The sequence below is a fragment of the Salmo salar genome, chromosome ssa10, assembly GCF_905237065.1.
Source record: "Salmo salar chromosome ssa10, Ssal_v3.1, whole genome shotgun sequence".
NCBI lineage: Eukaryota > Metazoa > Chordata > Actinopteri > Salmoniformes > Salmonidae > Salmo > Salmo salar.
The window spans coordinates 15,135,967-15,196,914 of record NC_059451.1 but is presented as its reverse complement, the minus strand read 5'-3'; the positions used below and the strand labels follow the sequence as shown (position 1 = coordinate 15,196,914).

The following is a 60,948-nucleotide window of genomic DNA, read 5'->3' as shown; positions in this document are numbered from 1 at the left end:
TCTATAAAAAGGATGCTAAATTCATGATACTAATAATACACTTTTATCTTTGGATATTGTCTTGTATATGAAGGATGGTTAGTTGATTTCAAATGTAATCTACAAGTTATTAATATGTTGGATTCACATCTGCATCTCAACCAAAAATCTAAGTTGGAGAATAGGACTAAATCAAATCAAACTTTATTTAAAGTGCATTTAAAGTTTGTTTTGATTTAGTCCTATTCTTTAACTTAGATTTTTATTTGAGATGGAGCTGTGAATCCAACATATCAATAATTTATTTGTAAACAAACTGCTTGGATAGGATATATACTCAATATTATGAATAACATATATCCAAACGTTAAAGTTTATTATTAACAAAATGAATTTGGCATCCTAATTATAGGGCTAGTGGTAACTACTTCTAAACTTCCAAAGATCCAATCAACCATGCTTCATGTTGAAATGATGGTGTCCTTTGGGCAAATCAGATGTCCATGTAGCCTACATAAACCCAACCTTACTTTGAATTTACTTTCACATACAGCTTGTACCAAGAACAGTTAGAGGAGTTACTTTCAACTAGTCAATGTTTTGGTAATCTACCCAAATGAATATGGAAGCTGATTAATGTCAAAATGTGTTGACATGATAGCTCGGCTGAATGAAGCACTGCTTGTTTCCAGTGGTAGGCATCTGGATGGTAGACTTGTTATGACTGAAGTGCATTACCCCTCATAAACCAGTAGGAGTCAATGTTGGCTTCTAATTTTATTTCAATATACATCTTTATTTAGGTTGATGGCACGACATTGAAACAATGACATTGATTCAAACGTACCATCTTACTATCAACATTGAAACATGGTCAAATAAAATGTCTTATTAAATATGAAATTCAACATAACATCAACCACCCAATATATATTGCTGCAAAAAAAATAAAGGGAACACTTAAACAACACAATGTAACTCCAAGTCAATCACACTTCTGTGAAATCAAACTGTCCACTTAGGAAGCAACACTGATTGACAATACATTTCACATGCTGTTGTGCAAATGGAATAGACAACAGGTGGAAATTATAGGCAATTAGCAAGACACCCCCAATAAAGGAGTGGTTCTGCAGGTGGTGACCACAGACCACTTCTCAGTTCCTATGCTTCCTGGCTGATGTTTTGGTCACTTTTGAATGCTGGCGGTGCTTTCACTCTAGTGGTAGCATGAGACGGAGTCTACAACCCACACAAGTGGCTCAGGTAGTGCAGCTCATCCAGGATGGCACATCAATGCGAGCTGTGGCAAGAAGCTTTGCTGTGTCTGTCAGCGTAGTGTCCAGAGCATGGAGGCGCTACCAGGAGACAGGCCAGTACATCAGGAGACGTGGAGGAGGCCGTAGGAGGGCAACAACCCAGCAGCAGGACCGCTACCTCCGCCTTTGTGCAAGGAGGAGCAGGAGGAGCACTGCCAGAGCCCTGCAAAATGGCCTTCAGCAGGCCACAAATGTGCATGTGTCTGCTCAAACGGTCAGAAACAGACTCCATGAGGGTGGTATGAGGGCCCGACGTCCACAGGTGGGGGTTGTGCTTACAGCCCAACACCGTACAGGACGTTTGGCATTTGCCAGAGAACACCAAGATTGGCAAATTCGCCACTGGCGCCCTGTGCTCTTCACAGATGAAAGCAGGTTCACACTGAGCACATGTGACAGACGTGACAGAGTCTGGAGACGCCGTGGAGAACGTTCTGCTGGCTGCAACATCCTCCAGCATGACCGGTTTGGCAGTGGGTCAGTCATAGTGTGGGGTGGCATTTCTTTGGGGGGCCGCACAGCCCTCCATGTGCTCGCCAGAGGTAGCCTGACTGCCATTAGGTACCGAGATGAGATCCTCAGACCCCTTGTGAGACCATATGCTGGTGCGGTTGGCCCTGGGTTCCTCCTAATGCAAGACAATGCTAGACCTCATGTGGCTGGAGTGTGTCAGCAGTTCCTGCAAGAGGAAGGCATTGATGCTATGGACTGGCCCGCTCGTTCCCCAGACCTGAATCCAATTGAGTACATCTGGGACATCATGTCTCGCTCCATCCACCAACGCCACGTTGCACCACAGACTGTCCAGGAGTTGGCGGATGCTTTAGTCCAGGTCTGGGAGGAGATCCCTCAGGAGACCATCCGCCACCTCGTCAGGAGCATGCCCAGGCGTTGTAGGGAGGTCATACAGGCACGTGGAGGCCACACACACTACTGAGCCTCATTTTGACTTGTTTTAAAGACATTACATCAAAGTTGGATCAGCCTGTAGTGTGGTTTTCCACTTTAATTTTGAGTGTGACTCCAAATCCAGACCTCCATGGGTTGATAAATTAGATATCCATTGATTATTTTTGTGTGATTTTGTTGTCAGCACATTCAACTATGTAAAGAAAAAAGTATTTAATAAGATTATTTCATTCATTCAGATCTAGGATGTGTTATTTTAGTGTTCCCTTTATTTTTTTGAGCAGTGTATATATATATGTATGTACAGTGGCTCCGAAAAGTATTCAGACCCCTTGACTTTTTCCACATTTTGTTACGTTATAGCCACACAATACCCCATAATGACAAAGCGAAAACAGGATTATAGAAACGTCTGCAAATGTATTACAAATAAAAAACAAGAATACCTTATTTACATAAGTATTCGGAACCATTGCTATGAGACTCAAAATTGAGCTCAGGTGCATCCTGTTTCCATTGATAATTCTTGAGATGTTTCTACAAATTGATTGGAGTCCACCTGTGGTAAATTCAATTGATTGGACATGATTTGGAAAGGCACACACTTCTATATAAGGTCCCACAGTTGACAGTGCATGTCAGAGCAAAAATCAAGCCGTAGAGATTCTCTGGTCTGATGAAACCAAGACTGAACTCTGGCCTGAATATCAAGTGTCACGTATGAAGGAAACCTGGGACCATCCCTACGGTGAAGCACGGTGAATGGCAACATCATGCTGTGTGGATGTTTCCCACAATTGGAATTTTCAACAAAATGTCAACATAAACATAGTTCTGATGATTATGTTGAAATTAGATTGTGTAACAACCTGTTAGCAGTGATGGAAAAAGTACCCAATTGTCATACTTGAGTAAAAGTATAGATACCTTAATAGAAAGCTACTCAAGTAAAAGTCACCCAGTAAAATACTACTTGAGTAAAAGTTGAAGTATTTAATTGTAAATATACTTAAGTATCAAAAGTAATGAGTACTTTTGGGTGTCAGGTAAAATGTATGGAGTAAAAAGTACATTATTTTCATTAGGAATGTTGCGAAGTAAAAGTTGTTAAAAATATAAATAGTAAAGTAAAGTACAGATACCCAAGAAAGATATTTAAGTAGTACTTTAAAGTAATTTTTCTTAAGTACTTTACACCACTGCATGTTAGTCAGGCTAAATCAATGTAATTAAGTTTAAGTTTTAGCCATAACTTCAAAGTTTACAAAGCTGGTTGAAATGAGATGAAAACAGTACCGGTTGATGATTTTTTTTCAAATCCAATTTATTGATTTGTTGACAAATTATGTATTTCTTTTAAGTGTTCTGGAGTTGAGAATATTAGAGGCATATCCAGAGACCAAAAAGCTGAACAGATAACCTTTTTGATTTGCAGGAGGGGGAATTGCATTGAATCAAAAGATTTATTTACAATTATTTAACACCAGTAAGCGAGGGGTGCCCTAGTGATGTTGATTATGTCATGATGTCAATTATGCCTCGACATCAGATGTGGGGTATCACCTTTGGGGTCTGAATTCATTGGTACAATATTCAAACAAAACTGCAAGAGGAGAATTATTTTATTAGAACTTAATGTCAATATATAATTCTAAATCTTATCATATCGATGTCACAAAGGTTAAATGATTTGGAATGTTTACCGTTACCATGCAAACCTGTTTGTTAGTTCCAATTCTAAATTTTTAATGTAAAATTCTCATTATCCTTTTTGAAAATGAAGAAGGCAATTAAGAAATGGTTTCGAGGTTGGTGTTTTTTTTGCTTTGTGTGCTGCTGTAGCACCAATGAGACCAAAACCAGGACAAGAAATGGAAGAAAACAACGAAAGAACAAAGAGACTGAATTTATTGAATTGACTGACCTTGGGAAAAACACTTCAGTCAATGGATCATGCAAACGACCAAGCACAACAAAGAATGAAGCACCTGAGACATTGAAAAATGACACTCCAACATCAACAAGCAGCAAGATCTCAAATAATACCTTGAACAAAGAGTCACCTGGTCACCTTTCTGTTGAGGAATGTAAGGCCCAGCCTTTTTACCCAACCAACCATTCTCCGCAAAAGGAGAACCCACTTATTCTCCAGTCTGGTCCATTGTTAGATTGCACAGCTGATCATTGGCCATACTTCCCTCCAAACCTCCTGCCCCCACCACCCCTGGAGCAAAAAACAACCATGACCGAGATCTTTGGAGATCTCGCCCTGCTCCAGCCTGGTCAGTCCATGGGAGATGCCTGGAAGACTTCAGACATTAGGTAAATATCATTATGGTACTTGTATGATCTTTTAATTTAATGACCCAACAGAATTCAATAGCTCTGATTTCCCTTGATGACTAGAAACAAGGTAGGTTCCATACTGTACAATGACAGAAGAGTTAGCTACAGCACATAGTTTAGAACCAGACCAGGAACAAGGTGTTATGTCATGCTGTGTGTATCCTATAGAGCGGAAGAACCTCGTTGTCTGGAGGTTATGAAGAACTTGACAGGCCAGTTGGGCAGCAGTGTGCAACGCCAGCCTCATCCAACTTCACCAGCCAATCACCTCAGCCCCGCCCTGAGCCAGTATCTGGACTCCACCACCACACCGATGATCTTTGACCTCCAGAAACTGGGCCTGACCTCTGATTTCATGGAGGTGCCTGAGGAGATGCTGTTTATGGAGGTGTGGGACCTCGGTGAGGGCGCAGGGGACCAGCGCTACAAGGCCAAGTGGGAAATTACCGGGGCGCATGGCATTGTGCTAGACAAGGGCACCTGGCTGCAGAACGATGACAACTGGTGAAACCACACATGAAAGACTTCCCTGTAGGGTGAACAATTATCTTCACCTCACGATTCATAAGTGTGTGAATACATTAAAAGACTATTCTTGCATTCCTTTTCTTCTTTAATCCCTCCAACATGCATTACTAAATGGAAGAGAAAAACGTAGATCTGGTAAAGAGACGTGATGGAGAAAGAGAAATCTGTGACAGGTGCAGGTATAGGATGACTATAGCTGAGCTATACCCTTACTCTGTGCCAACATGCTGTTAGCATGTGATTAACCACATTCTCCATTGAGCCCAGGATAGTCCATATCCCCCACAACATTATCTTTAACCAGGAACCCAGCTCTAGCACAGATTAGCAACATTTCACAATTGAAGTCACTAGTTTTTGTCTGTTTATTCTAGATATGCCTAGATCTTTTTTGAAGAGCGGTGATGCCAGGTTAACAGTGGGAAGTCTGTCAGATGGGTGTGAAATTACTTCAGGGATAGAAGGCTGGGTTGGGGTGGGACTGTAGAGGGCTTACTAAATAGAACACTAAAATGTAAAATCACAAAAGAAAACCATCTGTAGAAAAAGTACAAACTTATATGAATCATGTACATATTTATTGAGGCAATTTTAAATAGAAAGTTCAAGTTGAGACACTTGAAATAATGCTTCAGGCATTTCATGTACAAACACACAATAAAAACAATATAGCATGAAGGAAACAGATATTTACAACATAAAAAAACAGAAAAGTAAACATTTTTGGCATGAATGTAGCCTTTCTCACCATGTAATCAGACTTTTAAAAAATCCCAACATTGACTATAAATAGGTACACATCAATTACCAGGAGATTGGGTATAGTGGTTATCAATAAACAGCCAAAACGTAAATTAAATAGCTTTTACAATGGTTCAGACAATTGGCATCCATGGCATGTTGAAAATCAAAAGCACTTGAAATTAAAATAGATAAAATGACCTGGCTGCCACCATTGAAGAGCTAAATCATGACACTACACCCAAGTGGTAGTAGAAGACAAGAATTTTGCTCATAAGACAAAGAGCACTGTCGTGATTTGCTAACAGTCTCTGTACGTCAGTGGTCACAAACAAATGTATACATTACAATGAGCACCAGGAAGATTAAAATAAAGAGGCATTAAAAAAACGAAATGTGTAAACAAAAATGTATGGAAGTATTTAAAAACCTCTTACTAAGGAAACCAGCAAACTGACAAATCCCAATGGATTTCGACAATACATTTCATTTGTCATTTTGAGTTCCCTTTGCATTAGTTGCCGTGGTCCTTTAGAAGAGTTTCGGCAGCTGTCGAAGTCTACTTAGGTCCAAGAAATTTCCCATCGACCCTTCTGGTTGAGGACACTCCCTCTGCATTTCTCCTACAGATGGCCGTCGTTTGGCGCCATTCTCCTTCTCCAAACTGTGTTTGGCGCCGCGGGCCAAAAGCTGCATTTTAGGACGCAAGTCTCTGAGTAGCTGGCTTTGAGAGTCTGCATGCAGCGCCTGGGGGTTGACAGGGTCGGATTGGGGCAACTCGTTGGTGATGTTTTTCAGAACCCTCACTCTTTGCCCTTCTTGTTCCTGTTGAACATGGAACTGTACAGTGTATCCCATCTCCAATAGCTCCTCCTCACTCCCACTCCCCTCCTCTATCAGCCCGTACCTCTTCATGTACTTGCGGGTGGCAAAGGACATGTTGTTCGGAGACAGAATACTGCTCAGTCCCATGGCGCTCTTCTCTGTTGGGGGCTTCTCTGAGAGCAGTGTGCAGGGGCTGAGCCTGGGAAGGGCCTTGGGGGGCTGTTGCCCTCCCCCTACAGAGAGCCTGGAGAGCTGCTGGTCGCTCAGGTATCGGAGGGCGATGGCGTTGGCCTCCAGGCTGAGATCCACGCTGCCGCCCCACATGCTGGTCCCCGTCGACTCTGGGAGGGTCAGTCTGCTGATGACCGCCTCTGGGTTGATGCCGGCCAGGGTACTGGGGAGAAGGAAACGGGAGCTGCATTTAAAATCAAAGTTACAGGAACAACTTCTGCATAAGATAATGATGTCGAACTTGCATGAGAATGAGCCAGAAAGTACGAGAATGAGCTACTGTAATAGCCCCTATTGTCATGTTAGAATGGCTGTAACCATAATCACTGATGGAAAAGTACCCAATTTTCATACTTGAGAGAAAGATACCTTAATAGAAAATTACAAGTGAAAGTCACCCAGTAAAATACTATGAGTAAAAGTTGAAGTATTTAGTTGTAAATATACTTAAGTATCACAAGTAAATGTAATTTCTAAAATATTCTTATCAAAAATAAAAAATAAATTTAAAATTCCTTATATTAGGCAAACCAGATTGTGCCATTCTTGTTTTTTTTACATTTTATTCACAGAAAGCCAGGAGCACACTCCAACACTCAGACATAATTTACAAACGAAGCATGTGTTTAGTGAGCCGCCAGATTAGAGGCAGGGATGACCAGGGATATTCTCTTGATAAGTGTGAATTGGACCCTTTTCCTGTTCTGCTAAGCATTCAAAATGTAACGAGTACTTTTGGGTGTCATGGAAAATGTATGACGTAAAAATTAATTATTTTCTTTAGGAATGCAAACGGGACAGTTTTATCTCAATCTTCATTCAAAGACTCAATCACGGACACTCTTACTTACAGTTGCGGCTGCTTTGCGTGATGCATTGTTGTCTCTACCGTCTTGCCCTTTGTGCTGTTGTCTGTGCCCAATAATGTTTGTACCATGTTACGCTGCTGCCATGTGCTGCTATCATGCGGTGTTGTCATGTGCTGCTGCCTTGCCATGTTGTCTTCTTATGTCTCTTTATGTAGTGTTGTGGAGTCTCTTGTCGGGTTGTGTCCTATATTTTTTAATTATTTTATTTATTCTTAATTCCAGCCCCCATCCCCGCAGGAGGCCTTTTGGTAGGTCGTCATTGTAAATAAGAATTTGTTCTTATCTGGCCTAGTTAAATAAAATAAATAATTAGTGAAGTAAAAGTTGTCAAAAAATATAAATAGTAAAGTACATATACCCCAAACACTACTTAAGTAGTACTTTAAAGTACCGTAATTTCCGGACTATAAGCCGCAACTTTTTTCCCACGCTTTGAACGTCGCGGCTTAAACAATGACGCGGCTAATATATGGATTTTACCCGCTTTCAAAAAAATTTCTACAAAAAAACACATTGTGACGTGCTCAGTTTTTTGCCGGCATGAAGCTTTCATTAGACCAATGAAATTGCCGAACGGGTTAAGGTCAAACAACTATTTTGTTTACTGTTTAGATTAAATCGAGCGCTCTCAAACTTCCCATCATTCTGATTACGGTAGTCATTTTGTCACCCTGATTCCTGGGGGCACAACAAAGTATTTGCAGCCACTCGACATCAGTGTAAATCGTGCATTTAAGGTGGCGCGCCGTGTTCAGCGGGAGGCTTGGATGACAAGTGGGGAGAAATCCTTCACTAAAAACGGGCCGCACGCGAAGAGCAACTCATGGTCAAGTCTGCCAGTGGGTCCTGACAGCGTGGAGCATTGTCAAAAAATCCACTATCATCAACGGGTTTCGAAAGGCTGGACTGCTGCGTGTTGAAGAGGGCTCAGCGGGGGATTTGCCTCCGGATGAAAGTGACAAGAGCGACAATGAAAACGATCCAATATCGGATGAAGCAATTCTGAGGCTATTCAACTCCGACACCGAAGGAGATGTTTTCAGTGCACAGGAGGAGGAAGATGGCGACCAATTACTTTCTTGGTAGGCTACTGTTTACTGCTAATTTTGTATTTTTTGTTACAAGCCGTGTTTCGTTAAAGCCTATTTATTTTTGTTACAAGCCATGTTTCGTTAAAGCCTATTTATTTTTGTTACAAGCCGTGTTTCGTTAAAGCCTATTTATTTTTGTTACAAGCCGTGTTTCGTTAAAGCCTATTTATTTTTTGTTACAAGCCGTGTTTCGTTAAAGCCTATTTATTTTTGTTACAAGCCGAGTTTTGTTAAAGCCTGTGTGAAGTTCATTTGTTTCAATGTACCGGTAGGCACCTGCGGCTTATAGACATGTGCGGCTTATTTATGTTCAAAATAATAATTTTTTTTTAAATTCAGTGGGTGCGGCTTATATTCAGGTGCGCTTAATAGTCCGGAAATTACTGTAATTTTACCTAAGTACTTTACACCGCTGAAAATAACAGGTCCATTTTCCGTGACTCAAACTTCCTTCCCAGTCCTACTGCTAGGTGGCACTATTGTTATACCATAAGACTACTACATCTATGACCTACGTGCAAAGATTGTCAAGTAAACCTGAAACATCAAGGCAAACATACCTGGCACTCTCTACAGAAGTGCGCCTGGTCTTGCCCTCAGGGTCAGCAGAGTCCAGGTCCACGTTGACCCCTAGCTGCTGCAGCTGGCGCAGCGTGGCGTGGAGCACCTGGTCCCTTCCTTTTGGCTGCTCCTCTCCTTTGGGCTCCGGCTGACGGGAGCTGACGTGAACAGGGCTAGGGGACGACTGCTGGGACTGACAGTGGGACACTTGTCTGGGGGACAAGCTGTGGCTCTCCCGCCGTGGGTACGAGGTCCTTTGGTCTTCTTCCCCTTCGACCTCCTCGTTCACTGATCCCTGGAGGCGGCTGTTCACTTGGCCCTGTGGAAGGATGAAGAACGTCAGATCTTTATTGGTAAAATAATTTTTCATACTTTTAGTTCCAAGCGACAGATAGTCAAAAAGGGACCTCACAGGACAGAGGCTGGCCACATAACATGTTGGATTAAGCGTTTCACTGCAATACTAGATTCTGTTGAAACATTCCCCAAAATAAAGCATAACAGAATGAAAGACGGAGCAAATACAAAACACATAGCCTAATCACTTGGGGCCGTGCTCATAAGTGTTTTCTGTTGACATACATGGAGAAAGTGCCTATAAAAGACGACTCTTACCAGTAGATCCTGATAAAACCGCTGGTCGTCCTCCACCGCCCTGGGCTCCTCACTCTTGGTGCCGCCCCTCTGTGGAGACTGGGACTGGTAGTACATGCTGGCACTCTCCCCCAACACTGGACTCTGGAAAGAACAGTCTCCAAATGCTGACTGAGTCCTGCAGGAAATGAACAAAAACACAATGCGGTTCATAGGACGGTAAAAATAAATGAACTGAAATGGCCACGAGGTGGCACCAGTGTTCAGATGGTGAGCCGTCACAGTTGGTGGGATCACACGTCTGACGCCAGTTGTGAAAATATCCACGATACGGTGAGCCCTCACATCAGCCATGTTCTCGTGGGTGGGTTTCAGATTGAAACTTTCTCTATTCCTTTCAACCATTAAAGCCTCATTCTTGTGAAATGGAGGGAGTAAAATGGTGTCAACTCCCCTTTCAGAGTTCAAGGTGGTGAACTACGACCCTTACTTTCTTGCATTCTTCCAGTCAATTCAAATTGAGGGCTGGGCCGATGTCAAAAAAGCAAGCCCTCAGTTTGAAATGCAGCCAATCGTTTGCTTACCTTTGGTGCATTGACTGGTTGGCTGGTGAGCCTGGCACCCGTCCCTCCCTGACTCCGCTCTCTTCTTCCGAGCCACCTATGTGCCTGCTGTGGGTAAGGTTGGCACTGCCAGAGCTCCAACTAGAGGAGGCCCTGCTGCCATCAGGAGCACCAGGCCCTCTGTGCCACTCTGGCTGTGGGCGGTCCTCGTCAATGTGAGCATCGACTGGGACGCCCCAGAACAGACTGGCACCTTCAGAGGGAGAGATGAAGTTAGTCAACTAAGGGTGCGTTCGTAAATTCACTCTGGCTATCTAGTCCAATTTCAGAGCACTCTCGTCTGAGTGTGCCAGAGGGCAGAATAATGAATTTACGAACGCGCAACACCTGCTGAATATTACCGGGGTCAGTAAACGTTGGTAAAAAAAAAAAAGAAGAGTAATTTAATTGTTGCCAGCAGCACAGTTAGTCACTAACACTCTAGATCACCAGCTCTGCTAGGGCAAGTCAAATGGTCAGAGGGAGTTTCTCTCATTTGTGTCTGGCTAACGTTGGCTAGCTACTTCCAGTTAGCTTGGGTGCTTGACTGCCGTTGTGAGGAACGCTCGGATCAACCCTACTCCTTGGCAAGAGCGTCCAGTGGGTGCTCCGAACGCGAAACACTGAATTTACGAACAGACAATCTGACAACGCTCTGAATTTACGAACGCCCAGAATGCACTCTGGCACACCAGAGTGAATTTCCGAACACACCCTGTATGGTATAGTAAACAACAACAAAAAGTCCAAGACAGTTACACAACAAAAGAGTAATCATAGGTGTATTGATACTGGGTAATCTGAATTCACTTTCTCTTCAGGAGACTTGGAGAGAAAAAAAGGCCATGTTCTCAGTAGATCTCAAATGAACCATAAGTGAGAAATACGATTTTCACAGTGTTTCTGGAGACTAGAGCGTCACACTGTCACACAAAAACGAGTGACAGGCCTAGTATTGGATTAAAATGCAGTGGATAGACAAACTATGACTACCCACCATGTATAAGCAGTGATGAATGACTACAGTACCTGTGCCTACAGCGATGCTAACACTTCTCTTGGTCTGTTGTCCAGGGGAGGTCTGTGTCTGGATGACTGCCTGCTCAGTGGATGGAGATGAGCTCCCACTTTTCCCTTGGGCCTCAAGTAGCTTCTGGATCTGAAATCAACAGGGTAAGAAAGGTTGAGAACCCCTGTTCTAAAGCTTCAAGATTGTGGATATCAGACACTGTATAAAATGACACAATGACACCGTGGAGAACCTCACCTGGGCCTGCAGTAACTTGAGCTGCCGGTCTTGGTCCACCAGGATTCTGTAGGCGTCAGAGGCTAGGAGGTTCATAGGCCCGTCCAGGGGAGAGAGAGAGGGGGTTGCCTGGGCCTGGCAACACTGGTTCTGACAGGCGGGGGCTAGCAGCTCCAAGCGGCCCCTGGGAGAGCAGGGCCCCTGAGAGGGGAAGTGGTGTGTGGTGGGGGGGCCCCCAGTGAGGCACGCTGGGCTGAAGTGAAGGTTTGTTTGGTGAGAGGTGGGGGGGTTACTATCAGAGTTTGAGCAGAAGTGCCCACCCGGGGTCCCTGAGGCCTCCTGCCAGTGATTGGGGTGGTACAATGGGGTATGGTTGTGTGGATGGAAAGAGCAGCACCCGCAAGGCTGGTTCAAGTTAAGGTTGGGGGTGCTGTGGAAGTGCTTGGGATGGACTGGGGGCTGTTGGTGAGTGGGCATGGGGGTTGGGGGGGGACCGGGGCTGTGCCTGGGGATGGGTTGTGGAGAGTTTCCGACGGGGGAGGCCCCTCTCTGAGAGGGGCGTCCTGGAGCTGGGTGGAACTGCCTGGCCTGATGGACTGATCCATTAGGAGAGGAGACAGTCTTTGGAGAGGAGGAGGATGAAGTAGAGGCAGACGACGTCTTCCTGAACTGCGGAGGGGCTGATTTCCTGCTGGAGGAGGGGGGCCGGAACAGTGGTGGCTGCTGCCCGGGGGTGAGAGAAGCTCTTCTGCTGCCTTTGCCCTGGGGGGCCATGGCAGGGGTCAGGGGCCTTCTGATGGGAAGGGGGCCCCCGAGGATGGTGGGACCCTGGCCTGGGGGTCTGGCAGCCCAGGGGTGGAGCTGGTGGGAGGGAGGGGCGCTTCCTCTCTGCTGCAGAGCTGGGAGGTGAGGATGAGGGCGACCCATAGTCTTTCCATCCAGGAAGCTGCCGTCCATCACTAGAGAGAGCTCCGGCACAGAGGGGTGGACCTGCTTGGTCTGAAAAGTATAAATATGGTATATGCGTCAAATGACAAATAGAGACATCTATGGTTACAGCATTCCAAAGAGGGAAAGAAAGAAATAAAAAGGAAGGAGACCAAAAGGAGACAGAGACAACGAGAGACAGAGACAACGAGAGACAGAGACAACGAGAGACAGAGACAACGAGAGACAGAGACAACGAGAGACAGAGACAACGAGAGACAGAGACAACGAGAGACAGAGAGAGCTGACCTGCTGGGTGAGAGGGTGTGGGTTTGGGGAGGGCCTGGGGGAGAGGTCCTCATCCTCCACTCCAGAGTCATGGTCGCTGATTGACAGCCTGTCCTGCGGAGAGGCTGCCACTGACGCAGGGCTGAGGGAGAGAAGAGGACAGATACCGTCAAACACTGGTGAGCCCATTGTCTAATGATGTCTAATCTACCACAGCAATTCCTGTGAAGTCATAAAATCCTGTTAGAGGATCGTTCTCATGAGTTCAGTTAGTATTTAATAACAAAAGACCTATTGATTCTTGTGACCCAAAACACAGACAAAAAGCCACCACACAGACAGACACAGCATTGAGTCCCAATCCACTGCTCCAGTCGAAGTAATATTGTTACAGCAGATGCTTGAGAGAAGAGCTTGTATACCTTGTTAAGGAGACACGGGACACCAGTTCCCTGAAGAACTCAGCCTCACGGTTCTGGGTCTCGGCACTGAGCTCAAACTTCAGAGTACGGCCCTCGGACACCTCTACATTCTGCACAGACAAGGAACAAAAGAAAATCAAGTCTCATTTTGACGTGGATTATCCACCATGTATAAATTATGTAACCGACATCCTTAACACCTGCCAGCTTAACCCGGAAGCCAGCTGCACCAACGTGTCGGAGGAAACATCGTTCAACAGGCGACAGCCTGCAAGCACCCGGCCCGCCACAAGGAGTCGCTAGGGCGCGATGAGCCAAATAAAGCCCCCCTGGCCAAACCCTCCCCTAACCCGTACGATGGTGGGCCAATTGTGCGCAGTCTTATGGGAGTCCCGGCCACGGCCGATTGTGGCACAGCCCGGGAATGAACCGGGTCTTTAGTAACGCTTCTAGCATTGTGATGCAGTGCCTTAGATCGCTGCGCCACTCAGGAGGCCCATAAATGATGTATTCTGTTGTAATAGTGGGTAAAGGCCACTAGAGGGCTTTTCATACTACTAAGCTGAGCCAAAACAAGCTGAACTGCACCGACCTCCTTATGCATCGACAATAGTTGTTGGAACCATGTTGGTAAGCTCAATGTGAAAGGGAAATGTCCAAGCATGTTTCAGGTTGGAACGATAGAGTGAGTCAGGCATAAGTGTGCCTACCTTGTAGAGAGTGAGTGACTCGGTGCTGGTGAGCAGTTGAAAGGTCATGTCCTGCTGCCCACTGCAAGGCTGGACCTGGTAGAACTCTGGCTCCCTGTGGGTCAGCGAGTACAGCACCACAAGGAACGCACCGCCCTCAGACATCACCCTGGAACACAAATCAGGGCTGTGTTCATTAAAACATTTTGAAGTGAGAAGGTAGCCCAAATTAACCAATAATAACACTGATTGATGTATTCCATTGAAGTGCAACGGTGTGAAAATGTTGTGTAACGTTGCAGATAGTAATCTCATGAATAGAGCTGTCTGACAAATCCCTATTCTACACATGTACAATGCATTCGGAAAGTATTCAGACCCCTTGACTTTTCCACATTTTGTTACGTTACAGCCTTATTCTGAAATGGATTACATTGATGGGGGGGGGACGACAATATAAACAAAACCCCATAATGACAAAGCAAAGGCAAGTTTAGACATTTTTGCAAATGTATAACACAGAATTATTACATTTACGTAAGTATTCAGACCCTTCACATAGTACTTTGTTGAAGCACCTTTGGCAACGATTACAGCCTTGAGTCTTCTTGGATATGACACTACAAGCTTGGCACACCTGTATTTGGGGAGTTTCTCCCATTCTTCTTTGCAGATCCTCTCAAGCTGTCCAGTTGGATGGGGAGCATTGCTGCATAGCGGTTTTCAGGTCTCTCCAGAGATGTTCGATCAGGTTCAAGTCCGGGCTCTGGCTGGGCCATTCAAGGACATTCAGAGACTTGTCCCAAAGCCAATCCTGCGTGGTCTTGGCTGTGTGCTTAGGGTTGTTGTCCTGTTGGAAGATGAACCTTCACCCCAGTCGGAGGTCCTGAGCGCTCTGGAGCAGGTTTTCATCAAGGATCTTTCTGTACTTTGTTAATCTTTCCCCTCAATCCTGACTAGTCTCCCAGTCCCTGCCGCTGAAAAACACCCCCACAGCATGATGCTGCCCCCACCATGCTTCACCATAGTCCAGCTGTGACGCTTGGCATTCAGGCCAAAGAGATCAATCTTGGTTTCATCAGACAAGAGAATCTGGTTTCTCTCAGAGTAATTTAGGTGCCTTTTGGCAAACTCCAAGCGGGCTGTCATGTGCCTTTTACTGAGGAGTGGCTTCCATCTGGACACTACAATAAATGCCTGATTGATGAAGTGCTGCAGAGATGTATGCCCTTTTGGAAGAATCTCCCATCGTCTACAGAGAAACTCTGGAGCTCTTTCAGAGTGACCATAGGGTTCTTGTTCAACTCCCTGACCAAGGCCCTTCTCTCCCGATTGCTCAATTTTGCCGGGCAGCCAGCTCTAGGAAGAGTCGTTGCCTCGACATAATCCTGTCTCAGAGCTCTACGGACAATTTCTTCGATAAGGTATCCATTATTTATTTGTAATAAATTTGCAAAAAAACTGTTTTCGCTTTGTCATTATGGGGTATTGTGTGTAGATTGATGAGTAAAGAAAATGATATAATCCATTTTAGAATAAGGCTGTAATGTAACAAAATGTGGAAAATGTCAAGGGGTCTGAATACTTTGGCTGCACTGTACAGCTAACCTTCATGAATAAGCACTGATGAACTAAAAATAAATATTTCATGATTTGTAAAAAAAATTAAAAAAAATAATAAGCATTGAAACCATAACAATTCATAAACATTTGAAATAATTTATTAAGGCTTATTCATGAACGTTATTACAAAGTGCCTAGCCTGGTGGCCCACATCAGTTGTGCTTCAACCAACTTGTGTTCGTTGGTGTATGTATGGGATAACAACCATACAACAGTTGGCTACAGCACAGAGTATGGAGCCAGGCTACCTTGGGCCAAGTGAGAAATGACAGTCAGAGTGCTATTTGCAATATGTGAACAGATGGGCATCCCACTCACTTGTCATGGAGGGAGGAGCTGAACAGGTACCTCAGACACCACGCCCACACCTGGGGGTTGTAGATGTGGGTGACCCCACTCAACCATCTGCCACAGACAACACCACAAGCACGTCAACCAAACTGTACACTACTGCTAATGAGGTAGCACACACATACACCCCCCAACAGCTTGACTACTATCAGGAAGGATAAATCCTTTTGTGGATCAGATTATGTCCAATGAATGGAGTTGTCGTCGCCCCCCCCCGCCTGCCCCACCCGCACATCCAAAATAATAACATATGTTGGCCGAAAAATATAATGTCAATGGAGGGCATTCTCACACTCCGACCAGTGGAAGAGTGTAGGCCTTCGGGTCAGACTCCAGTAGTAGCAGCAGTTTCCGGGTTTGATCCATGGTCAGAAAGCTGAACAAAATGTAGACCAGAGGCATTCATTATCCAATAACATAAATGATTGGCATGACTTGTTTTATAATGTTATTCCATGTTATGTCCTTAAGCCTTACCCTTGTTTGCGGCTGGCGCTGCTCTGTAGCGGCTGGGTGAGGCTGGCCGGGCTGCTCAGGTTCCTGGCCAAGGCGGTGGGGATGATGGGCACGGGCCGGACGGGCACAGCTTCCAGCGTGTTTCCGGGGGCGGTGGCGGCCCAGCGCAGGCAGAAGCCCAGGCTGTCACCTTGCTGGAAACAGCTGAGGTGGGCTCGCAGGGCCAGCAGCTTAGACAGGTCCAGGGACTCCCGGCTGCTGCAGCAGTGCTGGAGCATCTGAACAGGTAGGGTGGGAGGGAGGATGGCGACATGGTTTTAGGGGTGTTTAAGTTGGGCACATTCTATGGTCGCAGTTCCAGGGCTTTGGACTAACGGTTACCCCTAGTGGCACTGGTGCCACTAACTTTCTCAGTTCTACTGGTGGCACCAGCCCATGATTTGGTCGCATATAAAAAAAGATGTATATATGACGGCACCACAGAATAGGAAAATGAGTAGTGATCTTATAAAGTCATACACAATGCTTTATTAAAAAGTGTAATAGATTACTGAGATGTTAGAAGTAATAACTTATTTATTGAATACCATGTCCAAACAGGAACGCACGATTCAAGATATTTTGATATGCAACCTAATCCAGTGATTGTCAACTAGGCTAATATTGTTGTACTTTACTGTCAAAAATAGGGCTCCAGAATATTCTTTTTTGTTCAATAGAGGTGAATTTGCCTTCATCTTTACGTGCACTAATATTATATACAGGCCTAATTCAATTGGTGCCAATTCACCAGCTGCAGAAGTGGGACCTCAAAACACATTAGCTAGATTGCTCATTTTAAAGTGGGTCGTTCGATCCCTGAATACTGATTGGCTGATATAACGATATACCACCGGTATGACGCAAAACAACTTGTTCTAATTACTAGGGCTGACCCCATTTAGTCGACTGGTCGATTGTTTGGTTGATATGCTGTTGTCCGACAAAGATTTATTTTGCCGAGCAAAAAATAATAATCATGGTGTACAAGACACCGGTCTGATTCGCACATGGGGATGGCACCTTCCATCACTAAAACATGTGCTACTGAAATTGTACATGGTTATACTACATAAGAACAATAATTACAATTATAACAAATGCACTTTCTCCCGCGTTGGATTGTGGTCGCTGTCCACAGTTCTGAAACATCAGTGAATTGCCGCTTTTTACTAGACCATGTTGCTATGTGCATAATAGCAAAGTTACCCAGCATATTGGTGTTGAGAACAAATGTGGCAGAGGCAGCAGTGGAGTTAGATGAAAAAACAGCCCTTGCCTTAATTGTTTAAGAACAGCAAGGAGGGGAAACCAACTTACATACACTGAACAAAAACATAAAACGCAACATGTAAAGTGTTGGTCCCATGTTTCATGAGCTATAATAAAAAATCCCAGAAATTGTCCATCTATTCCTTGTAGGGTAAGAGTTGAATACCCCTGCACTGGAGTATCTTTTCAATAGAATGGATCATCTGTGGAATAATACACTTTACGGTTTGACCAAAGCATGGCTTTATCTGCCCCAAGAAATTGGTTGTTTTGATTGAGGTGACCAGGTAAAAAGTGCAGCTTGCACCAATTTGACCAATTAAAAGTTCAACGCGCAATAGGCAAATCAAGCAAAACGTGACTAAATGGTCACAGTCTGGAGCCCTGGGTTCAGTAATTAGCAACACCTGTTGCCGACAGGTTGCAATAACTGCCAATTTAGGAGTAGAGGGAGTATGCTCCTTCTGTTATCCAGGCAACGGAAAAGGTGGGCCATCTCGTTAGGCAGTTAAGAGGGTGGGTTGAACTTAACGTACAGTTGGGACCAATGTAAATTCCAGTTAGAAAACACAGCATTAGGTAAGAAAATACGGTAAGTATTTCGGCTAGTGGTTAGAGCGTTGGGCCAGTAACCGAAAGGTTGCTAGATCGAATCCCCGAGCTGACAAGGTAAAAATCTGTCGTTCTGCCCCTGAACAAGGCAGTTAACCCACTGTTCCTAGGCCGTCATTGTAAATAAGAATTTGTATGTTATTGCTTGTATTCTGGTAAGCATAACCTTCATTTCATAACATCCTCAAAACCTTCAACTTCTTCACACAATACATGTTGTATGAGTGATAAGAGGACATTTACTTTCAGTGCAGACATTAACATATTCATGTTACCTTAAAAGATATGTGGAAGCCTTCTGCCGAGTGAACCATGGTGTCTGTGGCAGAGACCCCCTGGGCTTCCAGCACACAGGGCACCAGGACGTCCCCGGGCATCAGGGCAGTGGGCACCTTTCCAGAGGAGCCAGGCTGACCCCGGCCCGGATCGAACCGGTCCAGTGTCAAAGTCACACCCTCTTCATCTTGGAGAAAGAGTGGAGAGAGAGAGAACAGAGGTACAAAGGGCAGTTTAAATATAAACTAGTCAAACCTAAGACCACTTACTCAGCAAGCATATCCAATAAATCATCATGAGTATAAAAAAATTATTCCCATCTAAAAACGTGTGTTTGCTCTTGAACTACCATTTTTTTTTTTATATATTTGTCATGAAAAAATGAATACTTCTCACCAGAATCCACAGCAATAGTCCCCAGCAAGTAACAGCTGAACTCAGGCTTGTTACTCTGTCGAGCATGGCGGTGGGCCAAGCGAAGAGTTTTCTCCACAAGAAGCAGCCGGGGATTTCTGTTCAATAGAAAACAGGTTTTCAAGCAGTGAAGGCAGAGCATGATCTAATAACAATCACAGGTTGTTTTCTCCCTTGTTCCCTTTCTTTCAACTGAACTGATTGCAGAGAATTAAGCAGATGAAAGCAAGACCGACATATTGCTTACACGGCCAAGATTTCTCAAATCAGTACAGACGATGGGATGGCGATGAGAAAGGATGCAGCAACAGTAGTACAGTGGCTAAGTAGTCACTGTCAAAAAGAACCCAGTAGACTACCTGTAATAGGAGAGGTGGAGGCTAACCACATCCCCATTAGGTGTGGGGTCCCATAGGGCCACTTTGGATTTGGGGAAGGTGAGGGCAGCAAGCGCATTCTCTGGTGACCTGTGGTATGGTTAACATTGTCAAATACTGTCAGACAAACTTCCCAGTGGGAATTGTTATTGTATTGGAATTATTAGTAAATAAATGACAAATGTACCAGGGTTGATATATGCAAAGGAAACATGTACATACCTTGTTGCCATCTTCAGATTATCTGGTTTGTAAACATTGTCCAAGACGTGATATGGCAAGCCTTTCAAATTCACCTGAGCACTCTTCTGTGGACAGGAAAGGCGTTGTTCCGTCAACAAGAATTGGCTATGACTTTGAGGTCAACACTTTGACAGTTATGTCAAGGCCAAACACCGGGTAAAATCTAAATGTGTGTGCATGACACCATGCACAATTTCATGCAATTCAACAACACCAAAAGACTAGCGTTACTAGCTGGCAACGTAACATTAGCTAGCTACTGCAGCTAGCTAGTTAAAGGACTTTAGCCACCTGGCAAATTTAGAAAATGGCATAGCTAGCTAACGTTACTGTAACTACCTAGCTAACGTTAGCTCTAACACCCCGTTACCTGTGTCAGTCCAATTTGTGACCATAGCACATACAGTAATATTCTTCACCAAACGTAGCCAGTTAACTAACTAGCTATCTTATGGGTTCGCGTGCCACCGAGTCGTGATGGCCGGCTGAAATGTTCGGAGAACTGTCTTCAAGCCGCTGTCCTCAACTAAAACTTCCTCGGCAACAACATCAAAGCAGTCACATCCGCGGTAAGTCCACACTTTCTCGGTCTTTGTTTCGTTAATATTTTTTTACTTCACCTGGCAGCAACCTAGCGTCGCATTGAATTAATCACTTCCCGCATTGCTAGCTAAACGCATAACACAAACGTTCCTTGCGATAAATCAAATGTAATTGATTATGGCGCTGTTTCCAGGTTCCAATGGCGGGGCATAAAATCCAGCCAATAGAAAGCTCCGTTTCATGGCTGCCATGGCTCCTATCAGAGGAGCTGACAATATCACCCGCTCAGCCCATCCAGTCCTTTTATCGTAATGGCGATGCAGTACACGAGTCTTGTTGAGGTTGCAAAGAATATGAAATAGCGATAATGCTATGCTACACTGTATATCAAGTTTTGCAACGATGAGCTACGTTTTGATACTGACAGCCATTTGAATTAAACAAAAACAAAAACACAAGGGGGCGCAATTTTACCAGATTATACAGTAATACATACAGGCATTTTGCTATGCCACAGACATCCCATCTTTATTGACAGAAGCACAGCAGGCAAACAAAATGACTATGCCACATCAAATCAACCACAAACATCAGTATCATTTTCAAACCCAATCTTTCACATTGTACTTTTAATTTGTAGATATTACAAGTCACAGAAGGGCTTTTCCAACATGACCACCATTCACAGATGCACAATGATGATATTCAGGAAAGAGCAATGTAATATTTACTTTGCACTAGAGCTTGGTCTGACAGGATTTAGGCTATTACAGAACTGGTTGTAAGTAATCCTGCTCCCCTGTACACCCAATCATCAGCTGGGATCAGCAAGGGGTTTGACATGACATCATCACACATTTGACTCAGTAGAACTCATTTTGACTCTGATAGAAATAATCTCTAGTCCGTCCATGCCTCATTCGCGCATGTTGGCTGAGACCAATGGGTTCCAGGTTGAAGTGATTGCTACAGCGTCTAGCCAATGGCCGGCCGTCATGGATTCATTTTGCCCTAATCCATTTCAGTTCAGAGGAGATTAACAATCCAAACCAATTGTTGATATGCAGAGAGAGACTGTGTGACAGAGAGCGGGGGACAGAAAGGAGTACTGTGAGGAATGTCACATATGAAGATGATGGAGGTACCCCATTCTGTTTAGTGAGACATTGGGGAATTTAGACAGTCATGGAGCCTGAGGATTTGAACCTGCATCTCATCAGGGAAATCAGCGCACTGAAGAAATGCATAAAGAGGTAACTTCTCACTTTTTCACATTATTAACTGGATGTACAGTATGTATTGCCTCATCCTTTTCTAAAGCTATTTTATGTTTCATTTTAATATATTTGTCTAGCATTTGGCCTAAATTGCTCAGTGAGTATAAAGAGTATAGTTGATGATTGTTGGGATCCATGTGTAATGAAAAAGTAAGGATTTGAGAGGTCAGGTTAGGTTTGGAGCAATGTAAGTGGATCCTAGATCTGTGCTCAATGGTCAATCACTTCTTCAATCTTGATGAAAAGCTCAGATATCAGAGCATCCTCGACTGTCTACTCCCATAGTCATTTTAAGGCTGTCAGATGCATACAGTTATGTCTGGCTAGCAAGGCTTTTAATATCATCTCTGCAAGGCACTGCAATTCTGCTTTTCCTTGAAACCCCCACAATCTGAAAAGCAGTGTTTCAACATTAATGCTTCACATGCTGTCGACTACTTTTTCTCTGGCTAAACTGGACTATTGCTCCAGCCCACTGGCAGAAATTAGCTCATAGTCTTGCGTTACTCAGAGAACCCTGTCAACTGAGGAAGTACAGGCATAAACTGTTGCTTTAAAAAAATACTTAGATAGTCGCCATTACACTACCAGTCCGGTACTCAGACTGCCAGTGTGTAAACAAACACCAGACACATATGTTGGCTTTATCCCAAGGTGGAGATTCGTCTTTGGGCCATACTTACAGTACTTATGAGGCATAGACATAGTCCTGGGCCAATTCATGGTGGTCCTAGATGTGTATGTTACAAATGGGAGTTACAGCACAATAGAGGTCTTGTTCAAAAGGAGGAAGGGGTGGATTGAGCAAATCACATTTCAGCTCTGAAAATAGGGTAACTTATTTGGGGGGGAAGGAGAGACATTTTTCATAAGGCTGTGAGTTTGTGATATATTCCTCAGTTTCCGAGCTTGACTTTTTCAGGTCTGGGTACTTGGATCTAGCTTGGCTGACGCGACCCACTTGACTGCTCAGCGAGGGCAGAGCTGTGACTCAGTAATCTGGACAGGAGGTTGTTTGTAATGCAATATTCGATTAGAAATTGAGCAGACTCATTGATTGGTTCTCTCAAATGTTTTTTTTCCCCTGGGGGGGGGTTGACACCTCTTGTTGTTTTGATTTGAAAATCCAACCGTTGTAATGGAAGGTGGCATCACTCTGGGGCTGTGTGTGGATGTGCCTGTGGGTGTTTGAGCAGTGGAGGCTGCTGAGGGGAGGACAGCTCATAATAATGGCTGAAATGGAGTGTAATGGCTGGAGTGGAGTGAATGGAATGATATCAACCAACGCATCGTAAAGACAACATCAAAACAGTCTTTCCGGACTCTGAAGCCAGGAGGACTTCCAGTTAGACTAACTTGGATCTAGCAGTGTATGAAGTTAAATATCTTCCCCAATGTTTCCGATTATTAAGGCCCTGTTTCAAAACAGGCCTGGGAGACCTTGGGGATTCAAAAATTCCCCCTGAAAGAAAAATAAACATGAGAACGCAATTATTATCTAGTGAACCTTTTTGCACATTAAAAGATATCTTTAAATGTCAAAGTATTCCTTTATTATTTTTATCTGACAATCAGTAACATATGAGGTGGAGGGCAGAGAGTGACGAATCAACCGAGTCCAAATCGAGAATCAACAAAGAAAATTCCTGAGCCAGCTGGAATATGAGCCTGGAGACTAGTGCATTTCCTCTGCTCTCTGCATTTAAGATTCCTTTGCTACTACCTTTCTTTTTCTCTTTTTCTCTCTCTTGCTCTCTCTCTCTCAAATTCAAGGGTAAAGTTACTAGTCTCCACCCACAGCGGGAGGAGTTTCAGCCCCTCCACCAATAGAGCTACCCTTGTGTTGCATTTAAGAACTTCTATGGCCAATCCTCTACCAGCTGCTCAAGACTGTCTCCCGAAGCAACTCTGAGTCTTCCACACATGTGGATCACCTTTTACAGTCAGTTGCTGCCCACTGCCTGCTGTAGATGTTTTACCAGAGGAAGGAGGGGAGAGGAACTGGATACTTGGCAGCAGGGACTGTTGAGGGGAGGAGAAGGTTGGTGAAACTCCCAGATTTGTGTACTTAAAGGGAGCGTGAGTGCTCAGTGGAGACGAGACCCACACTTGAACTGCCCCAACACAGCTGGAGAAAGACAGAGAGGGAGGGAGGGAGGGAAGGGGAAGGTTGTTTCAAAATAGAAGGCGTCGCTGAAATAACAGTGAGAAGATTTGGGGCTGAGATTTTGCAGATTTTAGGATGGCATTTGGGAGAGGAGGCCAGAGCAGGCAGAGCTACCTCAGTCTCTGAACACCAATGGAGGGAGAGAGGTAAGACCCCACAACTTTTTCCTCTTCACACTCTCAGGGACTATTCTCTCTCTCATCTAAACAAAGGAAGAAACCAACTATAATTATTTCAATGATAATTGGAACTTAAGCATTCAATGTATTTTATTGATCATGGCATCTGGGGTGTCATCTATTGTCCGAGTTCAAATACAGGCAGGAGAGGCCAAAATCTATTACATCCTTTGTGGCCACCATATTTGCATGTGAATTAGAAACCTAGTAGCATTTCAGTAGAGGTGAGGTCGGCAGAGGAATTTCAGATAAATTACCGTAGACTAAAACAGTTCCTTTTAGAACAAACCCAGTCTCGCAGAAGCAATTGGTTTCCTTCTCCCCTTAGTCTCCCATGTTGACCTTGTTGCAGTGCGGTTCAGTGACTGCAGGCATTTCAACACAAGCGCAGTGGTTGTGAAGTGCAATGTTGGTGTGGAAGTGTAGCCTATTACCTCTAACATGCTCTCTGCGTCCCCTAGTCACTCCCTGGAATTTGGAGACAGCAGCTGCATTCCTGACTGAATCTGTGATGATTAAAACCCTACGGCGTTGTATCCATTTCATGAAGTGTCTCAGAGTGCTGATCTAGGATCATGTCCCCCCCCCTGTCCGTGTAATATTATTAATTATGATCAAAAGGGGAAAACTGATTCTAGATCAGCACTCGGAGACAATTTGTGAATATGGGCTCTGGTCTTTCTTGAGAGGCAGTAGAGAGAGTTGAATGAGTTTAAGACCGGTCTGACAAGACACCTTTAATAAGTTACTATTTTTAAATACTTTCAACACAATCCCAATCAAAGCTGTGTGTGACTTTTGATGTCAGGTTCCAGTTAAACAAGTGCATGAGGGCATTTCCATGTAAAAAGCCCCATGAGCATTTACATGTGAAGTTCGTAGGAGCACAACAAATTTGGGGTCAAATATAGATTATCTTTTTTTAAATTCACTGCTTCGGGATCGGTGTCCTGTCCACGGGACGGTTGAGCTAACGTAGGCTAATGCGATTAGCATGAGGTTGTAAGTAACAAGAACATTTCCATGGACAGAGACATATCTGATATTGGCAGAAAGCTTAAATTCTTGTTATTCTAACTGCACTGTCCATTGTACAGTAGCGATTACAGTGAAAGAATACCATGCTATTGTTTGAGGAGAGTGCACAAATTTGAACATGAAACGTTATTAATAAACAAATTAGGCACATTTGGGAAGTCTTTGAACAGAAATGCAATGGTTCCTTGGATCAGTCTAAAGCTTTGCACATACACTGCTGTCATCTGGTGGCTAAAATCTCAATTGCACCTGGGCTGGAATAATACATTATGGCCTTTCTCTTGCATTTCAAAGATGATGGTACAAAAAAATACAAACTTCAAAGGGTTTCCATTCAAATGGCACCAAGAATATGCATATCCTTGCTTCAGGGCCTGAGCTACAGGCAGATAGATTGGGGTATGTTATTTTAGGTGAAAATTGAAAAAAAAAAGGGGTGGATCCATAAGAGGTTTTAAGGCATATTGTATATATATTTCCCAACCATTTTCCATCCAAAAAAATTGGAATAAGCAGAGGCCTTGATTTCTGGTCAAACAGATGGAAAAGGGGTCTTAAACATCTAGCAGAAAAAGTCTTAAAAGGTATTATAAATACATAAAAACACAATAATGTTGAAGTAAAGACCCCTGCCAACTAATATTAACACTTTTATATTTAGTTTTGCAGAAATTATTGGCCTTCTGTATAGTTTTAAAAGGGCAATCAGCAGTTGCTACGTCTTTTTTTTTTTACCCATTTGATTCTTGAAGAATATAACTTATAAATGCCTCATGAGCTTAGTTCAACTTTCATACCCCATCAGAACCCCAAATATATAAGCTTGTTTTACTCCAATACATGTAAACAAATACCCTCTAAACATGGTTAAAACACTATACCCTCTAAACATGGTTAAAATTATCATTTTGATATCATGGATGGTCAGTCATTGCATTAATGGCTCTGTCTTTGAATTTGAGTGGTTACATTTCTCCAGTCCCATCCCTCAGCTTTGTTCAGAAGCAGAGGCTGGTACAACGCTTTGTTATTGTTTCTACTGCTGATTGCCGCTTTAAGAAATATTACTGCAGATATATACAGAAATTCTAAAAATCCTATGTGTAGCACCTTTAAGATATATACGTGTATCACCTTTTACAGTCAATTGCAGCTTTAATAAATCTTGCCTAGTGTCTTGTCATTCTGTTACCAAAAGCCGACACATCTTTAAAGGCGCTACACCTAGAATTTCTCTCCTATGCGGAAGCTAGATGAATTGCAACAGCACTAGGCTGCATTCAAACAAATTTCCCGTTCCCCTGCATCCTATTTCCTCGTAACATGACGAAGACTCGCGCTTGAGCCTTTTACTTTCGGTTTAGGTCCACCAGCTTCAAACTGCTTGAAAAAACTATTTTTTTGTTATTGAAAATATATTTCACATCGATTTAGATGGTACAATGATATCCTACACTTTTCAGTGCTTGTTTTCTCATATAACTGAAATTGAGCGAACAGTGTAGAATTTTAGCAGCCATGAAATGACAGAGCAATTTCTACATTGGCTGCTTGACCCAATTTCCAGTAGATAACACAGCCACAAAGTCAAAATAGCTTTCCCATATCAAGAGGATAATATCACAGCCAAACACAACACTGGTGGGTAAGTAATATTGTGAAACACTATCATTACAGGAGATATATTATTGACATTTTCTGAAATTACAATACAAAAATTCAATGTGTAGCACCTTTAACATATTTTTGAATTTCTCTCCATCATGAGGAGGGAGGATAATCAAAGTTCACAGAAGTAACAAGTAAAGGTAGACCAACCAAGTTGTTATATTTTTATTAATAACAATTTGGTTTATGATTTATTAAGTGATTAAAACGTGTCATTCTGTTAAATCGGTAACAGAAGGACCAAAACAAATCTAACAGAATGACTGCAACCGAATTTGCTACAATGGGAATTTATAGTATTCACAAACCACAGTTGGGTCTCCCGCTACTGTCCTCCCTTCCACTGGCATAATGTTATGTTCAACTCATAACTGTTTTCTTTCTGTCGTCTGGTGGTTAAAGCAAGAGTGTTTAAACAGTCTGGACAACCCCTCCCTCTCTCTCCCTGTCTCTCTTCTCTCGCTCTCCAGTTAATATCACCTCTCCCGGCTCTTACTGACACCTACCCATGAGCCCCCTCTCTTTCCATTTCCTGTAACCAGCCCTCTCACCCACTGAGCACCAACCGACACTGGATATCCATGGATGTTGAAATTTGGTCAGTCCAAATCTGAACCAATCATAGACGTCTGTTTCACAAGTTTGGACAGCACCATACAGTAGAGCATGGTACAGTAGAGCACACTAGAGTATAGTATAATTTACTCTATTGTACTGAACTCTACTCTATTGTACTGTACTAAACTATACTCTACTCTGCTGTACTGTACATAGTTGTATTGTTTGTATAACTTTGCAATCAATGGTTTTTGTTTGGCGTACTTTTGTGAAAAATCAGAGTCAGCATTGATCTGTTACCATGGAATTGCCGATAACAAATATTTTCCTGGTGGTGTTGTACTGTACTATGTAGTATAACAGCCTTGTGGCTTTGTGTAGGGTCCTTCTGTCAAGCTTCCCTAATTCTTCCCTTTCCCTTGATGACTCTCTCTCTCTACACTATATTAAATTAAATGGGTAAATAGTAGTGAGTGTGGTTAAGTATGGGGATGTTTGTGGGTACTTGACAGTTGAGGCTTGTGGGTGGTGTTAACTTGGCAGGGAGCCTTCCTTATTAAGCACACACTAATTTAAATCAAATGAGTTTCTCTGCAAAGCCCCTCACGAGGAAGCCTTTTACATCTGTGTAAACCTCCTTCCCCTGGTTTCTCAGTCCTAGGGGTAATACAGTGAACTCCAAAAGTTGTTTTGGCTCTGTTCTCCAGTACTTTGGATTTGAAATGATAGAAAAGTATTGGGACAAATTCACTTATGTGTATTAAAGCTTGTGACTGCAAACTTGTTGGATGCATTTGCTGTTTGCTTTGGTGGTTTCAGATTATTTTGTGCCCAATAGTAATTAAATAATGTATTGTGTCGTTTTGGAGTCACTTTTATTGTAAATAAGAATAGAATATGTTTCTAAACGCTTCTACATTAATGTGGATGCTACCATGATTACGGATAGTCCTGAATAAATCGGGAATAATGATGAGTGAGAAAGTTACAGATGCACAAACAAACAGAAAATGCATCCAACAAGTTTGTAGTCAAAAGCTTGATGTAATCATTGTGTGCTAGGAATATAAACTTTTGACTACTTTAATACACATACTGTATAAGTGAATTTGTCCCAGTACTTATGGTCCCCTAAAATGGGGGGACTATGCACAAAAAGTGCAGTAATTTCTAAATTGTTGGATGAAAATACCCTCAAATTAAAGCTGACAGTCTGCACGTTTAACCTCGTTGTAATTCAATCAAATCAATAACATTTATTTATAAAGCCCTTCTTACATCAGCTGATATCTCAAAGTGCGGTACAGAAACCCAGCCTTAAACCCCAAACAGCAAGCAATGCAGATGTAGAAGCAAGGTGGCTAGTAAAAACTCCCTAGAAAAGCCAGAACCTAGGAAGAAACCTAGAGAGGAACCAGGCTATGAGGGGGGGCCAGTCCTCTTCTGGCTATGCTGGGTGGAGATTATAAAAGAACATGGTCAAGATGTTCATAGATGACCAGCAGGGTCTAATAATAATAATAATAATAATCACAGTGGTTGTAGAGGGTGCAACAGGTCAGCACCTTAGGAGTAATTGTCAGTTGGCTTTTCATAGCCGATCATTCAGAGTATCTCTACCGTGCCTGCTGTCTCTACAGAGTTGAAAACAGCAGGTCTGGGACAGGTAACACGTCTGGTGAACAGGTCAGGGTTCCATAGCCGCAGGCAGAACAGTTGAAACTGGAGCAGCAGCACGAACAGGTGGACTGGGGACAGCAAGGAGTCATCAGGCCAGGTAGTCCTGGGGCATGGTCCTAGGGCTCAGGTCCTCTTCCGAGAGAGAGAATTAGAGATGGCATACTTAAATTCACACAGGACACCGGATAAGACAGGAGAAATACTCCAGATATAACAGACTGACCCCAGCCCCCCCGGACACAAACTATTGCAGCATAAATACTGGAGGCTGAGACAGGAGGAGTAATTGTATCATTTCACAACCAAAGTGCTGGAGTTCAGAGCCAAAACAACAAAAAATGTGTCACTGTCCCAATACTTTTGGAGCTCACTGTATATCTTGTCAGGTAACAGGACTGTGTTTTTCTCTAATGTGAGCACACTGTCTCGTGAGCTGTCAGTGTTTGCAGGCTACCTGCATCTTGAGAAGCACAGTACTGTTAAGGGTTGTTCGGTGAAGCTGGATTGAATTTCATGAAGTCACCTCGCTAACATTAATAAACACTCCTGAGTGCACAAATCATTATGAACACCTGCTCTTTCCATGACATAGACCACGTGTCCAACTCATTCCACGAAGGGCCGAGTGTCTTCGGGTTTTCGTTCCTCCCTTGTACTTGATTGATTAATTAAGGGCACTAATTAGTAAGGAACTCTGCTGACCTCGATGTCTAAGGCTGAATTGAAAGGAAAAAACAAAAACCAGCAGACACTAGACCCATCCACGGAATGTTTGACACCCCTGACATAGACTGACCAGGTGAATCCACGTGAACGCTATGATCCTTTATTTTTGTCACTTGTTAAATCAGTGTAGATGAATGGGAGGAAACAGGTTAAAGAAGGATTGTTAAGCTCTGAGACAATTGAAACGTGGATTGTGTATGTGTGCGATTCAGAGGGTAAATGGGCAACACAAAAGATTTAAGTGCCTTTGAACGGGGTATGGTGGTAGGTGCCAGGCGCACCGGTTTGTGTCAAGAACTGCAACGCTGCTGTGTTTTTCACACTCAACAGTTTCCCCTGTGTATCAAGAATGATCCACCACTCAATATCTCAATATTAGGAAGGTGTTCTTAATGTTTTGTACACGCAGTGTATGGTTACTGAGAAAGGTAGCTGAATATGGGTATGGTGAAGAGCAAGTCATTTATGGGCCCAGAAAATTTGACATGCCTCTCAGTCCCTTTTCTCATTGGATAAACTAACCCAAGTTGTTATTAAAAGCTAACACAGCAACAAACACTGTATTTATCAGAACCCTTGAGGATGATATCAGAACATAAGGATGAAATGTTCTGTACAAGTGGCCCCAGCCATTGAGGCCCTCATACTGTTGAGAAATCCTGCCTAGTGTTTTATCAAATATTACTGCAGAAAATTATTTTAAAAATGTAGTGGTTGCAACACCGTTGACCTCTACCCAGTAATAATAGGATTGAGATGTTTGTTGATGTGTATCTAATTCTGTTTGGCTTTGAGTTAGAGTTAGAGGTCTCCTGTGGATTTGAGGCTGCATAGTAAGTGAGAAAAACAAGCTGTGAATGCCAATAGAGAACACTCCTCGAGTTGAGAGAAAATTAGTCAATCTCTTTTGGAAAGGGGTACTGTAAAACGTTTGTTTCCATCGTTTTCTATAGCTTTGCGTGCTACATAATTTATCTCAATACGACACATTACTCTATTTTCTTTTCCCCAAAACCTTTCCACAGTTTCTGGGATGGCAGTCACAATTCACACTGTTAATGTAGTCTAGGTGGTAGTTATCCTTTGCTCTTGTCTTTGTTATATCCTTTATTGGTTTCAGGAGAACCTCTTTTAAAGATGCTAGCTAGCCTTTGTGCCGCCATTGTTTTACCTCTTTGCGACAAAGTGGTGTCCTCAATGTGAATATCAGAGAGGGTTGCCAAAGTAATTAGCTGCCAGGCAATGTTGTACATCTGCCCACCATGTTACTTAACAGAAAGGCCCGGTCTTAATTAACCTCTAACAAACCTTGTACAAATACAGCAAAAAGAGAAGTAATTTGTGGCTATCTCCCTTTTAATGAGGGACAAGTAGGTTTCTCTCAGGTTGTATGCCTTTTTGGATTCTAACTTGATTTAACATTTATTTGTAATGTGAAAGTACAAGTATGATTTTGAAAGGCATTTAGAGAAACTGCCATTTCATGCGTCCTTAAAATGACAATTATTGTTCATGAAATATTTATTTGCTCGCTAAAGCAACCGCAATACTCTTAGTCCTCTCTTTTAAGTGAGGAAAAAAAGGAAAATAACACCAAAATCCCTTGCATCTCTTCTCTTGTCTCCACAGCTCTGACGCTCCCCTGACTGTGTGATGTGGCCATGGAGAAAGTAGCCATGGCAGACTCCTTTCTCCCCATGCCCTACGTGCCACAGAGGGCCAAGCCCCAGACCCTGCAACCTGACATGGAAGACCAACCCTCCTCCAGCCCCAGCCCGGAGCCTGCCACCTCAACCCCTACCCCCACCTCGCCCTCCCCTTGCCCCCTTAGCCAGCTCTTGTTCCAGCAGCAGCCCGGGCCCCCGGGCTCAGCTGTGTCGGCCCTGCAGTCGAAGGTCAAGGCCCTGTCTGAACGCAACAAGGCTGCAGAGAGGGAGGCTTTCAAGGCAGGCATGGATAAGAAGGCCTTTCCTGTGTCCTCTTCCCTATTCGGTTCTGTCCTGGTGAGCTGGGGCTCAAGTAGTAGCGACAACGATGCAGAGTCCCAGGGTTCCACACTCCACCCAGCGGTGCCAGACAGCCTGATGGAGGGGGTGGGGACGGGTGGGTTGGACTTCAGCCTGCTTGCGCTCCCACATGCGCTGGGTGAGGGCTCCAGCCTGGAGAACCTGTCAGATGTTAGCGCCAACTCTAGCCCCCTGGCGGATAATGTTAGCGCCGCTAATGCGGCTAAACCCTGCGTCCCTCCCAAGGGGTTCTGGAAGGCCACCAGGCCCGAAACGCTACTGCTGAACGGAGACGCGCCTCTGGCCCCAGACAGGCCTTTAGCCGGGGCCCCTGGGGGCCAGCAGAGGAAAGCCAGGGCCCACAGCAGGGTGGGCAGGGAGCTGCTACGCCGTGACAGCCTGGAGGGTCTGAGGCGGTGTATGGGCGAACTGGGGCCCCAGGGGCCAATGGGGGGCCTGTGCAGGGCTGACAGCCTGGAGAGTCTGTGCAGCAGTGGGAGTGCCATGTCTCTAGCAGAGAGAGTGGAGATGAATCGGGGCGTCCTCAAGCAGATGCTGAACAAGAGCCAAGGACCAGAGCCAGGGAGCCTCAGCCCTCTGCTCTCTGGAGCCTCGGCCCTCTGCTCTCTGGAGAGGGAGCAGAGGGCCGAGGAGGTGACCCAGTGCAATGGTAGAGGTACAGTAAAGAACTAAAAGTGTGAGAAAAACTTGTCAATAATCAACTGACTGGCAATCTTGATGTCTATAGTATTCTCTCTGGTATGCAATCTGGTTTTCGCTCAGCTTATGGATGTGTCACTGCAACCTTAAAGGTCCTAAATGATGTCACCATTTCCCTTGATTCTAAGCAATGTTGTTCTGCTATTTTTATTGGCATGGCCAAAGCTTTTGATACGGTAGACCATTCTTGTGGGCCGGCTAAGGAGTATTGGTGTCTCTGAGGGGTCTTTGGCCTGGTTTGCTAACTACCTCTCTAAAAGAGTGCAGTGTTTAAAGTCAGAACATCTGCTGTCTCAGCCACTGCCTGTCACCAAGTGAGTACCCCCAAGGCTCAATCCTAGGCCCCACGCTCTTATCAATTTACATCAACAACATAGCTCAGGCAGTAGGAAGCTCTCCCCACAGGAGCCCTTTTTGCTTTTTGGTAGGCTTCATTCTAAGTAAGAATTTGTTCTTAACTGACTTGCCTACGCCACCCACTAGACCTAAAACCATGGATTATTTTAGTGAATGTGTGGTGCAGCTCAGGGTTAGGGTGATAACCGTAGTAAAATCACAGTTTGTAGACCCCTTAATCCTCAATGATGTAAAAGGGGTTTACCTGAGAAGGACCTGTTATATTAGAGTGCATTTCCCCAACACTCAGTTCACATTCAACACCGTCAACATAATGTGATAAAGTAAAAAAAATTACAATGGAAAGTAGAGAATCTTGAGAGGAAAAGGAGGGCGGGAGGTAATAGGCTGACTGTTGACCAGATGTTTAATGAATGTAATGCCTGTCTAATTGCAACTGTCACAAACAGAAGTTGTCTTCCGCCTGTGGGTTGCTCTGTCCCTCACTCTCATGGCCTCAAATATCCACAATGCTAAATGAATCATGCTTTGTATATACAAAGGGAAAAGTAAATAAATAGTTAAACTTAATACGGTTCTTCCATATTTCTTGCTAATAATTGTTTTATTGTAGTTTACAGAGAAATAAGGAAATCAACGCCATTTCAATACTGGAGGGAAATTATACTTAAGTCTGCCTGGTTACAGTGTCTATTTATGTCCCTATAGGTTTCATTGCACTGAATGACAGTGACTGGGATTCAGGAATCTCCCTCCAAGACAGCGAGCACAGCCAAAGGTACAGTAGAACCTCCTGGAGAGCTACTGGGTATGCTGCTTTAAAACACCTGATTATTGTGTTAGAGTAAAGCTGGAACAAAACCCGCGCACCCAGTGGCTATCCAGGGGGAGGGTTTACCACCTACGCCTCTACACCATAGCTTAAATATGAACGTATCACAAACAAATGTCATTTGGGTACCCAAACCCCCAACCTAAATACTGTCGCTCTAATACATCTAGAAGATACAGCAGATGCTTTCACGACACTAGCAAACACCAGTGACTCTACTGCTTTGCTCTTGTATCTCTCCGTGTTAGAGCCCCAAGCTGCAATTAGTGACAGGGACACAGTGTTTATAACAGCTGTTACTAAAAGCCCCACCCTCATCACCAAAGAGGATTATGATCATATCTCTCTTCTCTGTAACCAGTTACAGACTCACACAAGAGAAACACAAGAGAAAGGCTTTCCGGTGAAGCACCTAGTATTTGAAACACACTCATTTGTTTTCCCATTGAGTGCCTGTTAAGCAGGTGTTGTGTTGAAATTGAATGGGCAGCTGTGTGGTTAAAGCTCTGAGCACTGTGGGTAATTGTGTTTTTGGTGTTGGGAAAATGTTCACATGTCTGTAACCCCGCTCACACACGGGTCTACAGGCAAAGGGACTGCTTCACAGTCCCTCGTTCCCACATTCACAAATACACACACACACACACATAAACACAAGCAAAGGCAAACAAGATAAAAGCTTATGAAAAGATACACACACACACACAAAAAGCTCATTGATACACACACACCCCTTGTCAGCCTAATTAGTAGTGACTGCCTGCTCGGCCTAATCCCCTTCTCTATGAGCGTCTCTCCCGCACAGGCGCTGACGTGTGCCTCTCTACCATCTCTCCTCCTCCTCCCCCTAACCCCCCTGCCTGTGTGTGTGTGTGTGTGTGTGTGTGACGTGTGTGCGGCCGACAGGGCCTTTGTGTCCAGCGAGGACCTGCCGCTGAGTCCGCGCCATGAGCAGGCCAAGCGGCTCCTGGAGAGAGCCCGCATGAAGGCCCGGTCCTTCCCACTCAAGGCTGACCACACCATCCTACCCGTCCAGAGGGACAACCCGTAAGTCTGTTGCTCCGCAAGTGGGTGTGTTTATGTGTGTGGGTTTGAGGGTCGTCTGTGTGTGTGTGTGTGTGTGTTCTGTTTACCAGCAGAGCTTAGCTGTAGCAGACACCTGTAGCATCATAGCCAACCAAACGAGACCAAAGAAGAAAGCGTTTTTCCTCATTTTTCTCTCTCCTTTTCTTCCCTTCTGTTTTGTGGGGCCCAGCAGGGCCTGTGAATCTCTGTAGGCTTTTGTGCCGGAGCAACCGGACGGCTGTCTTGTGTTTGGCCGGTTAAAGTGTGCTGCGGCTCTCTCACGGTCTGTTTACTGATAGTGTTCAGCGTAGCAAGCTGCGACAGGTGGTAGTGATATGACACATATTGGATTTACTGCTTTAAATGTAGCATTGCTCACGCATGTTCTATTTACAGTGCCCTCTATTCATTTTTAAATGCCGATATGTCACATATCTATTATGGGTCACACTTTAGTTACACAGATGCTACATTATGTAGTACTATGTATGTAATATTTACATTTATCTAACTAGTAACTACACAATAACTATACAATATGTAGTTGCAGTTTCCATGTACAGCTGGGTAAATAGTTCTAGCAAAAGTAGTTATAGAGCATGTGTATGGCATTGTCCTGTATCTCAAATAGTAGTTTCCGGAAAACTATAGTAGTAATTATGGTGGTGTTACAGTTATAATAGTAGTAATTATGGTGGTGTTACAGTTATAATAGTAGGAGCAATGGTTGTGGTCGACGTCAATATGTAAATACACACTTTTCTATTGTTCTAATTTCAAGGCTTTTTAATTAAGTGTAATAATAATAATAATGGTTTAGGGCAGGCGCGGGCGGATTCAGCTGTGAGCTGATTTTTTGTTGTTGTTGTTAAGCAGATTGTCATGCCCTGACCTTAGAGATCCCTTTTATTCTCTATTTGGTTAGGTCAGGGTGTGACTAGGGTGGGCAATCTATGTTTTCTATTTCTTTGTTGGCCGGGTATGGTTCCCAATCAGAGGCAGCTGTCTATCGTTGTCTCTGATTGGGGATCATACTTAGGCAACACTTTTCCCCACCTTTAGTTTGTGGGATCTTGTTTTTGTATAGTTGCTGTGTAGCCTGCAGAACTCAACGTTCGTTTTGTATTTTGTTGTTTTGTCGGTGTTCATTTGAAATAAAAGTAAAATGTTCGCCTACCACGCTGCACCTTGGTCCAATCTTTACGACGAGCGTAACACAGATGGTGGGGGAGCCAGAACATACAGTACCAGTCAAGTTTGGACACCTTTTTCTTTATTTTGACTATTTTCTACATTTTAGAATAATACATGATTCCATATGTGTTATTTCATAGTTTTGATGTCCTCACTATTATTCTACAATGTAGAAAATAGTAAAAATAAAGAAATCCCTTGAATGAGTAGGTGTGTCCAAAGTTTTGACTGGTACTGTAGTTATAAATAATTTGTACACTGCAAATTGACTGCAAGAAGCCCATATATATATTTGACTGCAAGAAGCCCATATATACTCAAGGCTTGAAATGATTCTGTTTTTGTCCAAAAAAATAAATAATTTTATATATATAAAATTACTTATTTTTTTGGACAAAAACAGAATCATTTCAAGCCTTGAGTACATCTATTTATGCGTGGGAACAGATTGGTAACAGATTTCCTAAATTAAAATCACTTTCAGCTGCTTTGCTGGTGATTTTACAGTCTTATGTCCAACAACCCTAATTATATAAAAGCAATTCTAAAAGGAAAATGGGGGGGGGGCACATACATTTAACCACAAGCAGAATTTGGCCCACGGGCCACCGACTGGGGAATTGGTTTAGGGCATTGGGTTATCTTGGTTGCTATATCAGGTTCTCTCTCTCTCCCTCCTCTCTCGCTCATACACACACGTCTATTTCCACATTACGCAATCCAGCTGGAATTATACACCTCCCTAATCTCAATCCTAATATCATGGTCCGGGAGCAGTGACTAGTGATTACCTCAGCACATTCACTCTGACCAAGGCAGGATGTTCCCTCATACAGCTGTCAATCACCAGAAAGCATCAACATTCGCTCCAGATTAGAGTGATTGGATGGGACTTTTTGGATACCGGCCAATCACTAGGTGATATGACAGAAATTATGTAATAATGGCCCCTCAATGACAACCAACTATTATCAAAATCCTTCCAAATGAAAGCAATTTGGATTGAGGTGCCATAAGTTGTCTTGTTTATTCATTGGATAAGAACAATTCATTTGGTGTTTTCTGTGTTGGGTCTGATTTAATTTAGAAATATCTCTGGTTTGGAGGGAGCTTCCTGGTTGTGATTTGACGCTTGATAAGACTGATTCCCTCTAATGCTTCGCTACACATCTTCCAGCTGTTACCCTCAGCCCCCCCCCCCCCCACACACACAATCCCAGGGGTAGAAACCCAGTGTGTGAGGAGTACATACAAGGAAAGCACAGTACAATACTCCCCTCAACTCCCCAGAGAAATCTTAGCCAGCCATGCAGTATCGTGTTCCCCACCATCCAACAGTGTGGGCTCACAACTGTCAATCACTTTATTTCCATGGACATTTTTCCAAATGCATTTCTCATTTACATTTATAGATGAAGTTGTATATGCACAATAGCGTAAATAAATACACTCTCTCCTGGATATGACTCAAGATACAGTGAGGGGAAAAAAGTATTTTATCCCCTGCTGATTTTGTCCGTTTGCCCACTGACAAAGAAATGATCAGTCTATAATTTTAATGGTAGGTTTATTTGAACAGTGAGAGACAGAATTACAACAAAAAATCCATAAAAACGCATGTCAAAAATGTTATAAATTGATTAGCATTTTAATGAGGGAAATAAGTATTTGACCCCCTCTCAATCAGAAAGATTTCTGGCTCCCAGGTGTCTTTTATACAGGTAACGAGCTGAGATTAGGAGCACACTCTTAAAGGGAGTGCTCCTAATCTCAGCTTGTTACCTGTATAAAAGACACCGATCCACAGAAGCAATCAAACAGATTCCAAACTCTCCACCATGGCCAAGACCAAAGAGCTCTCCAAGGATGTCAGGGACAAGATTGTAGACCTACACAAGGCTGGAATGGGCTACAAGACCATCGCCAAGCAGCTTGGTGAGAAGGTGACAACAGTTGGTGCGATTATTCGCAAATGGAAGAAACACAAAAGAACTGTCAATCTCCCTCGGCCTGGGGCTCCATACAAGATCTCACCTCGTGGAGTTGCAATGATCATGAGAACGGTGAGGAATCAGCCCAGAACTACACGGGAGGATCTTGTCAATGATCTCAAGGCAGCTGGGACCATAGTCACCAAGAAAACAATTGGTAACACACTACGCCGTGAAGGACTGAAATCCTGCAGCACCCGCAAGGTCCCCCTGCTCAAGAAAGCATATATACATGCCCGTCTGAAGTTTGCCTCTGAATCATCTCAGATGATTCAGAGGACAACTGGGTGAAAGTGTTGTGGTCAGATGAGACCAAAATGGAGCTCTTTGGCATCAACTCAACTCGCCGTGTTTGGAGGAGGAGGAATGCTGCCTATGACCCCCAAGAACACCATCCCCACCGTCAAACATGGAGGTGGAAACATTATGCTTTGGGGGTGTTTTTCTGCTAAGGGGACAGGACAACTTCACAGCATCAAAGTGACAATGGATGGGGCCATGTACCGTCAAATCTTGGGTGAGAACCTCCTTCCCTCAGCCAGGGCATTGAAAATGGGTCGTGGATGGGTATTCCAGCATGACAATGACCCAAAACACACAGCCAAGGCAACAAAGGAGTGGCTCAAGAAGAAGCACATTAAGGTCCTGGAGTGGCCTAGCCAGTCTCCAGACCTTAATCCCATAGAAAATCTGTGGAGGGAGCTGAAGGTTCGAGTTGCCAAACGTCAGCCTCAAAACCTTAATGACTTGGAGAAGATCTGCAAAGAGGAGTGGGACAAAATCCCTCCTGAGATGTGTGTAAACCTGGTGGCCAACTACAAGAAACGTCTGACCTCTGTGATTTCCAACAAGGGTTTTGCCACCAAGTACTAAGTCATGTTTTGCAGAGGGGTCAAATACTTATTTCCCTCATTAAAATGCTAATCATTTTATAACATTTTTGACATGCGTTTTTCAGGATTTGTTTTGTTGTTATTCTGTCTCTCACTGTTCAAATAAACCTACCATTAAAATTATAGACTGATCATTTCTTTGTCAGTGGGAAAACGTACAAAATCAGCAGGGGTATCAAATACTTTTTTCCCTCACTGTAGCCTCTGCTACCACGATAATGGACAGCTATGTGATTGGATACAGACAGAAAGGACGTCCATACTGGGGATGACCTTCCCCTTAGCGAGAGTTGGGAATGTAGCGGCTGGGACAGAGAGGGGCCAGAACATAGATAAGAATCGCACAGGCATCCAACCAATCCTCTGTGTTAAGAGGAAAAATGCTGAATGCTTCTTTATGGGGTTTCAGTCTTTTTTGGGGGTTAGGGTTTGTGTGTGTGTGTGTGTGTGTTACCTTACCACAGTGGTGCCAGTGTGTGTTTGTGTGTCCTTCTGGATGTGTGTGTGCATCCATACACAGGGAGCAGCTGTCGACGGCTGGAGCTTCCTTGCACCGGGCTCCGCTGGCGGGGAAGGACGGCCAGTCGGTGTCGTCAGCGACGGTTTCTGCAGTTACCTCGTTCTCGGGAAACCTCAGTGACTCCTCCAGCAGCGACTCGGCCTGTGGCCCCCGCCGACGTCCCGGCCAATCACCGACGCGGGTCCGCTTCGAGGACGAATCGGAGAAAGACGCAGAGGTGCGCTACTTGGAGAGGCTTCGTCAGAGGAGGAGGGCGGGTGAGAGGGCCCAAGGGCTGCTTATATCCAAGCCCAATCTCTCTTCCTATGTCAACGGGCGGAGGGACACTGATCCAGGAACTGGAATAGTGGTTGAGCGAGGGCACAAGAAGGCCCACAGGGCACAGGAAGGCCACTTAAACGGTGGCAGCCATTTCAAATCCCTGGTGGCACAAGAGGAGGCGCTTAACAGGCAGTGCAACTCATGCGGGACGTTCCTTGAAGGAGAGGTCCTGAACCCAAACCACCATCCGAACCTTTCACCCCTGAACCTCCATCAGAACCCTTCACCCGCAATAGGGCAGAACTTCCCGGTGAACAGAGAGGGGGAGGAGAAGGTGCTGATGCCTTGCTGGGTGGCTCCCAGCGAGCCCAGCCGGACAGTTCGTACCGAGCTGATCAAGGAGACGTACATTGGCAAGGTAACCCCTGGCGATGTGGCAGATGGCGAAAGGACGGGCCACGGCTCGGCGGGAGAGACGGATAGCAGCAGTGGTGGTGGTGGAGGGAGTGTTCGAGTGTCAACCATGAAGGTGAAGAGGAGGAGTAGGAGAGGTGAGCTTTTGGGCACCAATGGGCAAGGAGCACCCATCACGATGCCACCAACGCCACCAGCACCCAGGCCCAATCACAGCTTAGTGCCGATGAGCTCAACCAATGGTATTGTGCTGGTGCCACCCAACCCGTACCCCATTGAGCAACCAGAGTCAAAGGTGGTGGGTTTCCCCACTCACTCCCCTGCACCCCCAGATGAACCCACAAACAGTCCCCCGTGCCTCAACGGCGCCCCCTTTCCCCCTTCCCCAACGCCCATCAAATCAGCTCTGAAATCAGGACCCAAGAGCCGGCTCAATGGCCAGCGAGTGGTCAAACTCATGCCTTCACCACAGTACCGCCTTTTGCCCCAGAACTCCTTGGAGGAACAAGGGAGAGGGGCTGCGCCTAGCCCCCAGAACAAGCACTCTGTCGGTGGGAACTTCGTGGAGTATGGTTCTTCTTTGGGGCTGACTTCCAGCACCGACACAATGATGCCCTGTATCAGGCCTGCCTCCCTGCTGAAGACCTCCTCATCGCCAGCTAGGACAGCAGTAGAGAAGATGGGGGACCCTGCGGCACCAGGTCAGCTTCAAATACACACATAACACTAATTCTACCCTTAACCCTAAATCCCCTAGAAATAACATTTATCCTTGTGAAGACTAACAAAATGTTCCCAGTTGGTCAACATTTTTGGTTTACTAGAAGTCCCCACAAGTATAGTTTAACACGTCCATTGCAATGTACAAGCACACACACACACACTATAAAGTAGAGAGCCTTACACTCCCACACACACACACACACACACACACACACACCCTAACTTCTGTGCTCTGGGATCAGGGCCCCAGGTTTCCACTCTAGAAACACACTTTCCACTGTGCTCAGAAGAACCAAAGTGCGGCCCGGAAAGACAAGACGGCCCCATAGAGAAGTTAAATTAAAAAAAATCATTAGACACTTTAGTCATCACCTTTTGAATTATTACATGTTTTATTTGATTTCCTATCACTCACGTCCCAAGATATTAACATTTTATGTTCATCCTCTGACGTTACGAGTCCAGCTGGCCAGGGGAAGTGCCGGTTGGTATATTTAGCTGTCCATATGCATGGCACACTCTGGCAGAGTTCCCGGAGCATGTTCGCGCGATACTGCTGTCTGTCCAGTGTGCACTGAGCGCTAGTGGGCAGGCGTAGTAAAACCGGATATAGAAAGATGGCAGCAACCACGAAACAGAGTACGCAAATTTGAGTAGATTACGTTGAAAACAATGGGTGTCCATCTTGGACGCTGTCGCTAGTTAAATTATAAATAATAATATCTATTGCATTTAGCAGATGCTTTTGTCTAAAGCGATTTACAGTCATGCGTGAATACATTTTACGTATGGGTGGTCCCGGGAATCGAACCAACAACTCTGGCGGGGCAAGCGCCATGCTCTACCAACTGAGTCATACAGGCATAGTTCATATCTTTTTTTTTACTGTTATTTAACTAGGCAAGTCAGTTAAGAACAAATTGTTATTTACGATGACAGCCTACCCCGTCCAAACCCAGACAACGCTGGGCCAATTGTCCGCCGCCCTATGGGACTCCAAATCACGGCAGGTTGTGATGCAGCCTGGAATCCAACTAGGGTCTGTAGTGACGCCTCTAGCACTGAGATGCAGTGCCTTAGACCACTGTGACACTCAGGAGCCCTAATATACTGTACCTATATATACTGTACCTCAGTGTGTGGGACAGCGGATTAGTGAGAACGACATCATGTGCTGCTAATATTCACAGCTCATCTGAATGGCAGAAGTCTTAGGTGACGGCGTGATCTACATATCAATGGGCGGTGATGGTAAATGCCTTGTTGAGAGCAAAGGAGGTGAATTCCAATGCAGTGGATTTATTCACTACCATCAGACAACCTTTAAGAACAGCTGTTAAAGGGATACAAATGGGATTAAAAAAAAGGATTGAAATGGTATCCACGAGTTCATCTGACTCTGGGGAGGTATATAAAGGGCCTCACTGCCAAAATCTCAAAGTATTCCTTTAAAAATAAAGATTAGATGTTATGTTACAAATGGGGTTAGGTGGATTACCTGAACTGTAGCTGAATACTGACACAGATTCTGATCACAGTCACCATTGACTAAAATAGTCTAAACCGTATTAGGTATGGGCATCTCAGAGGAAAATTACATTAAAAAAATATATATACAATTTAATATGTTTTCAGTCTTACTCTAGTTCCCTAGTGGCCATTGGTAAATGCACAGCCTCGTGGGTAATTAAGTCCATGCTGCTTGTGTCAGTGATGTGTCAGCGTGCATCCATACGTGTGTGTGTGTATCCGTACGTGCATCTGTGCGTGTGTACACATGCCTCTGTGTGTGTGTGTTTGTGTGTGTGCTGCACCCAGGTCCCAGCAGGGATTTTGCAGTCAGCACATACACACATCCCCTAGCCTCAGCCCTGTAATCCCACCGAGGCCTGTTCGCCCCGTTTCCACCGGCTGCATGATTGGATATGTGAAGCATCTGATTGTTCCCACTGTGGCCTCTGTCTCTCTCATTCTCCCTGTCTCTGTCTATTTCTCTGTTTATGTCTCTCTCTTTGTCTCTTTCTCTGTATCTCTGACACTTTCTCCCCTCCTGTCTCTAATTCTCTGTCTCTATGCATGAGAAATACTCAACATTCCCCCCCAAAAAATATATGTAGCTAGAAATTCATGTTTCATAAACGACGTTCTACAAAAATGTATCATATCACATACAAACGTCTCAGTCATAACAAGGCTCTAACTCATGAGTGTCAAACTCATTTTGACCCACAGGCCGCATTTGGTCTTCCTTGAGGTCTGGAAGGCTGCACTTAAAATTCATTCTATTTTCTAGCGGTCAATTATTTAGTGCTCTATCCATCACTTTTGGAATTTCCGATGCTCCCTGACTGTCAGCTTTCCTTTCGCTGACTGTAAGCAAATGACAGAGTGGAAAAACTAGAAATGTACACTGACTATACCAAGCATTAGGAACACCTTCCTAATATCGAAGTCTCTTCACTCTCTCCTCTAGAAGTGGAGCAGCATCATCCAGAGATGGGAGAGCTCTGTCTTGAAGGAACCAGCATCATTACCCCACCCCTGTACCGCTCTGGGGGTGATGTACGGGTCAGGGGACCAATGAGAGCAGAGCATCAAAGGGAGGACAGCCCTAGTCCAACTCAGTGAGTATTGGTACCTCTCTCCACCACACTCTTAGTTCTAATTCTAAACTGATCCGAAGCCTGTATGATTAGGTTCTTCATGAAGATCGTAAAGGATTACCTTGTCCTCTCGTAGACTTGGTGGAATTCTTTGAGCATTATTTCAGATCAAGGTTAAATCGAGAGTTCGGAGCTGGGCTAGAACTCATAGCTGAGTCACTAATATCACTCTTTGTATATGGCAGAATTTGGCATGAAAGCACTTCAGGCCTGCTCATCACAGTACCTTGATTAGTTGAATTACTGTAGAAGTGTTAGGCTGGAACAAAGCACACTCTTAAGAGTTGCCCACACCTGCCCCAGGTGGAGGTTTGACCCAAAATGAACATCTGTCCTTCTCCCTAATACCTTTCCGAGAGAGATTCCCAGATTATGTTCCATTTTACCAAGCTATCATCTAATTTGGAGCTCTGCCTGCCTGCCAGCCTGCCTGCCTGCCAGCCTGCCTTCCTGCCAGCCTGCCTGCCAGCCTTAGCCCATAGCCATTATTAGTCTTCCACAGACTGTTTTTATAGAAACTAGGTCAAACAAGGTGGTTTTAGAGTGGTGGTGCAGACATAAATAGAGCACTTCGTCAGTTGAAGCCTTTTTAACTCAACACTGACCTCTTCTGACCAAATAGTAGTAAGTGAATGGATACACGTTGCTCATATATGGCTCCTGTGTCAGAGGCGTTACACTTAGTTCTTTCCATTTTCCTGTATTATTTCATTCGGACAGAATTTCTAAAAGGTTTTTCCAATCAAATTAAATTAAGTATTTATAATGGAAAAGTATAATGGAAATGAACCAACCTTTGACCTGACCAGAGTGCTTTCATGATGTCCAGGCTGCACCTTTCTTTTGTTTACGGACTGACTGCGGGTGTGAATTTTCTGGAACCCTCTTGCCAATAGCTAAAGGGCTGAAGGTTCTGCGCATGTCTGAGATTCTCTACTTTACGCACAGTCTCTGCTCTACTCGTTCGGCTGCCCAGAGAACAGGCTACAGTATTTAGGTGATGACTGGAGAATGGTGCTCATTTAATAAAGCTATATCAAAGCTGAATCAATGTCTGCAAGATCACATAATGACAGTATTCTACATAATAGAACCGAATATAATAGTATAAGGTTACTGTAAGACAAACACCACCTCATTTCTTATGAGATTTTAGGATGATTGGGCAAATGGCCCAATTCTTCTCTCATGCGGCCACAACTTAACAGCGTGCGCCACCTGGCAAAATATGATTTTAAAAAAATTGAAACAAAACACTGGTATGCTACAGTTTAACACCCTCTTCTCTACAATTCACTCACTGTACATAACTCAAAACAACACTACATAACTAAGAAGACCTACAGTGGGTATAGAAAGTCACCACCCCCTTTCAAAATGTTCACCTTTTTGTTTCCTTACAGCCTGAAATAAAAACACATGGAATTGGACCATTCCGGCATTATTTACACAGAGTAACCCACAGTATCCAAGTGAGATTTTTTATTTTTATTTTTTAAAGCTCTGAAAATGAATTAAGTAAAACAGTAAAATACCATATTTGGGTAAGTGAACACCCCACCTTAGAAATGCCAACTTGCTGAGATATAACCAACCACCTTCCAGATCACAAATCAAGCTAATTAGCTTCCATCTGTGATCAATTGTAGTGACTTTGATTAGTTCAGAATAAAAGCAGTTGTTCATAGAGGACTCCACTATTTAATAGTGCAATTCAAAGCAAATAATCCACTGTGGAAAGGCACAAGTCAGGGGCTGGATATAAAAAGATTCCAAAGGCTTTGTCTATCCCTCGGAGCACAGTTAAGACCATTATTAAGTGGTTAAGGCGTATGGCACCACCCATGAAGGAGCGTCAAGCCTTTATGGCAAAGACTGGTCAATGTGTGCGACCACAATATCACAAGCGGTCCACAAATCTGGCCTCTATGGGAGGGTGGCAAGGGGAAAAAACACTTTACATCTTCCCACCCAAAGAACACCATGTCTACAGGAAAGCACGGCGGTGGCAGCATCCTGTTGCGGGGGTGTTTCTCTTCAGCAGGGACTGGAGCACTTGTCAGGATAGAGGGGAAAATGGACAGTGCAAAATACCGACTGATTCTTGAGGAGAACCTGCAGCCCTCTGCCAGGAAGTTGAAGATTGTCATGTTGAAACGTGAACCATGGCCCAAAGCACACCGCCAAAGCAACTGTACAGTGGCTGAAAGACAAGAAGGTGAATGTCCTTGAGCGGCCTAGTCGGAGCCTCGACCTAAATCCCATCGAGAATCTGTGGAATGACTTGAGTGCAGTCCATGAGCGGTCCCCAAGCAATTTGACTGAGCTTGAACAATTCCGCAAGGAAGAATGTGCGACTATTGCACAGTCTAGGTGTGCAAAGTTAGTAGAGATGTATTCAAAGAGACTCATGGCTGTAATTCAAGCAAAAGGTGGTTCCACCAAGTATTAACTCAGGAGGGGTGTCCACTTATCCAAATAGGGTATTTTACTGTTTTAATTGTAATTATTTTTCAGATATTTCTTTTTTTCACTTTGATATTGTGAATTACTCTGTGTAAATAAATAAAGCTGTGAAAAAGTCAGATTTAATGTGTTTTCATTTCAGGCTGTAAGGCAACTACAGATGAATGTTTTGAAAGGGGACGGTGACTTTCTATACCCAGTGTAAATGCATATTACCATAACTGATTGACATCAAACGGTTAGCATGCAGATGCTGCATGGATGTTTCACCGGTAAAACTGTAAGAACTGACTGTAAGAACTGAATTTACTTTCACGATTGACAGTGAGGGTGACCACAAATGTGTCCGTAAAGTAGAGGGAAAGAAACATGCGCAGAATGTGATATGGATCTTTAGCTCTGGGGAAGAGGGTTCCAGGGGGAAGGGACGGGGCCGGAACACGGTGGTTACATTCGGATCCACAGCCTCTGCCTTTTAGTTTTTTTTGTGGCGTTGCTCATGTCTCTCTCTCTCTTTTCAAAGGAGGGTAAGGGCAGAGACAGAGCAGCGGGAGGGCAGGTCCAAGCTCTCTCTGCGTCGTTTCTTCTCCGCCATCGGCCTAAACGGAGTGGGGAAGCTGGGTAAAGGGCGCTCCAGTAGCATGGAGCAGCTTAGCTTCCAGCCCCGTGGCCTCCCCCCGGCCTCTCCTGGCCCCACCTCCACCCCCGGTCCCAGCCTCGGCACCCCCAAGTGCCCAGACCCCAGCCAGCTGAGGAAAGCACCTTCGCTCCAATCCCTACGCATGGTGAGAGAAGACCTTCCTTTGTCATGTCAAACTTATCTTTTGAATTATAGGGAATTCTATGGATTTGAACCGTTCTTGTAGTCTGAGAGAGTGCCACTTTGTCTGTCAAACACTGCTTAATCTATAAGAATATTGAGAGTTCAGTTGATTGTAACATGATGAATAGAAAAGTGTGTAATAAGTATAAATGTACATGATTTCACACATAACTATGCTATAAAGAGTATATTTGGTAACATTATGCTTTATGAAGAAATCTAAATGCGCCAGTATTGTGGAAGCTGACAGGGTTACTGTCGTGTTCATTTCTCACCACCAGGGGTCACCCTTTATGCAGCTGAGGAAATCGTCATCAGTCCAGAATTTACAGTCGTCAAAGAAGAAAGATCGCTCCAGTGCATACACACCTGGAGACCAACCCAGCAGCCCTGCTCTCAGGTACAACATAAACAGACATGCACACACACAACATTAGAGCTATGGCATCAGCAACAATCCAATAGGCAACTGTTACAGTAGTGTAAGGCCATCAAACATCCAACTATCTGTCACGGTTTAAAGTTTGCACACTGATTTAATATTATGAATGAAGTCAACGTCGATCCTTCCTGATAGGAGATTACAATGCTGGCATGTGCTCAAGTCTCCGTTGATATCATATCTCTGGTATGCATGGATGGCTGCCGTGTGTGTTGTGTAACCGAATAGTTTCCATTTACTGGGTCTGAGGGGGTGTCTGGAGTGGAGAGATAAAAATAGAGTGAATGTAGTGGTGCTGCCAAAAAAAAGACATGGAATCCAGTAGACTATCGCAACATCACATCATGATGGACTTGGAAAGGTGGCTGGGAGCAGTGGTGAAATTGAACACGGACTGTTCGGGTGACGTTGTTGACACTGCCTGTGTGTGTGTGTGTGTGTGTGTGCACGTCTACATGAGTGCACCGGCAACTGATCCAGGAGAGACGAGGACATTCCAGCCTCAGCCTTGCGCTTAGATAGCCTTCCTCGATAGGCAGTCAGAAACCTGATAGGCTAGGGACATGACAGCCGTGCTATATATGGACCGAGCTACGTGGCTCTCTGGGAAGTGGGCTGGGGAGTGGCTTCTGCCATAAAGACCTTAATGTAGGGAGCAGACCATCTCTCGCCCCCCCTCCCCCCCACCTGCATGCAATGACTTCATTATGTACATTATAAAACGGGAAATGGCACAAGGCAGCACACTTTCCTTTGTCTCTCCATTGACCTTCATTGCTTATTACTGAAATAAAATTGCATGTTTGCCATAGGATGACATCATGTGGAAATGCGTCAGTATACCTTGATTGAAACCCTAATGGCCATACTGAGTGTGATGAATCTATACAACAAGATTACATGCGTACATCCAGTGCTATTGCAGAGGTGGTCTCAGGTCTTAGGTCAAAGAAATCGTAATGAAGATCTAAGGGTTGACCTAATTATTCAGGAAACCACCTGGGAGCGTAGATTGCAATGTCCGTTCTCCAAAACTCTGCATGGCGACATCTGAGCCTGTGTCAAAGAATGCAATGTTTGTATTTTGTGGTAATGAATGAATATTTATTCCATGCTACAAATGGTGCCCCATATGTGTCACCGCAACGCTGCTGTCCTGTCTTTCCAGTAGGGGATTTCAGAGGGCTCTGAGTGTGGAGGATGTGGGCTGCCCCAGCGGGGTGCGCTCTGTGGGGAGGGTGGCCCAAGCCTTCCCTGATGGGACCCTCCTGCTGGAGCTTAGCAGACCCCCCAACGGACCATTCGGCTTCCTCATCTCCCGGGGCAAAGGACGACCAGACTCGGGTACATAAGGACAGGAGAGCTTGGATCTGCCTGGCCTCAGATCTGTTTGTGCTGTTACCAACTCCTATGGTCATTGTCTCGTCATTGGTCTGGACCAGGCTAGGCCATGATCAGAAACAGTTTGGTACCAGGCTAGGATTTGCCCTGTTGTGTTGGTTGTCTTTTCTGATGTAGTCTTCTGTAATCGTGTGCTGTTTATTAGAATGCCCCAATCTGTGTGCTCAAGGTGTTTTTCATCTTCTTACTTCTCTCCTGTCCTGCAGTTGAATGTGTGTTTAGTGTTGTATTCCTTTGCTGTTTGTGTGTTAGTAATGTATGTGCCGTGTGTGTGTTAGGTCATGTATACGACTCCTGTGACCTAAGGTTGTGTTTTATATTAGGGGTGTGTGTGTGTGTGTGTGTGTGTGAGATCCCTAAGGTGTACATGTGTGTAACCAGTAAGGTGTATGTGTTGGTAGTGATACTCCTCTCCTGTGGTATCACTACTATTACCTGTCCGTGTGTTATAACGAAGGTGTGTGTAGCCTTACCAGCAACACGCTCCTGTACTTTATCCTGTCTGCCTTGTAGGTGTGTACGTGGAGGAGATGGGCGACAGCAGCACAGAGAAGCTGTATGCGGGGCTGTTGGGAGTGGGAGACGAGCTGCTGGAGGTGAACGGTGAGAAGGTGGCTGGTCTCAGTCTGGACCTGGTGACATGCCTAATGACCCAGGACAACATAGCCTCTATCCGCGTGCTCCGACACAGGAGACTCCCCCCTCCTCGCTAGGCAACCTGAGGACCGCCGGTTACAGTGGAGACACCATGGCAACCGGCAATGCCATGGAAACCGGCAATGTCATGGCAACCACAGACGCCATGGCAACCATCGACGCCACAGCAACCACAAATCCCCATGGAAACCTGGGGTGTTGGGGGTATGACAGAGGGACAGTGTGTGTGATCGGCTTTATGACTGTGGCTATTTCTATGCCTGCTTGCTTTGACAGTAGTAATAATGTCCTCTCTCTAAATAGAGATTTATTCTTCTGAAGACACATCAAGATGTTTGACACGATTGGCTCTCCTATATGGGTCACATGGAGTTGCTATAAGAGCAGTAGCTGTCTCATGTTCCCTCATGTCCTGTTGTGTTTTCCTCATGTTGTGTTTTCCTCATGTTGTGTTATGTTTCCTTGAGTTCTTTGGCGTTAGGTGCTCCTTACCTTACCTCTTTTTAAAACACAGCAGTACAAAAAAATGTTTTTATCATTACAGGAAATGCACAAAGGTTTCAGCAGCTCACACATCAATAATACAGTCTGGTAGGAGATCCTCTGTTAAATACCTCATAACAATCTCCTACAGTATTATTCCATGCATCTTTATGCAATTAAATCATGTTTTTATTGTGGTTATTGGTTTAGTCAGAAACCAGATCTGGATTTGTGTGGGTTAGCAACAGAGACGACATGAAGCATCTCAAAAGTGATACCATTTAAACGAACCTAGCAGTTTGCAGTCTCTTCAAGTCCAAGATGCTAATTTTGCCTAGCCAGCCTTGTGGAGTGAATGGAACGATGGGACATAATCCTAACTGAAAAAGAAGACCACGTTTTTTTAGTCTTGGACTAGTAATAAACGTACGTCTTGGATATGAACTGAAGCACTATGGCGATGAAGTACTCTGGATAGCACAGAGTAGATGAAGTCTTACAAGAAATGAAGGAGTCAATGTCTTGAGTTTCGGAAGTGTAGTCAAGAATAAGTCACATTTCTCTATAGTCTCTTCCAATGGTGTGTCCTGTTTACTGCAATAGCTACAAGGAACTAGCCCGGGTGCCAGTCTGGTTGTGCTTTAACCAGCTTGTCTTTGACCATGTTTGTGTTGTTGAATGCAGAAAAAGTCAAGCACGCAGGCTAAAAAAGGTACGACTTACTCCAAAGAATGGGATGAGAATAAGGTGTCACAACTATCTACATTTTGTCAATTGTCACAGTAATGACGAACTTGAAAATGACAGCGTTTCAAAACCCAACACGCATAGTCTCAAACTTACATTTTGTTTGTCTTCCTCGGTCCAAGTGGATCAACAACACTATCCATGCCGTCTTGATTGTACCGAAGGATCATCCACTTTCCTCTCTGCTTGTGTGCGTTTGCCAAACAAAGTAGAATCAATATTTGTTTACATTTTACCATATAAATGCACAGTACCCAAATCTGATTAAGTTCCCCTATCAATCAGAAGGTCACGGTTGTGACTGAAAAGCATCCACTTTTTTATCAGTAGCCTGGTCCCAGATCTGTTTATACTGTCTTGCCAACTCATACGGTCATTGTCACGCCTGATCTGGGACCAGGCTATCTTATCATCAGTCCTTTTATTAGGTCATTTCCTGGTTGGTTTTCAGTCACCCTGATGTTGTCAGTCAGGGTTCTGAATTTAGGATTTGTCCATCAATAGACAAAGTCCTTTCCAATGCTGCTGATAGTTTTTTTTGTTAATGCCATTACAAGAATACATTGTACACAAAGCAATAACTGCCAAAGTGTTTGGTTGACTGTCTAAAGAAAGACATTGTAAAACCATAAGGTTGTAAACAATGAGAAAGTAGAGCAGAGAAGTTGATGATGAGAATTCAGACAGACCCATTCGGAAAATGTGTAGTAAATTATTTGGACCTTTCAACAGTAAACACGTGGTACTAGAGGTCAGGTGCGTGTGACCGTGACGATAGGAAAGTATCGACATTTTGAGGAGTCATTCCACATCCTTCATCAGTATTAAAGTGCGCAAAGAACAGACTTTTCACTGTCATTCAATATATGTATTTTCTTATTTATTTATATCTATGGTTCAAATAAAAGAATGTGAACTACCCGCGTTCTTTCATGCCTTGAATCGGAACATACAATCACTTCGCATTTAATGTTGCCCTATTCAAATTACACACAATCTGATATATCAGCATGGTCTGACATGAAGTGTCTTCCTCGATGCAAATGATATCAGTTTCAGTTCAAGAACAAGCAGCTTTTAATTTTTTTCACCTTTTATTTAACTAGGCAAGTCAGTTAAGAACAAATTCTCATTTACAATGACGGCCTACACCATCCAAACGCTGGCCCAATTGTGCGCCGCCCTATGGGCCTCCCAATCACAGCCGGTTGTGCTACAGCCTGGATTTGAACCAGGGTGTCTGTAGTGACTCCTTGCGCTGAGATGCAGTGCCTTAGACCGCTGCGCCACTCGGGAGCATCTTCACAGCATCTACAAATCTCATGACTGTTTAGATCTCATGACCGTATAGATTTCTCAATGGCGTCATCTTTCACCGCTTGAGTCAGTGGCCTCTTTGCCTTTTAGAAGGAGAGGTGAAAGAGGGATGAATGGAGGAAGAGGAGACAGGTGTGTACAGTAGCCAGGGCTTCATGTGGTCTGAAGAAAGGTGTTAGAGTGGTCAGTACCTTGCCCCGAAAATCCCTCTGATAACATGGAGTTAGTATATCACCACCATCACTCACCCTGTCAGACCTCTAACCGTTAAGTGTATATATATTTATATATATATATGACCTAAAGTATGTGGACACCTGCTCGTCAAACATCTCATTCCAAAATAATTTGCTTCTCTAACAGCCTCCACTATTCTGGGAAGGCTTTCCACTAGATGTTGGAACATTGCTACGGGGACTTGATTCCATTCAGCCACAAGAGCATTCGTGAGGTAAAGCACTGATTTTGGATGATTAGGCGCGGCTTGCAGTCAGCGTTCCAATTCATCCCAAAGGTGTTCGATGGGGTTGAGGTCAGGGCTCTGTGCAGGCCACTCAAGTTCTTCCACGCCGATCTCGACAAACCATTTCTGTATGGACCTCGCTTTGTGCACACGGGCATTGTTATACTGAAACAGGAAAGGGGCTTCCCTAAACTGTTGCCACAAAGTTGGAAGCACAGAATTGTCTAGAATGTTGTATGCTATTGCATTAAAATTTCCCTTCATTGGAACTAAGGGGCCTAGTCCAAACCATGAAAAACAGCCCCAGATCATTATTCCCCCTCCATCAAACTGTACAGTTGGCACTATGCATTTAGGCAGGTAGCGTTCTTCTGGCATCCGTTGGACTGCCAGATGGTGAAGTGTGCTTCATTACTCCAGAGATTTCAGGGCAGAAATTTGATTAACTAACTTGTTGGAAAGGTGGTATCCTATGACGGTGCCACGTTGAAAGTTGCTGAGCTCTTCAGTGAAGCCACTCTACTGCCAATGTTTTTTCTATGGAGATTGCATGGCTGTGTGCTCTAAATTATACACCTATCAGCAACGGATGTTGCTGAAATAGCCGAATCCACTAATTTGAAAGGGTTTCCTCATACTTCTGTATATACAGTGTAAATAGAATGCTGACTTATTGTGACTCAATGGATTTGTCCATTTAGAATTCAGCAAAGAAACAACTCAACTGCCTCTCTCTTGTATGTCAATATTCACAATGTCAGAGCCCCCAGCCTGCCTTGCAAAGCTACTGACACCAGCTGTCTAGAGGGGCTGGGTGAAACCCATCCTCCTTCTCCTCTCTATGGGAGCGTGTTCTCAGCTGGCCCCTATCTCCATCTTTTGGGGAACCTGCACCATGCACCTGCGCTCCACCAAGTACACCAACCCCCTCCAGTCTTTTGGACACCCCCTACCTGTGTGCTCCTACCAGAAGGGGGACCAAGTAACTATTATTCGAGTCACAAGCAAGTCTCAAGTCACAAGTCCCAAGTCTCAAGGTTCGAATCTCAAGTTACAAGGTCCAAGTCGACTCCAAAGTAGAACGGGTCTAGTCTTGAGTCAAGTCCAAGTCGTGCATTCTAAGAGCAAGTCAAGTCAATAAAAAAAATAATCTATACATGCAATGACTTGTTCAACAACAAATCGAGACCTTGGCACTAGAAGGTTCTATTTGACATTTTCGTCAAAAATGAGTTAGTCACATGTATCTTTAGATGGTTCTTCATATGTCTGTAAAGTTCTATTTTTGAAAAAGTAAATTTTAAGTAAAAAAAATTGAACAACTATAAAGTTCTTTCTGCATAAACCCATTTGAACTTGGCATTATAAGGTTCTATCTGTAATCCAATCACAAGCCTGAACAAATACAGACGGCCCAATCAGAACACGTCTTTTCCATCTCCCTCTAAGTATGGTCTAGGCTAGTCTAGCCAGCAATAATGGCAGGCAAGCAACAACAAACACTGTCAGAAATCTTAAAGTAAATGATGTCACATCGTTGTTCAGTGATGACATGACCATAATGACCATAATCCATTTCTTAATGTATTTGATGATGTGTTCTAACTCTATTTTGGTAAAATAGTGTTATTCTATCATGTATGTATTCAAATAGCTACAGTCTTCTTAAAAACTGAACATGTCTAATTGAGAAGTGCCAAATAAAACCCTATGACTGAACCTAGATTGACATTTCAGAGCCATACGGTTCAATCTGCAATTGCACCCCCTTAAAAAACGAATTTACAAATGTCTCAAGATTGGAAGCACAGGTACCTTTAAGCTGAGGACCTTAATGGGTTATGAACAAACAATTCCCTACAAAAGAGTTCTGAGATCTGGGATGTGAAAATTGATGCTCAATATCTCAGAACTATGCTTAGTGCAGATAGAGCCTTATAGTCTCAAGGTCCCGAAATGTGTCTATTTATTGAGTCTACCAGACAGACCCTTTCATTATTTTGTCTACAACACATGTTGATTATGTAATAATTTATTTTGACAACAAATTCCAAATGCAAGCTTTATAACTCCATTATCAACTTCCAAAAGACCAGTAGGCCTATGCTAGTAATTGTTGCGTGATGCCCCATTGCTGGTGAGCATGCAAAATAAACAGTTCAATTTCTTGATCACCAAACTATTTTTGGAGCTGCATACAGTGCATTCGGAAAGTATTCAAACCCTTTGACTTTTTCCACATTTTATTACGTTACAGTCTTATTTTACAATTGATTACATACATTTTTTTCTTAATCATTCTACACACATTCTACACCCATGATGACAAAGAAAAATAGGTTTTTAGACATTTTTGCAAATTTAATTAAAAAAAAGTAAAAAATTGAAATACCTTATTTCAGACTCGAAATTGAGCTCAGGTACATCCTGTTTCCATTGATCATCCTTGAGATGTTTCTGTCTATATAAGGTCCCACAGTTGACTGCATGTCAGAGCAAAAACCAAGCCAGGAGGTCGAAGGAATTGTCCGTAGAGCGCCGAGACAAGATGAGTCCGTAGCAGATTGCCACACTGAATGTCATATCGATAATATTAACGTAGGTAGGCTACTCTGTTTTTTGCTTGGCAAAACAGGAGAAAATTAAACAAGTGTTATTTTTGTTCACTAATCTGGACACGTGCGCACACCTTTGCGCGCCAATGCTGATGACTGGTCATTGTTCACGTGTCAAGACGCGCAATTTTTGCGGTTCTGAAGCACAGATTACAATAATTTGGTGCAATACAGTAGGCCTATGTCAGTAAACAGATCGAATAAACAAAGGTATAAATATAAAATACAAATGGTTGGCTATATCGAGCCAATTAAAATGTTTTTTTTTTGTTAATTGAGAAGAGTTGTGTTTTTTTTTAATGTTTTTTTTCCCCCATTCAGTTTGACACTCACGACCCACCCAAAACTTTCTCACTGCGCTACTGTAGGTAAACGAACCTGTTTTGATTGAGTTTGCTGGTCCAATCAAAGGCCGAGGCTGCGTTTTACTAGCCAATCTGTTGTCCCGTGGCAAAATGTTACAAAATCTGTCCAGATAATTTGAAGTCATCGGTCTCAAGTCTAAATCGAGTCCCGAGGCTCCAAGTCCAAGGCAAGTCTCAAACTTTTATTTTCTATCAAGTCATCAAATTTGTGACTTGTCCACACCTCCGACTCCTACTGTACACACACACACACAACACATGTTCACATAGCCAGGCACATATGAATGCACACACATATTCAGCAATTTCCCTCTTCTTTTTATATGGAGATTTGCACATCATATTAGTGACTTCTAAACATCCCCTCATAGCAGTCTCCATCCCTTCCTGGATCCTATGAAGCTCCTTGCCCTTAGTGGTACATGGGGGTGTAAACATCACAATATCAGGAGGAAAAACATATGGCGTCAGCGTTATATTATACTTGTCTGGCTTCATGAAAACCATTGTCTTTCCAAAAGATACTGAGTGTTGTATTCAGGGTTGAGGGCTGTGTTTGTGTAGGGTACCCAGGTGTAGATGACTAATCATTTCCTCTCCGGACAAAGGGAAAACCGGGAGGGAGGGGAAACATGAGAGGAAAGGGCCATCTGTCATTTGACCTGAGTTCAACCACTGCTCAGTGGTGTTCAACGAGAAGCTCTCTGCTGGCTCTGAATCAATAGACAACGTCTCAAACTCAAACTGCCACTGCCGGCCGACAGCTGGCCCCACTGACATTAACCCCAGCTCCCATTTTCCTCTTTCAACCATAACATACCTCCTATTCAACCAAGATATCCCAGGAAAATATGGAGCCACTTGGAGTAGAAGGGTTGTGATCGGGACACCATCGTATATCTAGAAATCAGGATTTGATTCATCAGGAAGAATCACATTCCTGAGTAGGAACAAGGTATGAATTTATTATCCCTCTAAATGGTTAAGATCAGGTAAGGTTATTCTGATTCTAGATCTGTGACTAGTACCAATTTACATCTTGAGCTAGGCCTATATACCCTTAAAAAAAGTAAAATCAAGCAAATTGAGCACATCATTTTATTGGAATGAGCTGAAACAGAGTGAATCTTTGCAGCATCCTGCTTGTCAGTTTTATTTTCAGGAGTCTTCAGCTACATACACTCAGCCATGATGACATGGAGGTCAAGGGGAACAGTTCAAGGGTAAAAAGTATTTTCATACACTCCAGGAGCATGAACACACAGTTGTTTCACGCAAACAAAAACACACCATGACTTACAATGCCATGGACTGTACCCATTCTCCGCAAACATCTCGTCCACCCATCACTGTCACCAGTGACTTGGTTGTGCAATAAGTACAGTATTTAATGCTAAAAGTACTTTGTATCATAATACAGCATTGCAAAAGGATTCGCAAAGTTTACACACACTTTGCTTTTGTGACAAGTGATTTTGAGATGGTACATAATTGTCTAGGTCACCATCATGCTTCAAATTGTCCATAATCTGAAATAAATGCAAATATTGTAAACTCCAAGTCAAACTCTTCCTACCAGACATAACACTTCTGATAAGTGAAAAAATGAAAACATTTAAGTAAACTGAGAAACAAATTGTTAAAATGTTTTCTACCTTTAATGACACTAAATTAAATACTGTATTTCTAGGACAGTGAACATGTAGTGTTAACTCAAAAGACAAACCATACACATACAATATATTTTGCTAACTTTATAAGACCTTTGAAAGGAGTGTTTTCAGAACTTTTGAGACTCACAGGTTGCGTTTACACAGGCAGTCCAATCAGGACTTTTTAGCTCTAACAATTGGTATTTGACCACTCGCATTAGATCCTTTCCCAAAAATCATCTAATCAGTCAAGACCAATTAGTGAAAAACGATCAGAATTGGGCTGCCTGTGTAGACTGCCATAGAGAAAACCTTGATCACTAGTGTCCATTATATTTCATTCAGTAGTACAATCACTGTGCATCACAATACCCTTATTCTTATGTATGGTTTTACTGTCTTAATTTCCCATAAAGACTTCAGGGTCTGTGGATTGATATGTCATTCAACCTAAAATACAGTGAATGAATGTATTACGTTCACATTAAGTCCTCAAATGAGTGGAGGCCTATTGAATCCAACTCTGTAACCAGGTTTCTACGATAATTAACATAACACCAATCTGTTTGGCCATTTTTCCACTCCTGTCATGCTAAACATACACCTTTAGCATATGAGACAGTGTACAAGGGGTGGAACGTTAGCTAAACAGACTGGTAACCAGGCTAACACAAGAGTATCATTCTCTTTGAACTGTATAGGAACATTCAAAACAGATGAAGAAAAAAAACATGCCTGCATATTCAGTCAACCCTTGACTTACGACTCATCCTGGAACTCTGGTTACCGTTTTGAAATGTAATTTCCAGGTAGGGGGTAGGAACTGGGAAGCAAGACCAAAATGAACCATTCTCGACCCAGCATAACATACATACAGTATCAGCCTAAGGCATTGGCTATGCAGAGCACAGCAACTACCAGGGCCATATTCGTTAGGCAACAAACAGAACAAAACAGAAAAACTGACTTAAACAGGGACTACCTTGAACATATCCAATAAGAAACACTTTTTGCTAAATGTTTTGCTACAGTGTGCCCTAATGAATACAGCCCAGGTGGGACCCAGTCAGTCCCTTCCCCTTATTAATCCTTATTACAACATCATGTTCCTGTAACACTGATAAACCTTAACACTAATTCCTGGCAGGGGAAAGCAGGTAAGGCTTCTCAATTAGCATTTCATTTGAACACTTAGGTATAAGGGCCTTGTAAAAACTGCATAACACATTCAAAAATAAATGCATGACGCTTAGTAGCTTAGATAAACAACTTAAGGTCTGTTGACATACTAGCTTGCCAATTGAATTGTACCTACAAGTATTTATGAAGTGCCTGGGGGCATATCATATACTGATTATAAGCATGTTATGAAGTCTTTAGAAGGGCCCTCATGGTGAAGTGTTGTCGTTTTTGAGAACACTGACTGAAAGACACCAGACATATGAAGACATGCACGCAAAGGACATCTTGATGAAAACACTTTGCGCACAAAATTAAAGTGCTCACATTGAGACATTAAAATCAAGCTTGAGCCCTGTTCGAGATACAAAAGTATATGGTTTTGCTCCTTTCCATTCAGTATTGCAGGAAGTGACTTGATTTCACAGGCAGGTGTTAAACACCCGTTGATAGTGTATAAGCAAATACCAAAAACAGATGAAGTACAAAATGAAAGAACATAAATTAATTAAAAACAAGAACATTAAGTTCATCCATTTTAGTGTGGTTAGTGATACGTCTACCCGCTTAGCAATATATATAATTTTCCTTGTTAGGTCACTGTTTTGTTTTAACTATGTCCAACTACGATTATATATATATATACACAGTTTAATATACTTGTATAAACCTGTTACACAGTCAGTGCACAACAAAATAAAATATATTTTAAAAAACTATGACCATGGTAGCCGTAGGGGTTTTCAGTGAGAAACGACAGACAAGGCCCTCTAAATACACTAATGATTAGTCTTCTTCATACATCATTTTCGGAATATTAACACTAAAATGCCACAAGGAGTTTGAACTACCCTGGTTTACCTCAAACAGGTTTCTGTAAAACATTTTGAGGATTAGTATTCACATCCTACCTAAAATTGCGCATGCACAGAAACTAAATCTTTCACGCCAAGGGAGGTTTAAGTTGAATGCAGGTATCTGAAACGACGATTGAGAACGTTGCTTGAGAGGAAACTGCAGCAGCCACAGAAGCATCACTGTATATACAGCGTATTAAGTAAAAAGGGGGTCGGGGTCAGATAGGGAGATGGCTATGTCAATGGAAACCTTGGATGTTTCCCCAACACCATGTAAAGTCCATCCCTATGGTCAAACGGAGACAGGGGTGAGGGGGTCAGTGGGGGTGTGTCGTGGTGAACAGTCTGGTCATCACAGGATGAAGAAGAGAATGACGACCACAAACAGAATGGCCAGTAGAATACCAATAGCACACCACTGTCGCCGGTCTGCAAGAGAGAAAAACAGAGAGAGTGGAAAAGAATGCGGGTGAACTGTATCAAACAACGAGAGGAGCAATTGACCTTTTTCTTGCTTTCAGACATGTTCAGGCATGAGAGGTCCAACTACTAGGAATTCATGTTCTATGGAAAATACCATGTCTTTCAACCTGAAATATTCAACTTCAAAGTTGCAACTGGAATGTCGCAAAGAAAACTAGCAAAAAGCAGCAGGAAAAAAAATAATACAATAAAGTACAAATATAAAACCCTAAGCGCAGGTAGCGCTAATGGGGCGGCAGGTAGCCTAGTGGTTAGAGCGTTGGGCCAGTAACTGAAAGGTTGCTAGATCGACTCCCCGGGCTGACAAGGTAAAAATCTGTCGTTCTGCCCCTGAACAAGGCAGTTAACCCACTGTTCCTAGGCTGTCATTGTAAATAAGAATTTGTTCTTAACCGACTTGCCTAGTTAAATAAAGGTTAAATAAAATTACATTGTCTAGGGCAGTGTTTCCCAACTCCATGCCCTCGAGTACCCCCAACAGTACATATTTTTGTTGTGGCCCGGACAAGCACACCTAATTCTACTTGTCAACTAATCATCAAGCCCTTGACAAGTTGAATCAGGTGTTTTTGTATGGGCCCACAAGATAAATGTGTGCTGTTGGGGGTACTTGAGGACCGGAGTCTAGGGGCCAGGGAAAAGTATCGACTGGATATCCTGACATTAAAAAAAAATGACCCGATTTCATTTGACTCCTGAGTTCTTCCTGTTGGAAGCTTCCTGAGAGGGTTTCCTTATAAGGAGGTGCCACCATTTTTTGTAGGTGGGTGGGTGGGTGGGCGGGGGTCCTTTCCTTCCTCTTCAGCTGCTGATTCAGGCTGAATCCAAGTTGTCTTGCACAGATATTCCCTTAAACAGGAAGTTAATGACTGGGCCTTCTCTCTCAAGTCAAGCATATATCATCTTTAATGACCACCCATACATAAGCGGCCTGACATATCAGGGAACATCAAAAGACATCCACAACAATACTCCAAAAGTTGCAGACTTTGATAACTTGCAGTAGTGGAGATGGTTCCTGAATTTTGAAGTGTATTTTTAACCAAGGTAGAATGGTGGTGAATAAAGAGACTATGCTGCGTTACTTACCAGTGGTCATGTTGGAGACCTTGGCCAGCTTCTTCATGACGTTGTCCAGTCTGGAGTGGGTACTTTCCATCTCATGGGAGAAGTCATCCAGCATACTACAAGAGAGAAGACATGCTGCTTTGTAGATACCAGGAAAGATATAAACCCGTATTGACAAAGTGTCTCAGAGTAGGAATGCTGATCTAGAATCAGGTACCCCTGTCCATATAATCTTATTCATTATCATCCACAAGTCTAAACTGATCCTAAATCAGCACTCCTAGTCTGAGACGCTTGATACATATGGCACCTGATGATCTGTGCAGACCTGAAACTCTAATACTCATGTCATTGATTAATGTTGCTGTGGTTGTGTATCAGTGGATGTTTACGTACACTGTCTGTTCATCCAACTCCATGCCAATCCTCTCAGACATGTTCTTCAGCACCCCGATGGTCCCAGACACCAGCTCCAGCTGGTCATCCTGCTGCTCTGCCATGAGCTGACACACACACACGTCACCGTCACTGACTTATGTCACGTTATTCATTTCATACAAAGTATGTTGCAACTGATACAACTGTAAAAATATAAATACAATTATTCCTTTTCAATATAAATGTA

The 60,948-nt window shown here is 43.7% G+C and overlaps 4 protein-coding genes across 8 annotated transcripts in view; 2 read left to right on the top strand and 2 right to left on the bottom strand.

Moving 5' to 3' along the window:
* The first annotated feature begins 3,959 nt into the window (after window positions 1–3,959).
* Window positions 3,960–5,147, top strand: LOC106613584 (uncharacterized). The gene is made up of 2 exons (XM_014215998.2): window positions 3,960–4,529; window positions 4,722–5,147. The coding sequence occupies exons 1-2, from the start codon at window positions 3,985–3,987 to the stop codon at window positions 5,059–5,061; spliced, it is 885 nt and encodes a 294-aa protein (XP_014071473.2). The 5' UTR covers window positions 3,960–3,984; the 3' UTR covers window positions 5,062–5,147.
* Window positions 5,148–5,637: 490 nt separating this feature from the next.
* stil (STIL centriolar assembly protein) lies at window positions 5,638–20,640 on the bottom strand. Its single transcript, XM_014215997.2, has 17 exons — window positions 20,201–20,640; window positions 19,810–19,895; window positions 19,570–19,677; window positions 19,193–19,308; window positions 18,796–18,983; window positions 16,619–16,875; window positions 16,434–16,517; window positions 16,109–16,195; window positions 14,189–14,336; window positions 13,479–13,588; window positions 13,078–13,198; window positions 11,863–12,840; window positions 11,625–11,754; window positions 10,578–10,809; window positions 10,015–10,171; window positions 9,399–9,718; window positions 5,638–7,041 (listed from the first exon to the last, which is right to left on the bottom strand). Exons 2-17 carry the CDS (start codon window positions 19,818–19,820, stop codon window positions 6,354–6,356), a joined length of 3,735 nt encoding a protein of 1,244 aa, XP_014071472.2. The 5' UTR covers window positions 19,821–19,895; window positions 20,201–20,640; the 3' UTR covers window positions 5,638–6,353.
* An 807-nt stretch (window positions 20,641–21,447) lies between these two features.
* Window positions 21,448–51,243, top strand: si:dkey-121a11.3 (uncharacterized protein KIAA1614). 5 transcript variants are annotated; one of them, XM_014215993.2, is made up of 10 exons: window positions 21,448–21,626; window positions 31,296–32,348; window positions 33,458–33,527; window positions 34,488–34,628; window positions 39,245–40,620; window positions 43,116–43,266; window positions 46,295–46,556; window positions 46,876–46,994; window positions 48,205–48,380; window positions 48,951–51,243. In XM_014215993.2, the coding sequence occupies exons 2-10, from the start codon at window positions 31,328–31,330 to the stop codon at window positions 49,148–49,150; spliced, it is 3,516 nt and encodes a 1,171-aa protein (XP_014071468.2). In that variant the 5' UTR covers window positions 21,448–21,626; window positions 31,296–31,327; the 3' UTR covers window positions 49,151–51,243. The 5 variants fall into 5 exon arrangements, with proteins under 5 accessions (XP_014071468.2, XP_014071471.2, XP_014071470.2 ...); XM_014215996.2 differs by lacking the exon at window positions 21,448–21,626 and adding an exon at window positions 23,519–23,963 and having other exon boundaries at window positions 31,296–32,342; XM_014215995.2 differs by lacking the exon at window positions 21,448–21,626 and adding an exon at window positions 23,519–23,963 and having other exon boundaries at window positions 48,208–48,380.
* A 4,925-nt stretch (window positions 51,244–56,168) lies between these two features.
* The window catches only part of LOC106613581 (syntaxin-6), a 7,573-nt gene continuing 2,793 nt past the window's right edge, over window positions 56,169–60,948 (bottom strand). Inside the window, exons 6-8 of the mRNA XM_014215990.2 lie at window positions 60,720–60,826; window positions 60,345–60,439; window positions 56,169–59,201 (exon numbers count right to left, since the gene is read on the bottom strand). Of these exons, the coding sequence (XP_014071465.1) occupies window positions 59,125–59,201; window positions 60,345–60,439; window positions 60,720–60,826 (279 nt within the window). The 3' untranslated portion in view covers window positions 56,169–59,124. The remainder of the gene's footprint in view (window positions 59,202–60,344; window positions 60,440–60,719; window positions 60,827–60,948) is intronic.

Coding starts and splice junctions, on each gene's coding strand:
- stil (XM_014215997.2), bottom strand. Junction 14,337..16,108: donor AGCTCCTCCCTCCATGACAA/GTGAGTGGGATG, acceptor TTTGTGTTCCAG/GGTGATGTCTGAGGGCGGTG. Junction 10,172..10,577: donor AACCAGTCAATGCACCAAAG/GTAAGCAAACGA, acceptor CATTTCCTGCAG/GACTCAGTCAGCATTTGGAG.
- si:dkey-121a11.3 (XM_014215993.2), top strand. CDS start 31,328: ATGGAGAAAGTAGCCATGGCAGACTCCTTTCTCCCCATGCCCTACGTG. Junction 34,629..39,244: donor CCCGTCCAGAGGGACAACCC/GTAAGTCTGTTG, acceptor ATCCATACACAG/GGAGCAGCTGTCGACGGCTG. Junction 46,557..46,875: donor CGCTCCAATCCCTACGCATG/GTGAGAGAAGAC, acceptor TCTCACCACCAG/GGGTCACCCTTTATGCAGCT.
- LOC106613584 (XM_014215998.2), top strand. CDS start 3,985: ATGAAGAAGGCAATTAAGAAATGGTTTCGAGGTTGGTGTTTTTTTTGC. Junction 4,530..4,721: donor TGGAAGACTTCAGACATTAG/GTAAATATCATT, acceptor TGTATCCTATAG/AGCGGAAGAACCTCGTTGTC.